This window comes from Calliphora vicina, chromosome 3 (assembly GCF_958450345.1).
Source record: "Calliphora vicina chromosome 3, idCalVici1.1, whole genome shotgun sequence".
Taxonomy (NCBI): Eukaryota; Metazoa; Arthropoda; class Insecta; order Diptera; family Calliphoridae; genus Calliphora; species Calliphora vicina.
Window position 1 is genome coordinate 83,051,804 of NC_088782.1, and position 72,089 is coordinate 83,123,892.

General features: G+C 32.5%; 1 protein-coding gene across 1 annotated transcript; it reads left to right on the forward strand.

Moving 5' to 3' along the window:
- Positions 1 to 5,710: 5,710 nt before the first annotated feature.
- SmD1 (small ribonucleoprotein particle protein SmD1) lies at positions 5,711 to 46,281 on the forward strand. The gene is made up of 2 exons (XM_065503648.1): positions 5,711 to 5,813; positions 45,834 to 46,281. Exons 1-2 carry the CDS (start codon positions 5,800 to 5,802, stop codon positions 46,192 to 46,194), a joined length of 375 nt encoding a protein of 124 aa, XP_065359720.1. The 5' UTR covers positions 5,711 to 5,799; the 3' UTR covers positions 46,195 to 46,281.
- The last annotated feature ends 25,808 nt before the right edge of the window (positions 46,282 to 72,089 follow it).

Genomic DNA, 72,089 nt, shown 5'->3' on the forward strand with positions numbered 1-72,089 from the left:
AAATGTATGCATTATTGCCATACTTTCTACTGAATGCTTTGGTTAAGTAATCAAATGATGGTGAAACGTAAATCGGTAACCGTTGGTTAAATGGTCCCCGTTAAACAAACCGACAGTTAGTTAATTTTCCGGTTAAAATGAAATAATCGTACATTGTGTAAATGGCCGTTACCAACTATAGTCAAAATTAAAGTATGTTTTAAATTGAACCGACTTTAACTGGGTGCCACCGCAAATGTAGAAAATGTTTTCATACAATATACAACAAAAAACAGACAATTGGCACCGCTGAACAGCTGACATAGAAAATTAAAACAAAAACCAAAAAAGGTAAACAATAAAAGTAACCGGGACAACTAAAGAAAAAAAGTTTTTTGTGGTGGAAAAATGGAAAAGATAAGATTAATATCATATTTAGAATATTTTGGTACTAATTTTATTGATAACTGTTCAATAATTGCAAAATCTCTGCCAAATTCTTGTAATTTAATTGTTTTTACTTTTTGCCGAATTTTTTTACATGGCAGAGAACAGCTGATGCTGTTGTTAAATGAGTTAATAACAACTTCAGCTTGTTTTATATTTACAGTCGACTTTAACGTCAAAAATATACTTTAACTTGTCTATGGTAGACCTAAAGTCAACTCTTAAGTAAAGACGACTTTATTTCTATTAAAATATAATTTATTTCTGACTATTATTTCTGCAAGGGATGGGAGAATAATTTGGCTGATCACTAAGGATATAACGCCACGCAAAAAGAAGCTTCCTCCAGGAATAACCAATCGATCTATACCTTCGTATAGGAAGCCGGCCTTACTGAACTCCACTCCTGAGTTCTATGGTCTCCACCAATATCCAATTTGAGTTTTGTTTGGTACACCACCAATAATTCCATATGAGTTTTGATTGGTACTCCACCACGACAAAATATATATTTTATATTAATTTATTGTAACCAAAATTAATGCATGTGGTCGATGCAAAAACCCCGATAAACCGTAACGCGGTACAGTTATACGACGCCTAACATTAACCAATGCGGGAGCGAGCCGCAAAACTCTCGAAGGCAGCGAAAAAGGGACGGCTTGATTACCCTTAAGCGATAATGGAAATGACGCGCGAGCTCTTTCTCCACCCAGAGCTGAATTACGACTGGTCAAAGTATATTTATACAAGTACATGCAAGTGATCAGCTGTTTATTTAATTTTCCTTTGTAAATACTTGTGAGATTGTCAAAATTTTTTACTTTGTTGTTTTTCTTTCTATGTTTGTCAATAGTTTTTGACAATTTCACCAGTTTTTGCACAAACAAAATGAAAGTTATTTTTATACCCTTCAGCTTCGTGAGAAGGGTATATATAAGTTTGTCATTCCGTTTGTAATTTCTACATTTTTCATTTCCGACCCTATAAAGTATATATATTCTGGATCCTTATAGATAGCGGAGTCGATTAAGCCATGTCCGTCTGTCTGTCTGTCTGTCTGTCTGTCCGTCTGTCTGTCTGTCTGTTGAAATCAATTTTCTGAAGGCCCCAGATATCTCTGGGATCCAAATCTTCAACAATTCTGTCAGACATACTTTCGAGAATTTTGCTATTTAAAATCAGCAAAATCCGTCAATAAATAACGGAGATATGAGCAAAAATCCGAGACAACCTCTGAAAATTTCATCAAAAAACACAATGTATTGTATGCTTTGACAAAAAAAACAACAAAACGTATGGTTGGATGTGCAATCTTTGCGTATTTTGTTTTTTTTTTGTGTTTTGTTTCTTTTGGCGTTGTTGTTGTTTTTTATACAATTAAACGTATGTTTGGATGTGTGTTGGTTTCATTGCCTTGCGTATTTTGTTTTTCTTTTGGTGTTCTGTTTCGTTTGGCGTTGTTGTTGTTTTTTGTGTTCTTTATAAATTTAGGATGGTGTACGCTTTAAAGTGGGCAATGTACATACATACCTATATACTAATTATAAAAAATAATAATGCATCCACAACAAAGGTGAAGGGTATATAAGATTCGGCATAGCCGAATATAGCACTCTTACTTGTTTATTGTTGATTTGTTGTAGACTGGTTTACCTTTTTTGTTTTTATACCCTTCACCATGAGTGGCAAGGGTATATATAAGTTTGTCATTCCGTTTGTAATTTCCACATTTTTCATTTGCGACCCCATAAAGTATATATATTCTGGATCGTTATAGATAGCGGAATCGATATAGCCATGTCCGTCTGTCCGTCTGTGTGTTGAAATCAACTTTCCGAAGCCCCCAAATAACATACATGCTTGATTCATATATCAATATCGAGAAAATCGGTCCACAAATGGCTCAGATATAAGGAAAAAACCAGGACAACCTCGATTTTTTTACCAATTTTTGACCTATATCTGGATTACTAAGTCATTATAGACAATATGGGTATCTAATGATAGATATTTCAGAGACCTTTGCATCGACGTATACAAGACCATAGTAAGTTGGACCTGGGCTGAGATATAACCAAAAAACCAAAACACAATGTAATTTGTTATCGTTTCCAATGACGTCATGCAAATATATGTATAATAACAAACCAATCTTTATTTGTATGTATGTATGTGTTTTTTTTTGTCAATCTTCAGCAATGCGAATTTATATACCAGGTGGTGTCGATTCTACAACAAGTACAACATTTACAAAAACCACTTGCAATTTGTTTTTGTTTATGTGGTTTAAGCTGTCAAAGTTTGCCTGTTGTTTTTGCTACTTTTACGTTTGTTGTAGCATTCGCCGCAACAATCACTGGATAATTGACAGCTCAAACATCCAAACATCATTAATCAGCTGTTCTATCAACACCACCTGGTATATAAATTCGCCTTGAGAGAGAGCTTTTTATAATGTGTTCTCAAAAGAACAACTCTCTCACGCGTACACAGAACCAGTGTTGCTATATATTTTTTGAAGAAAACTTTTTATTTCTAAGTACATACTAAAATTACAAAACCCAATTCGTACATATATGTAATCAAACTGATATAATTTATGTGAATTTAGCGCTGGAGACACTTTCAATATATTCAAATCAATCTCCCCATTTAGTGAATGAATTGGGGGACTATCATTTTGAAATCATCGGTTTAACTTATTGATATCAATTTTCCAAAAAAACTTTTTTTTTTTTTAAATAAAACTTTTTGCGTCTCAAAAACCTTGCTAAAAAGGGAAAACCATAAACCAAAAACCATATGTCAATGGTAACACTGCACAGAACACATATTGTACAAAAACAAAAACCACGTTGTTTGAGCACGTTGCGTTTGCGCTTATTTCATTTTTGTTGTTGTTTGTTGCTATTGTCAACAAATAATTGAGTAACGCAACCAAATGTACAAAAACAACAGGTACTTTGTTTTTGTTAAAAGATAGTCGAACTGTCAAAGTTGCCTGTTGTTGTTTTTGCTTTTGGGTTTGTTGTATTTTTCGCCACAACAATCACAAGTGAATTGACAGTTCACTTGTCTTAACAATTCGCCTTGACTCTCATATTGTTATTCTATTTTTTAGCCGTTTTTAAACATGAAAGTAAATAACAAACATTTCAGAAAAAGCTTTTTGTTCGATTGTTGTGTTTAATTCTTTTAATACCCTTCATCATAAGTGGCAAGGCTATATACATATGGATATGTAAGTTTGTCATACCGTTTGCAATTTCTATAAAATTTTATAAAATTTCAACAGATTATGTAAACGATTCTATATTGGATTTGCTGTTACGGTTTCATATGTTTTCTCCTATTTTAAGATTTTCTTTTCTTTAAATCTTATATACAGGGATGGAAAATTATATTTTTGTTCCGTATTAAAATAGTATTAAAAAATTACTTTCTTCATCACCAGAGTACTTAAAATTTTAATATTACAGTTGCTTTATGTTGCAAACAGTCGTCTGTTATCACAAAATTGTCTATAGAAAGTGCTGTTGAATACGAGATTTTCTATAGAAAATGCTGTTATAATAGAAAAGATTTTTAAAGAAAATGCTGTTTTTCATACGATTTTCTATAGAAAATACTGTTATACACAACATGTCCAAAAAATATAGTTATAGACAAGATTTTCTATAGAAAATTATTTTATTTTCTATAGAAAAATGTTACACTCAAGATTTTCAACAGAAAATATAGTTATACTTAAGATTTTCTACAGCAAATATTGTTATACACAAGATTGTTTATAGAAAATATTGTTCTACGCAAGATTTTCTATAGAAAATATTGTTCTACACATGATTTTCTATAGAAAATGTTGTTCTACACAAGATTTTCTATAGAAAATGTTGTTCTACACAAGATTTTCTATAGAAAATGTTGTTCTACACAAGATTTTCTATAGAAAATGTTGTTCTACACAAGATTTTGTATAGAAAATGTTGTTCTACACAAGATTTTCTATAGAAAATGTTGTTCTACACAAGATTTTCTATAGAAAATGTTGTTCTACACAAGATTTTCTATAGAAAATGTTGTTCTACACAAGATTTTCTATAGAAAATGTTGTTCTACACAAGATTTTCTATAGAAAATGTTGTTCTACACAAGATTTTCTATAGAAAATGTTGTTCTACACAAGATTTTCTATAGAAAATGTTGTTCTACACAAGATTTTCTATAGAAAATGTTGTTCTACACAAGATTTTGTATAGAAAATGTTGTTCTACACAAGATTTTCTATAGAAAATGTTGTTCTACACAAGATTTTCTATAGAAAATGTTGTTCTACACAAGATTTTCTATAGAAAATGTTGTTCTACACAAGATTTTCTATAGAAAATGTTGTTCTACACAAGATTTTCTATAGAAAATGTTGTTCTACACAAGATTTTCTATAGAAAATGTTGTTCTACACAAGATTTTCTATAGAAAGTGTTGTTCTACACAAGATTTTCTATAGAAAATGTTGTTCTACACAAGATTTTCTATAGAAAATGTTGTTCTACACAAGATTTTCTATAGAAAATGTTGTTCTACACAAGATTTTCTATAGAAAATGTTGTTCTACACAAGATTTTCTATAGAAAATGTTGTTCTACACAAGATTTTGACCTATATCTGTATTATGGATATCTAATGATAGATATTTCAAAGACCTTTGCAACGACGTATATAAGACCATAGTAAGTTGGACCTACAATGGGTCAAAATCGAAAAAATATTTTTTAACCCAAATTTTTTTTTTCACTAATATTAAAAAAAAATTAAAAAACAATTTGGAAAAAAAATTCCAAAAAATTGCACAAAAAAAAATTTTGAATTTGTGTTTACCTAAAAATATTTAAAATTTTTTATTTTAAAGTATAATTTGGTGAAGGGTATTTAAGATTCGGCACAGCCGAATATAGCTCTCTTACTTGTTTTAATTTTGTATGTCAGCTGTTCAGCGTTGCCACTTGTCTGTATTTTGTTGTATATTGTATGAAAACATTTTCTACATTTGCGGTGGCACCCAGTTAAAGTCAGTTCAATTTAAAACATACTTTAATTTTGACTATAGTTGCAACATAATTAAAAGCAGGTTTTTATTTTAAAGTTGTTTCTAAAAAGAACCGACTTTAGTGTTTGACTATGATTATGGGCCAATGTGTTCACATTTATATGAAAAACTACTTTTTATGCAACTCTGTTCAAAATAGACTAAAAGTTTTTGGATTGTTTTCTTTGCATGTACCAGAAATGGAAACTGAGTAACCAAATATTCAGTACTATCGCATCTTTATTATAAAATATTAAATATTAATATCTAACAACACGTTCAATATGAAGCTTGTGAGGTAAATTAAATTAATAAATTAAATCACTAAATATTTATATTAAAAGTAGTAAAATTTCATGAATTGCTGTATTTTAAGAAACAAGATGATTTCATATACATATATTTCATGATAGTATGGTATATATTTTTGTAACCGGTTTTTCTTAATTTATTGAGCATCATATGCATGTCTACGTCTAAAGACACATAATTATCTCAAACTACTTAATGAAAACAGCTAGTATTGTCATTCCTTTAAAAAAATGATTTGGATGGAACTTATTTTATTCATTAGTAGCTAAAACTAACTACTGCAAAATTTAAGTGCAATCGGATAAATATAACCTGTGCCGGAAATTGATTGAAAGTTGTAAAATTGGGTAAATAATGGTACTTTTTTCGATATCATAAAAAAATCCCTATTTAAATAAAATTTTCTAAACATTTAAAATAAATCTAATCTAGAGAAAATTTTACTTCTATCAAGGTATAAAACATAAATATAGAGTTAAAAACAACTAAGTTGTTAGCGCTTTTCCTCGTCATATATTCAACAAAAATGGCATTTTGTGTATTTAGTCATTGTTTTGCACATAAATGCAAATATATGGTCAGAGAAAACTCGAATAACTGCTATTTTGCATTCGAAATTATTGTTTTATACCTTGTTAGAAAAGCCAAGGTATAAAACAAACACAAAGTTTGAAGACTCCCACTATAATAGTACTCCACATATGCAATAATAAATTTTTAATTTGTATGGGAGGTGCCATGCCCATTGTTCCTATATAGGTCAATTGTGAATCTAAACCATCCAGGGACCCACTCAAACACACACAACAAAATTCATCGAAATCGGCCCAGACGTTAAGGAGGAGTTTAGTTACTAACACACGTACAGAAGAATTATATATATAAAGATGGGATTTTTTTTTAAGATATCGGGAAAAGTGACATTTACCTAATTTTACAACTTTCAATTGATTTCCGGCACAGGTTCTAGTTATGCGATTGCACTTTAATTTTGCAGTAGTTTTAGTTACTAATGAACAAAATAAGGCCCATCCAAAGCAAATCCATTTTTTAGGACGTGTCAAATGTATGTAGGTATATATATTACACAATTGGCGGCTTACAGTAAATTTATATCAAATCTTCGACTCATAAAGAAATCTTAATTTTCATACGCTTATGTACCAGTTTCTATATAACAAGCGAATAATTTTAGTGAACATTGTATTACAATAATATGTTATGTTTTTGCTCAAGTGGTATTTTTGGGCTTCAATCTAGTTTATCAAAGCTTGAGGCATAGAGAAATATACATAGAGACGAGACACTCCAATTTGTCAAACAAAAATACAAGAAATCATAAGTTTGATACAACAAAATACATTGACTAGCATGTATTATGTTGTTGCAAGAGTTAGGTTTTTGACAACAGACTTAAGCTTTTGACAATTACGTCTCGTCTCTATGTTACCCTATGGCTTGAGGTATAAATTCCAGAATTTTGTAAACTAGTAAAATTACATCGAATGACATAAATAGTTGAAATAAATTAACCCATAAAAATATTTTTTTAATATTGAGTTCTCTATAAATTTATAAATTACAAATTGATATGTCATAGAGAATAAAATTCTTGAGTCCGAGATGAATGCAGGAAATACAGAAATCTGTCCTCGGCGAAGGCTGTGACGGAAACACCGTAGGAGATGAAATCATTTCGTCCTACCAAAGGCCGGCTATAAAGAAAATGTACTGGGCAAAGACAGTGATGGAAATGTCATAGGGGATAAAATCCTTCCTCACGGCCTAAAGCTGGTATTGTTAGGCCACAAAGGACATCTATCTAAATCTTATTATGCTCTGAGTGATTCAATGAATTCCAAATTAATATACAGTAGCCCAAGAAAGTCTAAATACAGGACAAATTATTATGTTAATTTAATTTAAAGCAGTTTTTTTATGAGATATATAATACTAGCTGACCCGACAGATGTTTGTGTTCGATTTTTGAATTTGTGAGAAGCGATTTAAAAAGGGTAAAAATAGTTAAAAAGAAAAAAAAACGTATTGAATGATAATTTTAATTCATATAGAATAAAATATACATAGAAGCGCTACTGAGAGACAAAAAACCTAAAAACGATTTTTGGTCAGAAAAGTGAGTGATCACAGATCAAACTGCTTTTCTTGATTAAACGCTTATTGGCCAAGTTATTAGCGAATTTAGATATTTTGAGTTTTTATATAAAAAATCGATTTTTGGTCAGCAATATGAGTCATCACAGATCGAGCTCCTTTTCGGCTGGTTCCAATGAATTCAAAAATTCTGTAAGAGAATTGACGACTTGTTCTTCGTTCATTACTGTGTCAATCGATTTGTATTTTATTGTTTCGCCAGACACTTTCAATTGTATTTGGTCATCGAGCTTGTTAACATCATAATTTTTTGATTAAAAGTAGATTTCATATGGAAATTTCTTATTCATGCACCTAATATGCAATAGTAAACAAAATTGTTAATCACAGACCGAAAATCAAAAATCTGACTATACACTGTTACCCAAAAGGCTTTTCTGAAGATTCCGTAAAAATTTTATCAAAGTCGGTCCAGCCATTTTTGAGTCCATACGGAACATACACATCCATTTTTATGAAATATATGGCATTAGCGGATCAAATTTAAAAATTTGATTTTGCCACACCCCTCCGCCCACAGACCGAAAATAAAAAATCTGACTTTAGAGTGTTAACCGCTAGGCTATTCTGAAAATTTCATTAAAATCGGTACAGCCGTTTTTGAGTTCATTGGGAACATACATCCATTTTTATATACATACACATCTGCTCAAAATAATAGATACACCAAAATTTATTTTTTAAAAACGAAAAAAAATAATTTTTATTTATAGTTAAAAGGAGAGTAAAAAACAAAATATTTCATAATTAATAATAAATATTATAAAGTAAATTAAATTTCTTAAATTTCGAAAAATTTGGTGCTCATAATAATAGATACATTTTTAAAAATTCTTATTAAACAAAAGCTAATAAATTTTATCTTAAAAAAATTAGTTTATTATTAAAGTAAAGCTAGTATCCAGTATATCCACCTTTGTTTTGTAAAACTTTCTCCACTCTTCTGGGCATACTGGATATCAAGTTCTGACACTTCTTGAATGGAATCTCGTACCATATTTTTTGCGTTTTCTCCCATAAATCGTCTTTATTTTTGAAAACTTCCTTCGAAAGCCTTATCTTTAATTCACTCCACAAGTTTTCTATTGGGTTTAAATCAGGGGATTGGCTGGGCCAGCTTAAAACAGGTACGTTATTCTCCAAGAACCAGTTTTTAACTAATCTTGAACTATGTTTTGGGTCGTTGTCCTGCTGGAATGTCCATATTAATGGCATATTTTCCGATGCATATGGAAGCATTACGTTTTCCAATATGTCTCTATACCCACTAGCATTCATGGTATCTTCTATTCGGAATATCGGACCAACACCATTCCATGAAAAGCAACCCCAAACCATTATAATTCCCCCGCCATGTTTTACCGTCTTTTTTGTAAATTTAACGTGGAATTCTTTTCCTTTTGGTCGGCGTACATTTCTTTGGCAGTCGTTTCCAAACAAATTTATTTTTGTTTCGTCGCTCCATAAAATATTTCTCCATTTTTTTTCGCCTTCACACCCGGACCATTGTAAGTGCTCTTTAGCAAATTCTAATCTTGTCTTGATATTTTTTTGGCGCATTAGTGGCACTTTTCTGGCAATTCTTCCCGGCAATTTAGCTTGTAAAAGACGACGACGAACTGTTTGTGGACTGATTTCGTTACATAGCTCCGCAGAAATAGCTTTCAATGATATGAAAGGGTACCATAAGGACGATCCGCCTATCTGTTTCTGGACTGGTTTTCTTTGGTCTACCGCGAGTTTCTCTTTTTTGTTTTTTAGATAAAGCATTTTGGACAAAATGTAAAGATCTTCCTATGCTCTTTGCTATTTCCCGTAATGATTTTCCTTGATTTCTCATCGTTTGAACAATTTTTTTCTCATCTTCGGTACAATGATGATTTCGTCCCATTTTCTTCAAAAGAGTCCTATTTTTTATAAAATTGTTGCTAAAATTTAAATTATACTTACTGTTTCACGTAAATAGGAACAAAAAATTGCACAAAAAAAAATTGTATATAAACAAATTACAAATTACTGATGTGTATCTATTTTTATGAGCAAATAATTTTTTGTAATTCAAATAAATTCGTTTTTAAAAATCAACATGAAAGCAAGTAGTTGCCATATTTTTGACTGACATGACATTGCCAGATAGAAATTTTAATATGATGTATTCTTAACGCTTGCGAGGAAATTTTCAATGTTACCGCCATTTAATTTTTTTCCAATTAGGTGTATCTATTATTTTGAGCAGATGTGTACATATATAGATGAAAAATGTTTGTATGAGAAAATTCGAAAATCTTCTTTACGAAAGCACCGAATGGACCTAATGTAGTATTTTAGGTGTCTAAAACTATATTCAGAAAATTTCCTTTTCAATGATACCAGTTTGGAGCTAATCGGTTAGATGGTCTCAGAGTCTATAACGGACATAGGTAAAAACATTTTTTGTATTTTAAATATACAGTGGTGGTCAAAACATATGCAACCAGCAACAGAATTTTACAAAAGTTGTTGAAACTAGTTTAAGATGTAAACAAAAATATTCATTTGCTTATAATATTTTTTAATTAATGCTTTAAAAATAAGAATATGAAATTTAATTCAGAATTTTTTGCATTGAAAAGAAAAAAAATTAAAAAACTACGTATGGGTTGATATTTCAATGGCCAAAACATATGCAACTAATTGCTTCTAAAACATTTCTGTCTATAAAACTTAATATTTCGTGGTAAATCCTATATTTTCAATGACGGCCTTACATCGGCAAGGCAGTGAAGCTATCAAATTGGCAATAAAATTTGCAGGAATAGCGTTCCAAGCATCTACCAATCCTTGAAACATAATATCTGAATTAGTGCAATTTTCGGGGTCGCTTCTTTGATTAACGTTTTTCCAAATGTTCTCAATGGGATTCAGATCTGGTAATTGTGGTGGCCATTCCATTGCCGAAACTCTTTCCTGTGCTAACCATGATTTAACAACATGTGCAGAGTGCTTGGGGTCGTTATCGTGCTGAATAACTCATCGAAGAGGCTTATTATCCTCAGAATTTGGAAGCATTACTCTTTCCAAGATGTCTCTATAGATAGATCCATCCATTATTTCATTCATTTAGAGCGATGGGCCAACACCAGCAGCAGAAAAACTGCCCCCATACCATTACGTATTATTTTCATTTGTTAATATGTTTAGTATTGATAAACAAATACTTTCAAAGTTAACCTTTCTATAAGAGGAAACTTAAAATCAAAAAATAGTTTAAGGTAGGAAATGAAACGGACAAAACTAAAGCACCCCTTCAAGGATATACTAAAAAAAAAATTTTTAGTTAATTTTTTGTTGCAAATCCTTTGTTTTGGATGGCACAACAACATCTCTTGGCATAGAAGATAATATGTTTTTATGGCGTTTTTCGATATTCCTTCCCAGGCTATTTTAACGGCATGAAATAATTCGTGAAAATTTCCGATCCTTATTTCAAAAACTTTCACGATTTATTTTCATATTAACAATGTGCCACAAGTTCTCAATAGGATTGAGATCGGGAGATTGACCAGGCCAATGAAGAACTTGAATCTTATTGCTGTGTAGCCAAGTCTTACAAACTTTGGAGGGGTGCTTAGGATCGTTATTCTGTTGGAAGCTCCCTATAATTGGCATCTCTTCACTGGCATAAGGCAATATTACAGCTTTCAATACATCACGGTACATGAACCGATCCATAATCCCATAAATTTTATGATTTGGCCCAAATCCTTGACCAGAAAAGCAACCCCAGACCATTACATTGCCTCCTCCATGTTTAATTGTTCCTTTGCAATACATAGGATTCAGTCTTCCTCCTTTTGGTCTGCGTACACGCCTTATTCCAGCGGAACTTTTTAAGTTGTATTTGGATTCGGCAGGGAACAGTACTGTCTTTAATTTTTGGACACTCCAGTCGATGTGGGCTTTGGCAAATTTCAGGCTAGCTTTCTTGTTCTTTGCTGATAGAAATGTTTTTTTGCTGGTCGTCAGCTGAATAATCGGTCTTCTACTACTCTTCTACGGATTGTTCTTTCTCTAACGCATAATCTTAAACTTGTTCGTACTTGAATAGGTGATGCTGTAGGATCTTTTTGTATTGCTCTTTTGATCAGGGAATCATAATATCGTGTTTTTTCGCGAACGACCTCCAGAATGCACCGGAGATTTTCGACCAATATCAAAAAATTTTGAAACGAGCCTGGAAATAACTGATCTGTTAATTGAATATTTTTTACTAAATTCATGTAGTGATAAGCCCGTCTTCCAGTCTTCAATAACTTTAATTTTAAATTTACTGGAGTACTTGTTCCTTGTCATTGTTTTTTTTCACAATAAACTGTATAAAACTTAAATTTTGCACACTACTTCTTCCTATATTTTTATCTTTTGGAATTTTTAAGTCCATTCATTGTGATTCCCGATAATTCACATTGCAAATATGCAGTACCGAGTCAAATTTTTAAACATCTTATAAGAGGGTGCTTTTGTTTTGTCCGTTGCGTTTTGAGTTTTTATATGATTTATCATTTTAAATTAATTTTTAATACAATTATATTTTACTAAATGAATATTAAATGAACATTAACAACATTAGTTAATAAAATATATAAAAAATACATCCCAAAAAAGCCGTTTTTATCAAAAAAATTATGATTTGAAATAATCCATTGAGGGGGTGCTTTAGTTATGGCCAATACTGTAAGTGTTTTCGAAGCAATTAGTTGCATATGTTTTGGCCAATGAAATATCAACCCATACGTAGATTTTGAAATTTTTTTCTTTTCAATGCAAAAAATTCTGAACTAAATTTCATATTCTTATTTTTAAAGCATTAATTAAAAAATATTATAAGCAAATGAATATTTTTGTTTACATCTTAAACTAGTTTAAACAACTTTTGTAAAATTCTGTTGCTGGTTGCATATGTTTTGACCACCACTATATATATAGATAGATATATAGATATATAGATATATAGATATATAGATATATAGATATATAGATATATAGATATATAGATATATAGATATATAGATATATAGATATATAGATATATAGATATATAGATATATAGATATATAGATATATAGATATATAGATATATAGATATATAGATATATAGATATATAGATATATAGATATATAGATATATAGATATATAGATATATAGATATATAGATATATAGATATATAGATATATAGATATATAGATATATAGATATATAGATATATAGATATATAGATATATAGATATATAGATATATAGATATATAGATATATAGATATATAGATATATAGATATATAGATATATAGATATATAGATATATAGATATATAGATATATAGATATATAGATATATAGATATATAGATATATAGATATATAGATATATAGATATATAGATATATAGATATATAGATATATAGATATATAGATATATAGATATATAGATATATAGATATATAGATATATAGATATATAGATATATAGATATATAGATATATAGATATATAGATATATAGATATATAGATATATAGATATATAGATATATAGATATATAGATATATAGATATATAGATATATAGATATATAGATATATAGATATATAGATATATAGATATATAGATATATAGATATATAGATATATAGATATATAGATATATAGATATATAGATATATAGATATATAGATATATAGATATATAGATATATAGATATATAGATATATAGATATATAGATATATAGATATATAGATATATAGATATATAGATATATAGATATATAGATATATAGATATATAGATATATAGATATATAGATATATAGATATATAGATATATAGATATATAGATATATAGATATATAGATATATAGATATATAGATATATAGATATATAGATATATAGATATATAGATATATAGATATATAGATATATAGATATATAGATATATAGATATATAGATATATAGATATATAGATATATAGATATATAGATATATAGATATATAGATATATAGATATATAGATATATAGATATATAGATATATAGATATATAGATATATAGATATATAGATATATAGATATATAGATATATAGATATATAGATATATAGATATATAGATATATAGATATATAGATATATAGATATATAGATATATAGATATATAGATATATAGATATATAGATAGATAGATAGATAGATAGATAGATAGATAGATAGATAGATAGATATATAGATATATAGATAGATAGATAGATAGATAGATAGATAGATAGATAGATAGATAGATAGATAGATAGATAGATAGATAGATAGATAGATAGATAGATAGATAGATAGATAGATAGATAGATAGATAGATAGATAGATAGATAGATAGATAGATAGATAGATAGATAGATAGATAGATAGATAGATAGATAGATAGATAGATAGATAGATAGATAGATAGATAGATAGATAGATAGATAGATAGATAGATAGATAGATAGATAGATAGATAGATAGATAGATAGATAGATAGATAGATAGATAGATAGATAGATAGATAGATAGATAGATAGATAGATAGATAGATAGATAGATAGATAGATAGATAGATAGATAGATAGATAGATAGATAGATAGATAGATAGATAGATAGATAGATAGATAGATAGATAGATAGATAGATAGATAGATAGATAGATAGATAGATAGATAGATAGATAGATAGATAGATAGATAGATAGATAGATAGATAGATAGATAGATAGATAGATAGATAGATAGATAGATAGATAGATAGATAGATAGATAGATAGATAGATAGATAGATAGATAGATAGATAGATAGATAGATAGATAGATAGATAGATAGATAGATAGATAGATAGATAGATAGATAGATAGATAGATAGATAGATAGATAGATAGATAGATAGATAGATAGATAGATAGATAGATAGATAGATAGATAGATAGATAGATAGATAGATAGATAGATAGATAGATAGATAGATAGATAGATAGATAGATAGATAGATAGATAGATAGATAGATAGATAGATAGATAGATAGATAGATAGATAGATAGATAGATAGATAGATAGATAGATAGATAGATAGATAGATAGATAGATAGATAGATAGATAGATAGATAGATAGATAGATAGATAGATAGATAGATAGATAGATAGATAGATAGATAGATAGATAGATAGATAGATAGATAGATAGATAGATAGATAGATAGATAGATAGATAGATAGATAGATAGATAGATAGATAGATAGATAGATAGATAGATAGATAGATAGATAGATAGATAGATAGATAGATAGATAGATAGATAGATAGATAGATAGATAGATAGATAGATAGATAGATAGATAGATAGATAGATAGATAGATAGATAGATAGATAGATAGATAGATAGATAGATAGATAGATAGATAGATAGATAGATAGATAGATAGATAGATAGATAGATAGATAGATAGATAGATAGATAGATAGATAGATAGATAGATAGATAGATAGATAGATAGATAGATAGATAGATAGATAGATAGATAGATAGATAGATAGATAGATAGATAGATAGATAGATAGATAGATAGATAGATAGATAGATAGATAGATAGATAGATAGATAGATAGATAGATAGATAGATAGATAGATAGATAGATAGATAGATAGATAGATAGATAGATAGATAGATAGATAGATAGATAGATAGATAGATAGATAGATAGATAGATAGATAGATAGATAGATAGATAGATAGATAGATAGATAGATAGATAGATAGATAGATAGATAGATAGATAGATAGATAGATAGATAGATAGATAGATAGATAGATAGATAGATAGATAGATAGATAGATAGATAGATAGATAGATAGATAGATAGATAGATAGATAGATAGATAGATAGATAGATAGATAGATAGATAGATAGATAGATAGATAGATAGATAGATAGATAGATAGATAGATAGATAGATAGATAGATAGATAGATAGATAGATAGATAGATAGATAGATAGATAGATAGATAGATAGATAGATAGATAGATAGATAGATAGATAGATAGATAGATAGATAGATAGATAGATAGATAGATAGATAGATAGATAGATAGATAGATAGATAGATAGATAGATAGATAGATAGATAGATAGATAGATAGATAGATAGATAGATAAAAATTTTAAAAAAAATTAAACCTAAATATCTCCTGACATTGAGGATCCACCCACTGGTCTCCATTCCGAACACCTCAGCCGAGTTAATAATACAGCACAACATAGAAGTGTGGACTTAATCATACTATTTTAACAAAAAAATCTTTGTTTTAGCGTCAAAAAATAGTAAAAACGAACTTTAAGGTACAAAGTGATCTTTATCAGATATTTAGAGTACCTAGACACGTTCAGAATGTATTGATATGTTCTCAAGAGTTGTTCAACTTTACCGTAGCTACAACTTTGCTAAATATTGTTAGTGAAAAATTAGAAGACCCTGGAAGTTATTCTAAAAAAAGTAAAAAAAATAATTTTTCTTCCTATATTTTTTCAACAAAAGTGCACGAAAAAGCTATTTTTTTGAAAAAAAATTTAACAAAATTTATTTGGCGGACTTCTAGCTATATTATTGCCATATAAAGTTAAGCCGTATCACAAAGTCTGAATTAGCTGTTAACCAAAAACTGATGACACCTTTTTTAGAGGCCCCACTGATTTTCAGAAAATTTGGGGGACCATAAAAAAATCGGTCACCAAAATGGACAAACTGAGTATAGGGTTTTACTACCCTTTGGTAGTAGAGTCGAACCTATACAGTCATGATCGTGTGTTTTTTTCACTGTTGCACTGTGTTATGGACCGATCATAATAAAATTTGGCGACATGAATTCGGTATATATGTATATAACTTATTTGGAAGAATTTTTGTGTAGATACTTACATTAATTAAATATTTATGACCGATATAGTCCAATTTCGGGAGGACGTTTGTATGGGGGCTAGGTGAAATAATGGACCGATTTCATCCAGTTTCAATAGGCTTCGTCCGAAAAAATTACATTACCAAATTATATCGAAATATCTTCAATAGAACACAAGGATGATTATCAACATTTTATTTTTCGATCCTGGTTGATAGCAAAAAAAATCTTATATGTAAACTTCCGCTAAAGATTGATGCTTAATTTATTTTCCCCCGGTTTGTCAATATTTTTTTTTAATTTTTTATTGCGTTTAATTATCTTTCAATCAAAAGTTAATTAATTTTTTGAACAAAAAAGTGAGTTTTAATAAAAAAGCGATTAGACATATTTTTTTCAATTTTTCCATTTTCAGATTCGACTTAAATTTTTCAAAATAAATTTTCTTTTAATTATGTTTTGACTCAATTGTTTTTTTAACTCAATTTTGAATGAAAATTAGATAAAAGAATTCGTTTAATTATTGGTTTTTTAACATTATTTATGTACAGAGTTTTCTTAAAATGAGCACAGATATGGAAAGCTGAGAAAATTTCCTTTTAAACAAGAACTCTTCTAGTGACACAACAATTCACCAATAGCAATGACAATATATGAATATTTCCAAAAAAGTGGCATTATTTGGTGGTCATGAGCACCAAATTTTCTCGTAAAAAACCGGAAGCTCGATTTTGATTTTAGAACCATGTTTCGGGAAATGTTCTTAGAATTTTCCGTAGATTACGAATTTGCTATACGCTTTATCACTGTGTTTGGGGCCGAACAAATTGACCCACCCTAATATGTATAATTGTTTCTTTAATTCTTATAATAGTTTATATAGTTTTCTACCTTTATATAGGCTTTCATGGTCAGTGATTGTGGCCAAATTTGCCAAAAATAAAAAGTTAAAAAAAATTTGTCATAAAATTAATTTTTTTTTTATTCGAGAAATTTTTTTCATTCTCAACGTTCAAACATTTCGTTGCTTAACATCATTCTAAAAATTTTAATTCACATTTGGTGTAACATATCCAGTACATACCAAATTTCCATATCGCCGCTTTTAACATTGTACTATAAAAGTTGTTTTATATTATCAATCAATGATAAACAAAATTTCCGATTTTGTTCCTGCCGAACTTCTGCTAAATGCTAATGAATATTCAATCCGTTGTTGATAAGGTATTCACAAGTCTTACAACCAACTACAAAAATTCGGATTGGCTGTGGGAACGTGCAACCATTAACAAAGCACAAGGCCAATCGTTGACTATTGATGTCTTACATTTGGAAAATTCATGTGTTGTATGTGGTTTGCTCCCGAGTAAGTAAAAATAAAAGAAACGTTGTATATCCCCAGTCCTTAAGATGAATTCATAAATATAATATCCCATTTGCCTTAAATACATCCGTTTAATTTTTTTAAGGACATATCATGGCACTGTACTTATAGATTAGACTGACAGCCGATTTTTTTTTTAGATTTCGAAGAGTGCCGGGTGGAATATTGTGACACTATGCCTAAATGTTAAGTGCTGAAAATTTGAGCCAAATCGGGCAACGATTTCTGGACGCGCATCGAGGTCAAAGTTCAGATATATGCAAAATTTTACTATTAATATGGAATAAATAGGTGAAACTCGTTAACTTTCTGCATTGTTTTCTAGAAATATTTAGATTTATTTATATTAATGAATATTACATTAAATGCAAAATTTTTGAAATTAACCCTGTAGATCCTTTGGTTCAAAATGACCCAAAAACTGTATTATCGCCAAAATTAGAGAAAAATGCAAATTTTTCAGTTTTTGAAAAAATGTTGCTACTAAATAAATACTTTTGCAATTGAATGCAAAAGAATCGAAATATGTACGTAATTATCGTTGTAATAAGATATAAATGACAAAATTTGGTAAAAAAAATGTTAAAGTTATTACAAATTCGCGAGACCATTAACGTGTTTCAGGTCAATTGAACAAAAAAATTAGGAAAAAAATTAAGATATTTCGAGAAAAATTAAAATAAAAGCTCATTTTTACTTAAAATATGTCCATATTTACTTGTATATGAGTTTTTGTCTTCGTAGGATACCGTTAACCAATTCGCAAATATGACCAAAAAGTTCAACATTTTTTAACGGCAGTTTTAAAACTCCATTTTCAAATTTTTAAAAATGTTGTTAAACAAATTTCAGAATTTTCCGATCATCACATTGGGGTTTATTGAGATCAAAATAGGGAATAAAAATAGCAAAAAATTATGTCAATACCTCTTACAGTTTTTCCGTAAAAGCGATTTAAATTTTGCCATTTTCAAGAAAAACTAATTTTTTGTCCATATTTAGGCGAATGAGCCCAATTAAAATTTATAACAGTAAGGAAATGTTATAAATTTTAAGTAAAACCTATTCATAATATTATAGTCCTTATAATTTTAAATATGCTCTGAAAGTTTTACTATTAAAATCGGAAAACGATAACCTTTGAATTTGAAGGTCAAAGGTAAAATTTTTCAATATTTGGAATTTCTAATGAAAAGATAGCGAAATGTTATATATTTTTGGGCCGATTTTAATGAAACTTGAGGAAAATATATGTATATAGATAGATAGACACATAAGGACAAAGACATTTGGTAAAAATATTTTAGAAAATACGTAGTACCGTACCTATTGCTAATTTGGGGTCGTACCTCCGAAAATATGAACCACCGCAATTTTTTTTTTTCAAAATAACTAGATTTGTTCCGTTTTTCTAATCACGTTAAAAATTGTACCATTAATAAAATTTTTAATTGTGAGTAAAGCCTAGTATTCTTTTCATATTTGCGAAGAATTATGGTTATTGACCGGTTGATCAACTCTGCTGGTTTTAATTTCGTGCGAATGAAGTGCTGCTTGTATTATTTCGTAGTTGAATAATAAGGTTTCCAGATGTATTTCACATGTTTTCCACAATAAGAAGAGAGTGCTACTTTTGCGAAATTATTTTGCAAATATTTCATATGTAGTCATCGTCATGCTTTCAAAGCGTACGGTTCTTATTATTGATATTCTCTTTTTTTATATTTCTTAAATTTATAAAAACTTAAATTCGTATAAAAGAATCTATATAAAAAAAGGAAAAAATAAAAAGCAAGCACCATTGCTCCGGGGCCTCCGGACAAATTGTCGAACAATAGATTTTCTCTACTAGGGGACTTTATAGAAAATCCTTCTAAAAACAAAAAACCAACACCAAATAACAATAAAACAACCCAAAATACGTAATAATCTCGTCTAGTGATCCTAAAAAACAATTATCACAAATAAGCCCTTTTGCTATTAAGAAAGGCGTGGAAAACATTAGCACTGAAATTAACCCTATATCTCTACTACGAGACGGTAATCTTTTAATCTTAACACGTAATGCACGTGTTGCTGAAAAATTCTTGAAAAATAAAACACTTTCTAATATATGCTCAATCACTTGCAAACTACGTGGCACTCTTAATTCCGTTAAAGGCGTTATATATGCACCATGCTTAATTAATGTCCCAGAAGATGATAGTCCAAGAAATGAGAACTTAAGGAGTCATAGAAGTATACAAGTTTACAAAACCCAGCGATGATGGCAAAACCCGATGTCCAACCGGTAAAATGATTATAACATTCGATCTATACCGACTACCCATTTCGGTATATGTCGCTTGGTATAAATGTAAAGTTGGTATAAATGTAATCCTACTGCGCAAAACCCTGACTCAAACAAACAACCCGCAACAACAAAAAAACAACAAAACGAATTTAATTCAATAATCAAACAATCAAATATTAAAGAAATATTACAAAATTGATCAACTAAAACAACGGAAAATAACGAAACAAACTATCAAATATTAAAGAAATATTACAAAATCTATCAACTAAAACAACGGAAAATAACGAAACACCAAAAAGAATGTCAACAAACAAAAACAACACAACTGACAACAATTACTCAGCAACAAACAATAATAACATGTCACCTTTTTCTCGTATAACACAATCTCTTATCAGTAATAATGATTACTTTGTACCACCCCTCGTCGAGAAAACTCTCGAAGAGGAAACGATGGATCTCTAATCCTTTATTTTATAAAATATATTTAAAAAAAAATAATAAAATTTTTATCAATATCCTTGATACCACTCCCAAACAAGTTTTTTCACTTTCAAGAAATATGGACTTCGTTCTTTTGCAATGGAATATCAACGGCTTTATAAATAATTACCACAACCTCCAATTACTTATTAAGGATATGGATCCAAGCTTTATATCATTACAAGAAACCCACTATGCATTCAACTCCTCACCAATTCCACCAAAAAACTACAATGGTTATTTTGTGAATTCTGTTAATAATACAACATCTAAACAAGGAGCTGGAGTTCTTATTAAATCCAATATTCCATACAAATTAATTTCTGTCAACTCTGATTACCAAATTGTTGCGGTAGAAATTAACCTTAACATAAAATTCACTATTTTATCTTTTTATATTCCACCTAATCAAAATATATCAATTCGAGACATAAGTAACGTAATAAACTCTTTCAACACTCCATTACTTGTTATCGGGGACTTCAATGTCTGGAACACAATATGGGGATCTACAACCAATAACCATAGAGGGTATCTACTGGAAAACATATTACAAAGTGGTGGCCTTTGTGTTCTAAATGATGGGAGACCCACCCACTTTACCACACCATTCCCACGACAGCCGGTTCTACGCACCGGAATGACCCGAGCTCACTCGGCCAAGGGCTGTCAACCCAGCAACAACAACTTTACAATTTTTAATCACGGAGCTGCACCTTCCGGCATTGCTGCTCCGCATCCTACTGGTCCGTGCCGGAATTGAAGTAAATCCCGGACCATGGTTCTGCACGGTTTGCCAGAACCGACTGCACCACATGTCAACACAATTAAGGTGCAACTCTTGTTTGGGCTGGTGTCACCTTAGGAATTGTTCCGGACTAAATCATGAAAGGGAGTGGTCGGAGAATTACGTTGCCCCATGCTGCCAGCGACGTAGTTCATCGGCGTCTTCGGCATCATCGTCGTCATCCTACGCCACACCACCCTCCCCACCGCAATCACAACAACAGCAGCAAATACAACAACAGCAGCAGCAACAACCATCGCCGCTCACCGCAATGGCCTCCAAGGGAAAATATCTGAGATAACTAGATTTATGCGCCAACACAACATCGTGGTCGCTGCGGTCCAGGAGACAAAACTTACGAGTAATTCCAGTCTGCAAAGTTGCAACGGATACAACGTTCTCCGCACCAGAGGCAACGGTGGAGGCATCGCGTTTATTATACACAATACCGTGCAGTATAGGGCTCTTTCTCTCGATCTGAATTCTAGAGACCAATATCTTGAAGTTCAGGGTATTGCGGTCAGATCGGGAGATACGGAGTTGGAGCTCTATAATGTCTACATTCCGCCAGTAGCCAGTTGTCCAACAGGCTACCATCCCGACATTAGGACCTTACTAGATGGTGATACTCGTTTGGTCCTAGGGGATTTTAACGCTCACCATCAGCTCTGGCACTCAAGTCTTGGGGAAGACCAGAGAGGAGCGTCACTGGCGGAACAGATTGACGAATCCACCTTCTGCACACTAAATGATGATGCCCCCACACGGATTATGGGTAATTGCGCAAGTTCGCCAGACATCACCATAGCGAGTCCTGGTCTGATTAACTGCACAACCTGGCGTGCAGTTATTTCTCTAGGATCAGACCATTTACCCATAATCGTTTGTCTGGATAGACCCAACGATTTCATCGTCTCTGAATGCCGAACTTACATCAACCAAAAGAAAGCAGACTGGCACGGCTTCTGAGAATTTACCGACCGCATCTTCAATGGTCTACCGATTCCCTCCAACGTACACAAAGCAGAGAGGAAGTTTCGCGAAACCATCACAGCAGCAGCCGCTCGCTTCATTCCCGCTGGTAGAATATCCGTAGTGCGACCGCACTTCCCAGCAGAAGCAGCGGGACTCGCAGATGAGCGTGATGACATCCGAAGTACCAACCCTGACGACCCTAGGATCGCCCAGCTGAACCGCGATATCAGCAGGTTGGTAAATGAGGACAAGCGAAACAAATGGTTGGATCATTTGAAGAACTGCAACTTAAGTTCTGGAGTTGGCAAGTTGTGGTCCACAGTTCGGTCTCTCTCCAATCCGACTAAGAAGGATGATAGGGTCGCGATTAAGTTTGCAGATACCACCATATCCGACCCTAAACGGTGCGCGCGAGCTTTTTGCCGACAATTCATTGAGCACCCCGACAGAGACAAGGCGAAAAGAAGTATTGTCCGCAAACTACACGATCTTCCAGTCTCGGACACACCACAACTTTACACGCCAACTGAAGTTGCAGAAGCCATCAACACAGCTAAGCCTTCAAAGGCAATAGGACCTGATGGGATATCCATGCTGATGCTAAAACACCTAGGCGAGCGGGGAGTCGAGTACCTGACAATGGTTTTTAATCTGTCAGTGAGGAGCTTAACAATACCCGATGTCTGGAAAATGGGTCGAGTGATCCCATTGCTAAAACCTGGGAAAATCGCGAGTGAGGGACAATCGTACAGGCCGATTTCCCTCCTGTCACCTGTAGCGAAGACACTCGAAGCTCTTCTCCTCCCCCAGCTGACCCGTCAACTACCAGCTGCTCGTCACCAGCATGGATTCCGTAAAATGCACAGTACCACCACAGCATTATCCGCCATAGTCACTCAGATCTCACAGGGCTTAAACCAGCAGAGGCCTTGTGAACGAACTATCCTAGTGGCACTTGACCTGTCGAAAGCCTTCGACACTGTCAGTCACGCCACACTCTTCCAGGACATCCTGCAGTCCACAATGCCCAACAACACGAAGAGATGGATAGTGAACTATCTGAGTGGCAGGCAGTCGTTCGTGGAGTTTAGAGACAAATGCTCAAAACCCCGTAGAGTTAAACAAGGAGTCCCTCAGGGCGGGGTCCTGTCGCCGCTCCTGTTTAACTTCTACCTCTCTAAACTCCCAGTGCCCCCACTGGGCGTAGAGATAATCTCGTATGCGGACGACTGTACTATATTGGCAACAGGTCACAACGTTGATGAGCTTTGCGGTATGGTAAATGGTTATCTCAATGAAATCCACAATTTCTTCACTGCACGTAACCTGCAGTTATCACCAACGAAGTCATCAGCAACACTCTTCACCACCTGGACGAAGGAGGTAAAACTGAATTTAGGCATCATGGTCGACGGCGTACAAATTCCGACAGTGAACCACCCGAAAATCTTGGGTGTCACTTTTGATAGCCTTTTTACCTCCTCAGCACACGCCACTGTAATCACGCATAAACTGCGAAATATGAACAAGGTCCTCAAAGCACTAGCCGGCAGTACTTGGGGTATGGACAAAGAAACCTTGCTTGCTACCTACAAAACGATTGGCCGGTCAGTTCAGCCAACCCTACTTCACTCAGTCCAATGGATTTATGGACTCATCCTGTTGAAGTAGCTCAATTTCTTGGACTTGAACAACATGCAGAACCACCAGAACATCCAGATTGATTATTGTAAATTGTTCATGCTGCTACAACAACAACTTTACCACACATAACACTTTTACCAAAATTTTTACCAACATCGAACATTCTGTTCGATAAACCTACTACCATTAACATCATTACATGGCAGCGACCACTTCCCAATCAGAATAGCTGTAAAATTGACCGAATCACTATAATCAAAACAAACAAATATTTAATCCACCTGGCAGATTGGGGAAATTATTCACGCACAGCAGAAGTAGAATTTTCTAAACGCAAACTGAACTCATCCAGCAACAGGAATGCAGCCATAATATCCAAATCTATACGCACAGCAGCTAACATCCACATCCCACAAATCAGCAGTAACTTTAAATCCCAACGAAGTAATGTTCCCTGGTGGAACCAGACACTAGCGGATTTGCGGAAACAAAAAATGAAAAAATGGCAAAACTTTAAATCAAATCCAACACAGGAAAATCTGGTTTTGTTCAAAAAGTATAATGCTAAATTTCGTAAAGAAGTTAAAAGTGCCAAACGCATTAGTTTTGAAAATTTTACTAAATCAATAAATAACAAGTAAGAGTGCTATATTCGGCTATGCCGAATCTTATATACCCTTCACCAAATTATACTTCAACATTTTAAATATTTTTAGGTAAACAAAATTTAATTTCTTTCCAGTTGTTTTTTTAATTTTTTGGAAAAAAAAATTTTTCAATTGTTATTTAAATTTTTTTTTTTTAAATTTAAAATTTTTCTTTTTTTAAATTTCAAAAAAAATTTTTTTTTTTAAATTTAAAATTTTTTTTTTGTTTTTTCAATTTTTTTTTTAAAAAATTCAGGTTTAAATTTTTTTTCCCGATTTTGACCCATTGTAGGTCCAACTTACTATGGTCTTGTATACGTCGTTGCAAATGTCTTTGAAATATCTATCATTAGATATCAATACCGAAGATATCTGGGGTCTTCAGAAAACTGATTTCAACAGACAGACGGACATGGCTTAATCGACTCCGCTATCTATAAGGATCCAGAATATATATACTTTATAGGGTCGGAAATGAAAAATGTAGAAATTACAAACCGAATGACAAACTTATATATACCCTTCTCACGAAGGTGAAGGGTATAAAAATACACCAACTTCAATAATATGGAACAAAATAAATAGAATTACTCTCAAAGGACCATCCACTAACATAAGAGCAATAGACACACAAACTGAAACAATAATCGAACCACTCAAAATAGCAAACCATTTTGGCAACGTTTGGCCTGAATACGCATCTGATGCCAATTTTTCTTTACTCTTTAATTCATCCAGAAATTCACTTAATATATTACCAAATTACACAAGGGACAAATCGGCCCGTTTACTTGAAGATCCTATTACCATGATTGTACTTAACAGCTGCCTATGTAAAGTTAAAGGTACTACCCCTGGAATCGACCGCATCTCCTATCAAATGGTTAAAAATCTCTCACATGCAAGTAAAGAAAAATTGCTAGACACGTATTTTGCAGAGCGGCCATTTTCCACATTCCTGGAAACTGGCAATTATAGTTCCTATTCCTAAAGTTAAAAAATCTTCCTCAACTAGTGATTACTATCCAATCTCATTACTGCCATGTCTCTCTAAAATAATTGAACGAATAGTAGCTACCAGTTTATTTTGGTTTATGGCAATGAAAAAGCTTATTGCTAAAGAACAAGTTGCCTTTAAAGCTAATAAAGGTACCGATGACGTACTACTTCACATGGATTATTACATTACAAATGCTCTATCCACCAAAAATCATACAACAATCCTATCAATTGACTTTGAGAAGGCATTTGATAGGATTATTTCACATGTGATTTTAAATAACCTCAACCTCATAAATAACCAAATCGTTTTTAACTAATAGACGTTTCAAAGTGAGAATTAACGGTCAGCTATCAGAAACTTTTTTTCCTGAAAAATGGCATCCCACAGGGTTCGCCACTTTCAGTTATACTGTTTCAGATAGCGTTTAATGACATCAGCAAAATAATTAACAGACACTGTTATGTCGATCACTGCTTATACGCTGATGATTTATATATTCTTTGCAGAAAAAGCAACAACAGTGACACAAAAAATATTCTGGAAAATACTCTGCAAGATATCAACCAATGGACTGATTATTCTGGTGCGAAATGATCCCTCCTCAAAACAAAAAAGTTTCATATATGCAGAAAAAGGAACTGTGATTCCGAAACACATATTATACATTCCGATTATACCATGATACAAAACGTAAAGCAACTTAGAATTTTGGGTTTGATTTTTTCACATAAATATACAGTAGCCCAAGAAAGTCTACATACAGGAAAAATTATTATATTCTTTAATTTAAGTTTTTTTATGATTTTAGTTTTTTTTATGATTTTTTTTAGTGTGAATTTATTTTTTTAACAAATATATTTCACTACTTTTAACTTACAAATACAGCTTTTAACGAAAGAAATTTAATTTGAATTCCTGTATGTAGACTTTATTGAGCTACTGTAACTGGAAAGAACATTTAATTCATATTAAAAATGCATTAATGTCGAGACTTAACATTATAAGATATTTGTCAACGAAAAGCTTAGCTCACACAAACACATTAACTTATCTCACCAAAACAATTGTTTTAAGCAAAATAGATTATGGGCTATTTATATACGGCAACACCTGCAAATCAAATATTAACATCATAAAACCTGTATATCATCAATTTGCGAGAGCTTGGCCCATAATCATAGTCAAAAATAAAGTACATTTTAAGAGAATTAAACTCGACTTTACTTAAGAGTGGACTTTAGGTATATCATAGACAAGTTAAAGTATACTTCTGACGCTGAAGTCGACTCTAAATATAAAACTAGCTAAAGTTGTTTTTAACTCGTTTAACAACAGCATCAGCTGTTCTTCGCCGAGTAAAAAAGTTCGTCACAAAGTAAAAAATGTTTAAGTTACAAGATATTGGTAGAGATTTTGCAATTATTGAACAGTTATCAATAAAATTAGTACCAAAATATCGTAATTATTATATTAATCTTATCTTTTCCATTTTTCCACAACAAACAACTTTTTTTCTTTAGATGTCCCGGTTACTTTTATTGTTTACGTTTTTGTGATTTTTTTTTAATTTTGTATGTCAGCTGTTCAGCCTTGCCACTTGTCTGTTTTTTGTTGTATATTGTATGAAAACATTTTCTACATTTGCGGTGGCACCCAGTTAAAGTCGGTTCAATTTAAAACATACTTTAATTTTGACTATGGTTGCAAATTAATAAAAAGCAGGTTTTTATTTTAAAGTTGTTTTTAAAAAGAACCGACTTTAGTGTTTGACTATGATTATGGGCCCTTGTGTCTACGCATTGAGGACAACCCCTATAAACAATATACTTTGTGAAGCCAATATCAGACATCAATACCAGACAGAATATATGAATTAAACGCTAGACTTCTACCTAAACTCCTTAACAGTACAAACTCCATTATTGACAAGGATATCTCCTCATTTATCAAAGCTAAAAAAATCAAGCGCATCAGATCAGCAATAACCCAATCTTTGTCCTTATGCACTGAATTAAACATTCTGCCTTTTCTTTTTCCAAAGAATACATAAAAAATCCCCCATGGAAATTTGAAACTACCTCCCTTAATTTTTCACTAGCAAACTTCAACAAGTCCAATACTCCAAAAGACACTTACCTCGGCCATTTTTCAGAACAAAAAATCCTTTTATCACTGGTGATTATTCTGCACAGACGGCACTAAATCACAAAGTAACATACCAGCTTACTCTGTGGTAAACGAAAATGGGGATAATATCGTATTAGGATTGCTCCCGAAACAAGCATATGTTTTTACAGCGGAATCTTGTGCTATATATCAAGCAATTGCACAGTACTAGCAGACAGGAAGAAAACCATAATATTCACTGACAGCCTTTCAGTGAATATTATGAAAGGCTGTCAGTGAATATTAAAATATGTACAACAGTAGAGCTGATGGCCATAGCAGCTAGTGCTCTTTAACTATAATTTAGTCTTAGAATTAAGTTCCTTAAGAATAAATAAACGAATAAATAAATAATATTTCATATGTAGTTTGGCAGCATTTCGCACGAAATGTTAAAAAGAGTAGCTTAAAAAACAAAAACTATCGGAATTCAATGACACTTTGCAGTTTTCTTCCTCATTGGATAATTCATTAGCAACTTCCAATATGACGTAACAGTGGATTTGCTTGTGTTGAGTAGAAGTATTGTAGACTTCAAGTGTGTTGAATCTAGAATCGTGATGGTTTTTATCTCCTGAACGAACAATTGTATCTCAAATAATTAAATAGTGGGTGCTGTGGCTTAATTGGTTAGCTCGTTTGATCATTAAGCATGATATGGTATTTGTGGCCTGGGTTCGATTCCCAGCCGCTGCCAAACAACAACATTAGTTTATAATAATTATTAGTTTACTAATAACTAATATTTATCACAGCGCCCTCCTTCGGTGGTATAACACTAAAACACCACCGAAGTAAAATAATTAAATAAAGGTTGTTGGCTTGATCTCACCACCAGAGGTGCTGCAACCTGCAATAATAACAAACATAACGCGCAATTGCAGAGTTGTCAATTAAAAGCTTTCCTCCTCCTTTCACCACCTTTTCCTCTACACTCTATCCCCTTTCCAAAGATTGCCTGAGTATTACTTCTCTTTTTTTAAAAAAAAAAAATAAATAATCTCAATGCGATTTCAGACGTAATTTCTGTAGTATTTGTTTCAATGACTTTTTTCGATAAGTCCTCTGGTATTTAATCAGAGACCTGCGCCGAACGGCTGTAAGCCGGCTGAACCGAGCCGCCGATAAAATAGCCGCCGTTTCTGATAAAAGTTCCTTAGTAATTTCATAAAATTTTCAGAATTTCTCTTTTTTCAAATTTTTAATTATTTAGAATTTGAGTAGTTAAGCTACGTATACACGGTTGTCATATTCTTACAATATTGTCAGAACATGCTCATAAAATGGTTAACACAACCATGAGAACTTATGTTGAAACATATGGGTGTTAACCATTTATTGAACATTTTCTGACAATATTGTAAGAATATGACAACCGTGTATACGTAGCTTTATTCTTTAGTCGGCTGACAGCAGGCTAGCCGCCGCCGACCTTTTTTGGAGTCAGCCGCCGCACGGTGGCTCATATCTCAATTTCATCGGCCAAAAGTCCAACTTTTTGTTAACTCCGATTTCAAAAATTTTAATGCCATTCAATAGTAGACACATTGAAACTATGGTAGCCAAAAAATTAGATAAAAATATTAAGGGTCCTCATGTAAACGCTTAAAAGCCTCGCAAACTGTGCAATCTGTGCATTTTTACACTCTCGCAAATGAAATGTCAAAAAATGTATGGAAATTCGTTTGCACAACTCCGATAAGTTTGCGCGACAATTTAGACTCGCAAACTTGAATTTATTGTGCATTTGATGAATCAGCTGCTTTTGTTTACTTTTATTAATAAGAAATAAAAATCAAATAAAATATAAAAATTTTGTGCATGTGAAAATTGTGTAACTTTGGAACAGAATGATTGTATTAAATGACATTGCGTATGAAAACATTAACCAACAGCTAGAACATAAACAAAGTCCTCCAAACTATGTATACCACCGTTTGTTCCAAAGATTTAACTTTCATTCAACATTTTAAAATTAAAATTTATACAATTTGAAAAAAAATTATTAAAGCTTTTGTTGAATTTATGTATTTTTATTTGACAAATATAAATTTTCTGTATAAACTTGCACAAAATTGAAAAGGTGGGTTCATGAAACATGTGTCGCAATTTTGCCCATTTGCACAAATGGGAAACTTAAGCGTTTAAATAAGTACCCTTATTGTGAATTGTGTGCGTGGCATGCTGTTAAAGTAAAATATTTTATGTCATTTTATAAAAAATGTGATTTTTGTAAATTTGATCAGAAGTAAATTATCATTACTCGCTAACTATTATCGATAATTGGATGATTTTTTTTTTGTTATGTTCGTAGAATAATAGTCTTTAAGAACTGGTATGATTTCCCACTGTACCGTTTATACTGTGAGCGTCAAAAGAAACTGTACACCTTAATGTATTATATTTACAACATTATTTTCCTAATATATTTTATAATTTGATTAAACATTTTATATTTTTTATTTAATATATTTTATTCTTTCTCATCTATCTATATATATATAAAATACAAAAATGTTTCTAGCTATGTCCGTTATAGACTCAGACCATCTAACCGATTAGCTCCAAACTGGTATCTCTGGAAAGGAAATTTTCTGAATATGGTTTTAGAAACCTAAAATACTACATTAGGTCCATTCGGTGCTTTCGTAAAGAAGATTTTCGAATTTTCTCATACAAACATTTTTCATATACAGTACGAGACACAAATGTGTAAATAAATTTGGAAATATCTATAATTTGAATTTTTATGCTCAACATTTACCAATCTGACAATATTTTTTACACAATATGAATATCATGATTAGTGAAGTATAGCAATACAAAAAAATTAATTTCAAGTAATGGCATTTAAATACCAGGATATCAAAAAGTTAAAAACTGAATTACACAATTTTGTCGCATTTTCTTTAAAGTTAAATAAACTTATTATTATTTAGAAAAAGAACAATTTTAATCAATTTCATTAATGACAGTTAGTTAAAACATGTTACTAGTTAACAATTTACAATTCTTTAAGGAATATTGAATATGAAGAAGATTATCACCGAAGTTGCAAATTCTGTTACCGAGCAGCTGAAAAATGGTATCTCCCATCGAAAAATATCCACCAAATTCAATATTTCTTTTAATCTGTTGAGAACATAGCGAATATATGTGGTTTGGCTTTTCCAGCACCAATTTGTGGATGGAATTCAATTCTATTGTTAAAAGATGGTCTCACTGTATAACGTCTAGTTGCATCAGGAGAAGAAAATAGTCCCCGTGAGGTACAACCAAAACTATCTTCATGCTACCAAATTAAGATTTCAAAACGTGCATCTCTTAGAGAAATCAAAAGATGTGGTTTTTATGCAATAAAGATTGTTAAAAAAAACCTCGTTTAACTGAAAGACACAAGTCTCTTCGACTAACATTTGTAAATTTTTTTAAGAAATGGACCTTTGATGATTGGGAAAAAGTTATCTGTACAGATGAATCGAAAATTAACCATTTTAGAACTGATGGACCAAAATATGACTACCAAAAACGAAATGCGCCATTAAAAGACCGTGATTTTATGACGACTATGAAATATGGTGGTGGAATATTGCCAATTAGGGAGCTTCCAACAGGATAACGATCCTAAGCACCCCTACAAAGTTTGTAAGACTTGGCTACAGAGCAATAATATTCAAGTTCTTCATTGGCCTGGTCAATCTCCCGATCTCAATCCTATTGAGAACATGTGGCACATTGTTAATATGTAAATAAATCGTGAAAATTGCTGAAATAAGGATCGGAAATTTTCACGATTTATTTCATGCCGTTAAAATAGCCTGGGAAGGAATATCGAAAAACGCCTTTAAAACATAATATCTTCTATGCCAAGAGATGTTCTTGTGCCATCCAAAACAAAGGATTTGCAACAAAAAATTAATTAAATTTTTGTTTTATAGTAATGGCGAAGGCCATTCCATAAGAGGTACATACTTTGTTGACAGCAAAACAGTATTTTGTCAATTTTGAGGAGTGCTTCTGACTATTGTCCTGCTGAAACTCCCATCTGAAGTGCATCCCTTCCTCAGAAAATGGAAGCATTAAGCTTTGCAATATATTTACGTAGTCCTGGATGCATTTTTCGTTCTTTATCTAATATACTGGACCGACACCAGAAGAGGAGAAACACCCCCATATCATGATGGATCCTTGTGTGGATGGATCTATGGTGTGCTTTTTTCTTCGAAGACGTCGCGGGCCAAACGGTTACTGTGAATGGTGAGCGCTACAGAGCAATGATTGAAGTCGCGGGTTTATGTCAACAAGCCTCAGACTCTTGCAGCTCTTAAAGACAATATCCGCCATTTTCATGACATCATATTCTCGAAGAAGAATCGAAGTTTTTCATTTTTTTAATTACAGCCAAAAAACATCGGAAGTTTACTTTTGCGCCACATTGTATATATGGGGGATTTCATGTCAAGTGAACCAACTTTTGAAATCGATGTCTTCCGATCGGGATGAAATTTGCACCAAGGTTAGCTCTATTGGATAGTAACTCAGACACAATTTTTCAACAACATCGGTCGAGAACTCTCTGAGTTATAGGGGGTAAAATTTTGACAATTTGGTCAAACAGGGGTTTTTTCTTATCCATGTAACTTATTACCTATTGTTCTTAGCAAAATGTGTTCCAAATAGTATAGATAGCTATTTCTTCGATCTTTCGAAAAAAAATATTTAAAAAAAAAAATAAAAAATTTGTAATATTTTTTTTCCGAAATCAAAAACTTTTTTGACTTTTTTTTAAAATACGCTATTTTTTTTATTTTTTTTTTTTTCTTAAAATAAAGTTTAGATATTTTCCTTGAACACCTACTTGGTCGCTTAGTGGGATGCGAGTGGGATATCTATCAAAATAAATATTTTGTAACTCAAAACATAAAATTTTTGACTTTTTTTGCAAAATCAAAAACTTTGTTGACTTTTTTTTTCAAAATGGACCCTTTTTTAATCTTTTTTTTTAGGTCAAACAAAAGCTTAGATATTATCCTTGAAGACCCTTTTGGTCGCTTAGTGGGATGCGAGTGGGATATCTATCAAAATAAATATTTTTTAACTCAAGACTTACAATTTTTGACTTTTTTTTTTGCAAATACGATTTTTTTTCCAAATGGGCCCTTTTTTTAAAATTTTTTTTGTAGTCAAAAGAAAGCTTAGGTCCATTCCTTTAAGATATTTTTAGTCCCTTAGTGGGATGCGAGTAGGATATCTATCAAAATAAATATTTTGTAACGCAAGACATATCTTAAAGGAATGGACCTAAGCTTTCTTTTGACTAAAAAAAAATTTTTAAAAAAGGGCCCATTTTGAAAAAAAATTCGAATTTGCAAAAAAAAAGTCAATAATTGAATGTCTTGAGTTACAACATTTTTATTTTAATAGATATCCTACTCACATCTTCCTAAGTGACAAAATAGGTCTTAAAGGAAAAGACCTAAGCTTTCTTTTGAGCAAAAAAAATTTTTAAAAAAAAGTCCCATATTGGAAAAAAATTTCGATTTTGCAAAAAAAAATTAAAAAATTGTATGTCTTGCGTTACAAAATATTTATTTTGATAGATATCCCACTCGCATCCCACTAAGGGACTAAAAATATCTTAAAGGAATGGACCTAGGCTTTCTTTTGAGCAAAAAAAAAAAATTAAAAAAGGGCCCATATTGGAAAAAAATTTTGATTTTGCAAAAAAAAATTAAAAAATTGTATGTCTTGCGTTACAAAATATTTATTTTGATAGATATCCTACTCGCATCCCACTAAGGGACTAAAAATATCTTAAAGGAATGGACCTAAGCTTTCTTTTGACTACAAAAAAAATTTTAAAAAAAGGGCCCATTTGGAAAAAAATCGTATTTGCAAAAAAAAAAAGTCAAAAATTGTAAGTCTTGAGTTAAAAAATATTTATTTTGATAGATATCCCACTCGCATCCCACTAAGCGACCAAAAGGGTCTTCAAGGATAATATCTAAGCTTTTGTTTGACCTAAAAAAAAAGATTAAAAAAGGGTCCATTTTGAAAAAAAAAGTCAACAAAGTTTTTGATTTTGCAAAAAAAGTCAAAAATTTTATGTTTTGAGTTACAAAATATTTATTTTGATAGATATCCCACTCGCATCCCACTAAGCGACCAAGTAGGTGTTCAAGGAAAATATCTAAACTTTATTTTAAGAAAAAAAAAAAATAAAAAAAATAGCGTATTTTAAAAAAAAGTCAAAAAAGTTTTTGATTTCGGAAAAAAAATATTAAAAATTTTTTATTTTTTTTTTTAAATATTTTTTTTCGAAAGATCGAAGAAATAGCTATCTATACTATTTGGAACACATTTTGCTAAGAACAATAGGTAATAAGTTACATGGATAAGAAAAAACCCATGTTTGACCAAATTGTCAAAATTTTACCCCCTATAACTCAGAGAGTTCTCGACCGATGTTGTTGAAAAATTGTGTCTGAGTTACTATCCAATAGAGCTAACCTTGGTGCAAATTTCATCCCGATCGGAAGACATCGATTTCAAAAGTTGGTTCACTTGACATGAAATCCCCCATATATATATATATATACAGTGCTTGACAAAACAATGGAAACTTTTCCATTGTTTTGTAGCCCAAAATTTAAAATATTTTTTTAAAATAATTTTTTTTTAGTATTTTACTTGTATAGTTTCATTTATATAAATTAATTGAAAAACAAACAACATAATTAATTATATTCTGAAAAAAGGGATCAAAATTAAAAATATTCACTATTTCGCTACTGACAAAACAATGGAAACTTTTAAACTTCTCCAAGAAAGAGGTGTAAAACGAAAATAATATTTAAAAGAACGATGTAAAAAGCATCCTGTTTACAGTTATTTTATTTTTAAATTCTGGTAATTTTTCACAATTTCTTTTTTTAAGTTTTTCGCATAATTGCTTTTTTCAAAGTTTACGAAAATGGCTAAAGTTAAGATTTGTGAAGACTTAAAAAATAAAATAATTAACGATTTTAAAACAGGTTTAAAACAATAAAGTATCTGTGACAAATATTCAATAAATAAATCAGCAGTTTCAAAATTATAAAGAAATTTCGTGAGACCGGTTCTGTAAAAACTCAACATTTAGGTGGAAGACCTCGCAAGACTACTCCTAGAGAAGATAATTTAATAGCGAGAGATTTCAAGAAATTCCCAAAAATAACTCCTCGAGAGGTTGTTAATAGCATAAAATTAGAAATAAGTACCCGAACAGTTAGTCGTAGGGCAAATGAGGCTGATCTTGGTTGCTATCGTCCTGTGAAAAAACCACTCATTTCTAAAAATAACCGTTCTGCTCGTCTACAATTTGCCAGGGATCATTTAAACTGGTCGATACAGAAATGGAAACTGTCCTCTTTTCCGACGAATACAAATACAATTTAAGAGCCAGTGATGGGACATTTGTAAGACGACCAAAGGGAAAAAGATTAGCTCCAAAGTACACAAATAAGACTGTAAAGTTTGGCGGTAGCAATATTATGGTATGGGGATGTTTTTCAGGGCAAGGTATGGGCCCAATTCATATTATAAAAGATACTATGACAGGTATAGGATACAGAACCATATTAAACGATGTTATGTATCCATACGCTGAGGAAAATATGCCCCTAGTTTGGGGATTCCAACACGACAACGTCCCGAAACACACCTCTAGGGTTGTTACCGAGTGGTTACAATCCAACGAGGTACGTGTTTTGAAGTGGCCTGCCCAATCGCCAGATCTCAATCCCATAGCAAATTTATGGGAAATTGCAGATCGTAAAATAAGGACCCAAAATTACACCAGGAAGGAAGATTTATCGGAGGCGGTTATAAGGGAATGGCAAAATATTTCGAAGGATACCATTGACTCTTTAATTGGTTCAATGCATCGTCGATGTGTAGCAGTTATAAAAAATAAGGGATACCCAACAAAATATTGAGTTATTGCAAAGTTTAGACCATATTTGTTAAAATAATATCTAAGTTTCCATTGTTTTGTCAATGCCATAATAAAGAAATCTTTTAACTTTGTTTTCTCATTTTTAAAATTTAATTAATTATGTCCTTTGTTTTTTGTTAAATTAAGTTAATAAAAGTATAAAAATTTTAAAATTTTTTAAAAAAATATTTCAGATTTTCAGTCATCGACTGAAATAACAGCTTCTCATTAATATTCTGTTTTATAATATTACTTATCTATCTACCTAATTTTCTCAAAAACAAAAAAAAATAATAATCTAAAAGAAATAATTATATAAATAAGTAAAAGTGTTAAGGGAACATGTTTAGTCTCCTAGACGAAACCATAAAAAGACCAAACAAAAAAGGAAATCTAACTACAATTCTGAAAATTTTCCTACAATTGATCAACAAAATATGAGAAACGATCCTAAATATGTGGTTATAAAATCAATTATTGAAAATAAACCAATAACCTCCTTCAGTGTTTTCGCCATAGAAAAGGCAATAAATGGTATAATTCAAATATCAGTATGCTAAGAGATGGTAGCATTAGATGTTAGCAAAAACACAGAAAATAGCTGAAACATTTGTGCGCACTAGAAATTTTGGTGGTCTATGTGATGTACAAATCTCCTTACATAAATCGCTTAATATTTGTAAAGGAACTTATATGATCGCAATTTAATTCCAACAAGTGAAAAATAAATTTTAGAATACCTAAAAGATCAAGGAGTAACAGAAATTTACAAATATACAAAGGAAGAAGATGGTAAAAAAGTACACACAGGAAAAATAATGCTGTCATTTGATTTATACAAAGTCCCATCTAAACTCACTATCGCATGGTACACTGTTAATGTAAGGGAATATTTTCCAAATCCAATGAGGTGCAAAAATTGTCAACTTTTAGGACATACAAACACAACTCATCTTGTGAAAATTGCAACTTTCCTCCTCACTCACATATCTCTTGTTCTCGTATTATGTGTGCAAATTGCCTTGGTGATCATTCTTCCTCCTCCTTCACTTGCCCTAAATATATACGTACAACAAAAAGAAATTCTTAAAATTAAAACACAAAATAAATGCAGCTTAGGAGAAGCAAAAAGAATTTATAACCAACGGTACCCAAACCAACAAAAAACCACATATGCAAATATAACAAAATACAACAATAACAATAATACTCAAAACAATGAAGAAAGAACAATAAATGAATCCACAATTAACACTAAATCTTATACTACAACAACACAACAAAATAAACTCTCTCAATCCGATAAACTAATTACTTCTCAACCAACAACATCTTCTAAAATCTCACAACAAATAATCGATTTATCCGAAACAATAACCACAAACAAAACACCAATTCAAACACCCACCATAACAACTTCTCTCTCAACATTAAAAACCACTTCAATATCTCATCTAGCACTCAAAGAAAAGAGTAACTCCAACTCCGTTAAACAAACTTCTCTTAACAATACTTCATTGAGCACACCTACAAAAAGTACAAAAGATAATAGTAAAAATATAAAAAAAAAAAAATTTAATAAAAAGTAAACACAAACTCCCATATTCATGGGCAATTTTTAAGTTTGTCGGGGGTTTTTGGGATAGGTTTTGTATGCTGAATTTGTTTTCTAAGCCTTCCTTTTCGGGGTGTTTTTAAAATAAATTTTGTATGCTGGATTTTTTAAGCCCTCCTTGATGGATTTGAAAATTGTTCCTGAATATGGGAGAAGGACTGCTTGATTGAAACAATTTCCTTACTTAAATTTTAACCAATGAATTTTGTTATAATACAATGGAATATTAACGGATTTATAAACAATTATACAAATTTGGAACTTTTGATAAAAAAATACAATCCACATATCATTTGTCTTCAAGAAACACATATTAAAAGCACAGATACTCCAGCATTACCAAAACAATATACTGGATATTTTCACAATTTTTATAATTCAACACGTCAAGGCTGCGGGCTTCTTATTCATAAAAACTTTCCACACATATTTATTCCAAATTCCACTAACATTTCATCAGTAACAATTTCATTGATCGCAAAAAATAACATCAGAATATCTTCAATATATTCCACCTGAACAAAACATATCTAATGCAGACTTAGAATTATTAATTCCATCCAACGAAAATTTCATTATGGCAGGAGATTTTAGTGCATGGAACCCAATTTGGGGATCAAGCAAATATAACAATAAAGGAAAAATACTTGAAAATATGTTAACAAACAGCCACTTAGCTATACTAAATGACGGATCTCCTACTCATTTTTCGACACACCATACCTTTACTAACATTGATCTCACATTTTGCTCTACATTACTACTACCTAACCTAACTAGGGAAGTTGTAAATGACCTGCACAACAGTGATCATTTCCCAATACGAACTTGTTATTCAAGCAATGTAAGACCTGCAACACCCCAATCTATAACAAAAACGCGATTTAAATATAACCAAGCAAACTGGCAAGAATATAAAAATTGTATAAAAAAAATAAAAATAACAACCAATACCAACAAAGAAGCAGCTACAATTCAGAAGGTCATTCGTTCAGCTTGTAATATATCTATACCTCGAACATCCAAAAATCCCACACGTAAAAAATACGTCCCATGGTGGAACCAGGAACTAAATATATTACAAAAAGACAAGCAAGATGCCTGGAAACTCTTCAGAAATAGTATGACAATTCCCAATCTTATCGATTATAAAAAGAAAAATGTCAAATTCAACAAAAGAAATTATCAAAAAGACAATGCTTCGAAAACTTTACAAAAAATCTAAATCCGCAATCTTCTTTAAAAAAATATATGGACTGGAATACGCACATTAACTGGAAACTATGAATCTAAAATAATAAAAGTTATAGAATACAATAACCAAAAATTCGACGAAAGCCACCAAATAGCAACATGTTTTAGTGAATATTTGTCAAGCATATCAAAAATTGACAATTTTTCTAATGCATACAAACTACAACTCAACAAGGTATTACATTTAAATGTTAATCACGAACCAATTGGACCAGCAAAGTTTCTAGAAACACCCATTAACCTAATTGAATTTAATAGCAGCCTTAACACCACAACAGGATCTTCACCAGGATTCGATGGTATAACTTATAATTTAATTAAGAATAGCCCAATAGCACTCAAAGAGAAAATCCTGACCCTGTATAATAATATTTTTGGAACTGGTGTTATACCTCAAATATACAAAACTGCGATAATAGAGCCAATAAAGAAGCCTAATAAAAATTCTACGGATATCAGCAATTATCGCCCAATTTCTCTTTTACCATGTTTGGGAAAGCTACTTAAAAAAATTATATCAAAACGTCTTTTATGGTATCTACCAACGGCTAAGAAAATCTCTCCCAATCAAGTCGGCTTCAAACCCGGGTTTGGAACAATGGATGCGCTATTATATATAGACCATTTGATATGCAAAAACCTCTCTACAAAAAACCACCTATCAATTTTATCAGTCAATTTTGAAAAGGCCTTTGACCGACGGAATACATCTTGTTTTAAATAAACTTAATGATTGGAAAATTGGCTCCTAGACTTTTAACTATATAAAGTCATTCCTAACAAATAGAAAATTAAGAGTTAAGGTTAACAATATTATATCAAACACAAAATCTATATACAGCGGCATACCTCAAGGTTCTCCACTTTCTACGACACTATTTCTAATTGCGTTTGAAACCCTCAACGAAATCATCAACAAACAAAAGATTCAATATTGCATATATGCTGACGATCTTTACTTAATAAGTCAACAGAAATCGATTACAGACATTGAAAAAGACTTTGAAAAACCTTTGAAAGAAATTGAAACCTGGTCAAACTTGTCTGGCTCCAAAATGTCTATGGAAAAATGTCAACATATTCATATCTGCAAAAAGCATAATTGTAATGAGGCAAACATTTCAGTTCAAAATTATCGAATAAAGAATACTAACAACCTTAAGATTTTAGGACTTATTTTCGACAACAAAAACACCTTTAAAAATCACTGTGATTACTTAAAGACTAACTTTCAAAAAAGGCTAAATGTAATAAAATACCTCTCATGTCAAAAAAAGCCAGATCCAAAATAGATTACGGTTTAGCGATATATGTAAATGTGCAAGAACAAATATACAAAAAATAAAAACAATTTATAATTCAGCTATAAGAAGCAGTTTAAGAGCATTTAGGACAACGCCTATTAAAAACCTTCTTGCCGAAAGAGGAATACTGAATATTGAAGAACGAATAGAAATATTAAAATGTAACTTAATTACAAAAATTTATCAACCTAACCATTTACTAACGCAAACAGTAAACTTACTAAAAAAACGACAAACCGAATTAAAAATTAAATCAACTCTTACCTATCTATGGTATATGTGTAAATCTCTGAATTATACAAAATTAAGATCAACAAAAAAAAGTTTTCCTACATGGATGCTAAACAAAAGTATTTTCCTAGACGATCTTACCAAAAACAAAAAAGAAAACACATCTGACTTAATATATAGACAACTATACAAGGATATATCAAACCAATGGGTAATAAACGACTGGAATATAATTTATACAGATGGTTCCAAAACAGCACATGGTACTGCATTTGCAGTAGTCGAAGAAGACGGTAAACGGTATTTTAACTGAACCTGCATCTATTTTTGACGCCGAAGCTCAAGCCATATATGAATGTTTACAATTAAATAAAAGAAATGATGAAAAAATAATAATAGCTACAGATTGTCAAAGTGTTTTCCAATCCCTTCAAAATACAAAAGCAACAAATGAAGTAATAAAAAGTATACAACAAAATATACTTGAATTTGCTGACAAAATCAAAATTTGATGGATACCAGGGCATGTTGGAATTTAGGGGAATGAGCACGCTGATCGTGCCGCAAAAAACGCTTTATTATCTCCACTACTATTTATGGTGCCACAATCTACAAAAACACTAATAAAAAAATTAAAAACAGAAATTATTTTGAAAAGCAAAAGGCAATGGGTGGAATACACACATCCTTATAAAGAAATTAACCCTACCCGTAACCCAGCGATTCTTCCAACCAATACCAACGCACAAATGAACAGATTGTACACCAGATTACGACTAGGCCATACCCATCTTACCCACAGCTACTTAATTGAGAAATCTCCTCAACCGATTTGCAACTCTTGTCTATTACCACTAACTACAAAACATATCCTAAATGATTGCAACACATCAAGAAATATACGGATACAAGTATTCGGAGATTTGAACTCTACAGATATTTTAAAATTTCCAACAAAAAACAACATAGAATTAATAACGAAATTCCTGGAACTAACACACCTAAAAAATAAAATATAAATTGTATATTACATAGTATTATTAACTATAATATATTTATATAAACAAATGAAGACGAAAGCCTTAGCTACTAGAGCTTTTTTTTAATTATAATTTTAATTGTAATTAAAATTGATAAATAAATAAATAAAATATTTCAGATTTTAGGCCACTAATGAAATATTTGGAAAAGTTTCCATTGTTTTGTCAACCACTGTATATATATATAAATGGATGTATGTTCCGAATGAACTCAAAAACGGCTGGACCGATTTTAATAAAATTTTCAGGGAATTTTCAAAATAGCCTAGCGGGTAACACTCTAAAGTCAAATTTTTGATTTTCGGTGTGTGAGCGGAGGGGTGTGCAAAATCAAATTTTTACATTATACCGCTAATGCCATCTATATATGGGGCATTTCATGTCAAGTGAACTAACTTTTGAAATCGATGTCTTCCGATCGGGATGAAAGGTTAGTTCTATTGGATAGTAACTCAGACACAATTTTTCAACAAGATCGGTCGAGAACTCTCCGAGTTAGAGGTCAAAGTTTGACATTTTGGTCAAGCAGGTGTTTTTTCTTATCCATGTAACTTATTACCTATTGTTCTTAGCAAAATGTGTTCTAAATAGTTTAGATAGCTCTTTCTTCAATCTTTGGAAAAAAAAATTTAAAAACTAAATATTTAATATTTAAAAAAAAAATTTAAAAAAAGGGTTCATATTGGAAAAAAATCGATTTTGCAAAAAAAAATTAAAAACTGTAAGTCTTGAGTTAAAAAATATTTATTTTGATAGATATCCCACTCGCATCCTACTAAGCGACCAAAAGGGTCTTCAAGGAAAATATCTAAGCTTTTGTTTGAGCTAAAAAAAAAATAAAAAAAAGGTTTCATCCCGATCGGAAGACATCGATTTTAAAAGTTGGTTCACTTGACATGAAATACCCCATATATAAAAAACCGCTGGACCGATTTTGATGAAATTTTCAGGGAATCTTCAGAATAGCCCAGCGGGTAATACTGTATAGTCAGATTTTTAATTATCGGTCTGTGGGCTAAAAAGTAGGAAAATTAACCAAATATATTCTGAAACAAAGTGATATTTAGCGACGAGAGAAAATTTTAAATTTTTGGTAAAAACAAACGGTTAAAATTTGGAGAAAAATAAACTCTGAATTTGCAATGCAAAATGTAATGTCCACAGTAAAGCATGGTGGTGGTTAGCTTGTGGTGTGGGGTTGTATGGCATCCAATGGTGAATGAAATTTGGTCTTCATAAAATACTCTATCAAAAAAAAAAACAGTTTACCTCAACATTTTAAAAGATAACTTGGCACAGAGCGTCGAAAAATTGGGCTTGGATAGAACTCGGGTCTGTCAGCAAGACAACAATCCCAAGTACTACAATGCCAAAATAGTAAAAGAATGACTGCTTTACCATACTCCCAAACAGTTGGATCATCTTCCCCTGTCACCTCATCGAACATTTATGAGAGCATCTGGACCGGCAAATAAGAAAAAGGGAAATTACAAGCAAGAATTCTATCAAATCGGTAATAATGGAGCAATGGCAAAAAATTTCCCCCAAGTAACTATAAATCTTGTGGAATCGATGCCCAGAAGACTGCAATCTGTTATAAAATCAAATGGCAAACAAACAAAATCTTAATTCTTTTTTAAATAACATTGTTATTTTAAAGCAGAGGTAATGTACAATTACTTTTGACGCTATAAATATGAAGATTTTTTTGTTTTTGTTGTTTATTTTTTGTTGTTAGAATTTCGTTATTCTTTTATAATAAAATGAGAAAGAATAAAATATATTAAATAAAAAATATATAATTAATCAAATTAGAAAACATATTAGGAAAATAAAGTTGTAAATATAATACTTTAAGGTGTACAGTTTCTTTTGACGCTCACAGTATCTGATGTGTTATTAATTTTTTTCTCAGGTACTATATTTTAGTCAAATTTGAATTTCAGTGGAATAAAAGTGCTTAGGGTTAAACAAATTTTACTACCAGGAGAAAGGCCAAATATATACTTGTTGACCTGTTTGTTGAACACTTTTTTCATTTGAATGAAATTACTTCCAAATTTTTTTCTATTTTTATTTTAACTGTTCAAATAAAATGTACTGTACTGGCGCAAAGTACAAGTCGCAATTTTGAAGATATTGCGATAAAATTTGGTACATAAATTTTTTTCGGCCCGAGGACGAAGCCTATTGAAAATGACTGAAATCGGTCCATTATTTCACCTAGCACCCATACAAATGTTCTCCCGAAATTATACTTTATCGGTCGTAAATGATTTATATATTATATTTATATATGTATCTACACAAATTTTGGTCCAAATAAGTTTTATATAAACTGAATTAATGCCACCTAATTTTATGATGATCGGTCCATAATTAGTCATAGCTCCCATATAAGGCCCGCTTCCCAAAAACAATTTAAAGAGCATAAATCTCTTAAAAATTTAGGTATAAATACAAAATTCAACAGAAACATCACACATATAGGCATAAATCACACTATCTAATTTCATGGCGATCGGTCCATAATTAGTCATAGCTCCCTTATAAGACCCGTTTCCGAAAATCACTTTAACGAGCATAAATCTCTTAAAAATGTTGGTATAAACACAAAATTCAACAAAAACAACACTCGTATAGACATAAATCACACGACCTAATTTCATGGCGATCGGTCCATAATTAGTCATAGCTCCAATATAATGCCCTCTTCCGAAAATCTCTTTAACGATCATAAATTTCTTAAAAATGTTGGTATAAACACAAAATTCAACAGAAATAACTTCCATATAGACATAAATCACAAGACCTAATTTCATGGCGATAGGTCCATAATTAGTCATAGCTCCCATATAATGCCCTCTTCCAAAAATCATTCACGAAAATAAATTATAGTGTAGGGTATTATATTGTCGAGCTTGGCCGAACATACTTCCTTAATTGTTTTTATCTGCTGATAACTTTTTTAATAAGTATAGCTGATTCAAAAAAATTGCATTTTCATACTAAATGCTATACAAAAATTAAAAGTTCAACTTTAACCACACAACTTTTGTCACACATCTGTGACATAGTCACAGATGTGGTGTAAATTTTACACCTTATAATTTTTGCAAAAAATTTCACTTTAAAAAATATTTTTTCGTTAATATTTGCTTTTTAACAATAAGATACAACAATTTTAATTTAAAAAAATTTAAAAAAGAAAGCAAAATGTTATTTGAAACAAAAATGCAGGCACTTTATTTCGCAAGCCTTTTTGATAAAACTTTAAAAAAATGAAGAGAGGGTGTAAAATTTACCACCACCTCATAAGTTAAAGGTTAAATTGCTCAACAACTGCTGAACCGATTTTAATAAAATTAAAACTGGCGAAAAATTCATGAAGTTATCTGTACATAAAAAATTTCTTTTTGCCAATGTTTGCTTGCAGGTATAATGCTCAAACATATTTTTATCTTTAGCCTAATTTATCATTCTATCGCATTTTTTCTGCATTAAGCTAGGTACTCTGTTCAAAATTTCGTGCGAAATGCTGTCAAACTACATATAAAATATTTGGAATGAAATATATGCGAAATAATTTCGCAAAAGTTGTACTCTGTTTTTATTGTGGAAAACATGTGAAATACATCTGGCAACCTTATTTTTCCACACGAAATAACATACGCAGCACTTCTTTCGCACGAAATTAAAAGCAACAGCTAGCTGTCAAACAGCATATAAAATTATTCGCATGAAAAACCATGATTTTTCGCAAATATGAACAGAGTACTAGGCTTTAAACAATATTTTCCATTTTTTATTTTAACAGCTTACTTCTTGTTTTTGGCAATTTCATTGAATTACTTTTGTAATTTATTGGATCTCTTATAATTTTTCCCTAGTACCGCATTATTGCCTTCCTCCTTCTGGCATACATTTTTTTCTAATGATAACAAATCGAGAATAACTGAAAGTCCATTATAAAAATGTTGCATTTTTTTCAATATAATGTTAGAAAAAATCCTCTATGAAAATTTTTATTTTCGGTTTTTATTTAATATTTCAAAAATATTATTTTTTTTTCAGATTTTTAATGAAATTAAGCCATGAGACGGTTACTATCGAATTAAAAAATGGTACACAAGTGCATGGTACAATTACAGGTGTTGATGTCGCTATGAATACTCACTTGAAATCAGTCAAAATGACTATAAAAAATAGAGATCCTGTTCAACTTGAAACACTTAGCATAAGAGGAAATAACATAAGATATTTTATTTTGCCTGATAGTCTTCCTCTTGAAACCTTACTTATTGACGACACACCAAAATCCAAATCTAAGAAGAAGGAAAATAATCGAGCTGGCAATAGAGGACGAGGTAGAGGATCTCGTGGAAGAGGAGGTACACGAGGGAGAGGCAGAGGTAGAGCTACCAACAGACGTTAATTTAATTCAACATTACTTTGAAATGGTTTTTATTTAATGTATTTGAAAACACTGATCAAAATATATCAAAGCATTTACATTTTGGAAGATATTTTATTTTTTTTATAATAATTTGTGTTTCGGCGTATATCCGTTTCAAATCAATAAAACCAAAAACACAAGGATTATTAAATGGTTAAATTCAAAGTAAAAGAGCAGAATCTCTTTCCTTTATTAAAAAATCAAATTTTACCTTTTTTCTATGTATTAAGCACGAAGTGCAATAAAGGGCTTCCAAAAGACGATTGAAGCATAAACTTATTTCTAAGTGTTTGGTGACAAACAAAGTTTAAATACCGTTAACGGTTTAATCGTTGAAAATAGTTTTCCAACACTTAGCAAAAAAATACCGAAAATAATATATTTGTACATAAACATTGCCGGCCACCTTGCAACACATAAGAGTGTTGTAATTAAATAATAACTAATTTGAGCCATTAAGGACTCCTATTGAAATAAATTCGACGATTGAGCCATTAAGGACTCCTGAGGACTGTAATAAAATATATATATTATTTTTCAAATAAATGTGAGTCATTAAGGATTATGGGGCACGGCTTCAGCTTCTAATATTGAAAAAATTCAATGATTCCAAAATAAAATATTAAGTATGATAACAGCAGCGCCTTGGTATGTGAGAAATATTAACATTCATAAGGACCCAGGTGTCTTCCTGGTGAAAAATTAAATAAAAAAACAAGCGTAGTCATATTTGAAAAAGTTAGAATTCACCCTAACCCACTTGCACGAACATTAATGAGAAGTAATGGCTACATCCGACTAAGAAGAAGGAATCCAACAGACCTGCGCTGATGATAGGATCTATAAATTAAACATAATTTTTCGTCCAACTGTGGTGGGTCGTAAATAAAAATGAATATTTAGATTTAAGATTTGAACAAATTATTGATAGTTAACATTATTTTGTGAAGATACAATAAATAAAATATGAAAAAAAAATTAAGGACTCCTTTATTAAAATTTGAGGCATTATGGACTCCTGTTGCGATAAAAGCGATCGTTACATAAATTAATCAATCCAAAAATGGTGTATTGAGCAAGTGGAAGCCCAGGACTCGCATGTATTTTCCTTTTTCAAATAAGCGGAGCAACTTCAGGTCCCAAAACCAACTCTACATTAGCCGAGTGATTAAAAGTTGTATCCGCTAACTGAAACCCTAGGAACGGTTCCAATATCGTATCCGGCACTGATACAGGGGGAGTCTTAATACGGTTCATTTTTTCAACTTTAGCCATTATAACGACGCGTTGAGAAGAGTCATGAAGTGACTCGATTTTTACCCTACAATATTCGTCGCTGTCTATTTTGATCACAGGTAAGTGCAGTTTGGATGTCAATTCGGCACATATGTAGCTGTGTTGACAACATAAGTCTAAAGCGGATCGTATCAAAATTTTAGACCTTGGCAAACTCAGATTGACTTGTAAAGTCGGCGAAAAAGAAACTGCCTGACATTTTACGTGATTATGATTGGAAATCATGGAATGGAGTAAGGAATTATGGTTATTTTTACAATATTTGCATTGTATGTATATTTGGCTTGTATGTCCGCTTGACAAACAGCGGGAGCAAATTCTATGCAACGCTACAGTTCGTAGCTTGCGTTCCATACTCATGTCCCTGAATTTGTAGCAAAATCGAAGAGGATGGTTCTTATTGCAAATGGGACATTTGCGATTTATTCGATTGTTCAAAGAAGCTCGAAGCTCAACCTGTTCAACAGCGGGATGGTTTGGAGGTGGAACTATGGATGGTTCCACTTGTGACGACGTATTCTTACTCTTAGCCGGGGTATGCTCAATCGAGTCCAGGATCGTCACAAAATTTATTTAATAAAAAAAGGACAATTACTATTTTCTTCAACGTTATAAATATTTTTTTTATTCCATTTTTAACCGCAAATACAATTTTATCGATACAAAACACTTATTAACATTTAATTATTTAGATTAGAGTTTTTACACAAGCAAATATATGTAATTTATAATATGCCTTCGCATATTAATTAATTTGTTTACTGGAACCCATTCGGTTCTTACCTCTAATCTTGCCACCGCAACACTGAACTTGGATTTAAATTCTGTTCGCCTTTTATACCTTTTCAAGATCAATTGTATACACTAGGGTGGCCCTTAATAAACGGAAGTTGGATTTTGGCCATTCTCACCCTCTAGTTTGGTGAACATTAGTAAAAAAAATCATCCTGAAAAAATTTTAAGTTAATCAGTTGGGGATAAGACGTGCCTCAAGCCCTCTGAAGTTTTGAGATGCATTTACAAGGGGAAAAAATTCATTTTTTTCAGTTTTTGTAAAAATTTTGCCATTAAAAAATTACTTTTGTAATTTAATTTAAAAGAATCGAAATGTGTACGTAATTGTCATTCTAATGAGACACAAAAAACAGAAATTGGTCAAAAATGTTAAAGTTATTAAAAATTCGCCAGGCCATTAACGTGTCTCAGGCCACTAGAACAAGAAATGTAGGAACAAAATTAACATATTTTGAGAAATATTAAAATAAAAGCTCATTTTTACTTAAAATATGTCCATATTGTCTTCGAACAAAAAAAATAAAATTTTTTTAACGGCAGTTTCAAAACTCCATTTTCAAATTTTTAAAAATTTTGTTAAACAAATTTCAGAATTTTTTGATCATCTCATTGGGATTTATTAGGAAGATAATAAGGAATAAAAATGTGAAAAAATTATGAAAATGTCTCTTATAGTTTTTCCGTACCTGCGATTTAAATTTTGAAATTTTCGAGAAAAACCAATTATTTGGCAATTTTTTGGCGAATGAGCTCTATATCCTTAAGCAAAACTTATTCAGAATATTATCTATATGGGGCATTTCACGTCAAGTGAACCAACTTTTGAAATCGATGTCTTCCGATCGCGATGAAATTTGCACCAATGTTAGTTCTATTGGATAGTAATTCGGACACCATTTTGGCCAAACAGGTGTTTTTTTTTATCCATATAACTTATTACCTATTGTTCTTAGCAAAATGTGTCCCAAATAGTTTAGATAGCTATTTATGCAATCTTTCGAAAAAAAAATTTAATAAAATATTTTTAATTTTTTTTTTTAAATCAAAAATATTTTTGACTTTTCAAAATGGGCCCTTTTTATTTTTTTTTATACCCTTCAGCTTCGTGAGAAGGGTATATATAAGTTTGTCATTCCGTTTGTAATTTCTACATTTTTCATTTCCGACCCTATAAAGTATATATATTCTGGATCCTTATAGATAGCGGAGTCGATTAAGCCATGTCCGTCTGTCTGTCTGTCTGTCTGTCTGTCTGTCTGTCTGTCTGTCTGTCTGTCTGTCTGTCTGTCTGTCTGTCTGTCTGTCCGTCCGTCTGTCTGTCTGTTGAAATCAATTTTCTGAAGGCCCCAGATATCTCCGGGATCCAAATCTTCAACAATTCTGTCAGACATACTTTCGAGAATTTTGCTATTTAAAATCAGCAAAATCCGTCCATAAATAACGGAGATATGAGCAAAAATCCGAGACAACCTCTGAAAATTTCATCAAAAAACACAATGTATTGCATGCTTTGACAAAAAAACAACAAAACGTATGCTTGGATGTGCAAGCTTTGTGTATTTTGTTTTTTTTTGTGTTTTGTTTCTTTTGGCGTTGTTGTTGTTTTTTATACAACTAAAGTTTAGTTTGGTTGTGTGTTGGTTTTTTTGACAAAAAAACAACAAATCGTATGTTTGAATGTGCATGCTTTGCGTATTTTGTTTCTTTTGGCGTTGTTGTTGTTTTTTATACAATTAAACGTATGTTTGGATGTGTGTGGTTTCATTGCCTTGCGTATTTTGTTTTTGTTTTTTCTTTTGGTGTTTTGTTTCGTTTGGCGTTGTTGTTGTTTTTTGTGTTCTTGATAAATTTAGGATGCTGTACGCTGAAAGTGGGCAATGTACATACATATATACTAAGTATAAAAAATAATAATGCATCCACAACAAAGGTGAAGGGTATATAAGATTCGGCATAGCCGAATATAGCACTCTTACTTGTTTTTATTTTTTTAAGAAAGCTTAGGTCTTTTCCTAAGCGACCTATATGGTCGCTTAGTGGGATGCGAGTGGGATATCTATCAAAAAAAATATTTTGTAACTCAAGATTTAAAATTTTTGAATTTTTTTGCAAAATCAAAAACTTTGTTGACTTTTTTTAAAAAAATGGACTAATTTTTTAATTTTTTTTTGCTCAGAAGAAAGCTTATGTGTTTTCCTTTAACACCCTTTTTGTCGCTTAGTGGGATGCGAGTGGGATATCTATAAAAAAAATGTTTTGCAACTCAAGACATACAATTTTTTACTTTTTTTTGAAAAATCAAAAACCTTTTTGACTTTTTTTTTCCAAAATGGACTCTTTTTTTATTAATTTTTTTTTCTCAAAAGAAAGCTTAGGTCTTTTCCTTTAAAACATTTTTGGTCGCCTAGTGGGATGCGAGTGGGATATCTATCAAAATAAATGTTTTGTAACTCAAGACAAATGTTTTTAAATTGATTTTTTTCATATTTGTGTGTAAGTGTTTCTAAAACCTTAAAAATAAAAACCACAACAACTGACCGATAATAGCCACTGGAGGGGTGCAATATGAGGCCGACCGCTATTAATTTTCCACCCCCAAAATTTGTCTGAGTTTTGTATCTTGCGGCTTTTTTAGTCAATCCTAGAGGTAGTTTTCAGCGCACGTGATTTTCATTGTTTAAATATCAGGTGCCCCAGAAACAAATTTTTGGAATCAAGTGGAAATATTTTATGGCCCTTCTCCGAAGTACCAGTTTATTTATTATTTTATGACATTTGACTTTAAGAAGTGGGTGGAGAGGTAGAAGTTGACAGGTAGGTTATTTATATGGTGGTTTATTTTTATTATTATTTGTAACATTTGGTTAAACTAGGTACTTTAGTATGTAAGCCCTTCTTGACCCTAATAAAAGATTTTAGACTCATTCATTAAAACGTACTACCTATATGATCTTAAAAAACTATTTATTGTCATTCTGAAGACATACGGAAATCAGTTTTTTAGAAACAGCGTTAAAGTTAAGACGTGTGTTATTTACATAAATACTTACAAAATTCAAAATGTCTACGACTTCTAAAAAGGCTAAGGTTGAAAATGAAATTTATTCGTCTTTTTGTTTTAATCCCTTTAACAAAATGAAGCACAGATCATCAGATATGCGAAATATTTCCGACGGCTTATTAAAAAAATTCCCTACGCTGTCAAAACGATTGAAAATTTGTGGATCATGCAGGAAAGAGCTCGGAAAGTTGAACGAATTACCGAATTTGAATAGTAATGAGCCTTGCGTTGAAGTTATTCCAGATGAAGACAAAAGTAATTCCGAGAATGAAGACAGAACTGTTGATGATGATGGTTATTCTAACTTTTCAAATTCAACGAATGAGTGTCGAAACCAATACCATAAGGATGCAGTAGAAGTTCTTGAACAAATAAAAGAGAAATACAAAACGTCACAGAGTGAAGCTGAAAGAATTCAACTTCTCACGCTTGCTCCAAGAACATGGAGTTCTGCAAAAACAATGACTTTGGAACGTCTCAACGAAAAGCAAGAATTGCTAAACAATTGGTTGCTGAGCATGGGATTCTCACACTCCCAAACAAAAAGAAGGGAAAAACTTTGGAGTGCGATACTAAATCTCTAATAACTCAGTTTTATCAGCGAGATGATATGAGTCGCCTGATGCCAGGGATGAAAGACTGGATGTCTGTACGAATCGATGGCAAGAAAGTTCAAATGCAGAACAGAATGGTTCTCTGTAACCTGAATGAATTATTCGCAACATTTCAATCTGAATACGAGGATGTCAAAATTGGATTCAGAAAATTTACACAACTGAGGCCAAAACATTACGTTTTGGCAGGAAGCAGCGGAACTCACACAGTATGTGTTTGTATTTACCATGAAAATGTTAAATTGATGTTGAAGGAAATCAACTTAAATTACTTAAAAGAAGATGCATCATAAGAAGATTTACACCATTACCGCGATTGCCTTGGTTGGTTGGTTGGTTTACGTGGTAGTTCACTACGTGCGAACAATCAAGTAGAGTCGAAGGGACCCCGTTTTGATGAGACCACACCACTCGTCAGATGTATTGTCGTTTACATCGCAATGTAACTAAAAAGTGCTAGCTAGACCCAACCTGTAGCTGTCAGATATCTTAGTATGTCATTGAGTTTAGACCCGGCTATCTCACCAAGGTTGGTCAATGTATAGTTGCCCATGAATTTATGTCTCTTGACACTCAGAGCTGGGCATTCGCAGAGAAGGTGGAAAGTCGTTTCCTCCTTTTCCCTATCCTTACAACTGCGGCAATGGTCGTTAAAGGGGAGTCCCAGACGATTTGCGTGCTTGCCTAACGCCCAGTGTCCCGTTAATACTGCCATCAACCTAGATATATCCCTTCTATTCCGGGTTATCAGTTGCATAGTGCGTTTTTCGTTAAAAGATGGCCACATCAACTTGCTACCCTACATGTGTCTAAATTACGCCATCTATTCTCAGCCTTTGTAAGAAAATGTCTGAAGATGATACCTTTTATAGTCCCCAGTGGAATTGCTACTGAGACCGCATTGGAGATATCTAAGGCAGATCCCATTCTGGCTAGTTCGTCTGCCTGTTCATTACCGTAGTGGTCCCTGTGCGCAGGTACCCAAACCAAAGTAATATCAGATAGACGACCTAGCCTTGACAGAGAGTTCTTACATTGCCTAACTAGTGAAGATGAATTTGTGTAGGCATTCAGCGAGAGAAGTGCCGCCTGACTGTCGACAAAAATACCTATATTGCCGCGGGTGTTATGATCAAGTAGTATATTGCAAGCTGCCATGATTGCAAAAATTTCCGCCTGGAAAACACTATACACATTCGGAAGACGATACGAAATACCTATCTCGGGTTCGTCACAGAAGACGCCAGAACCAACACCACAGCTCATTTTCGAACCGTCTGTATATATCCTAGTGTCATATTTGTACACGAGATTACCCATACCCCACTCACTCCTGGAGGGGATTAAGACCTTGAATACCCTATTAAAATCTGTAGATGGAGTAATATAGTCAGATGGTTGGAGAACGATCGAAGGCAACTGGCTCAAAATCCCCGCGTGCCCATATATTCTCGATCTCCAACAGCCAGATGCTCGAAGCCTCACTGCGCTACATGCAGAGGTGGCCATTATGTGAAGGTCTATTGGCACAAGGTGCAATATAGTGTTCAGTGCCTCTGAAGGACTAGTTCTTAGTGTGCCGGTTATACCAATGCATGCTGATCTCTGGACTTTGTATAGTTGGTCTACGACATACTTCCTTTTAGTTGCAGTCCACCATACAAGAGATCCGTAAGTAAGAATTGGACGTACTATAGCCGTATACATCCATTTAACTATGCTGGGACTAAGTCCCCATTTTCTACCAAACATCTTACGACAGGTATAATAGGCCACCGTAGCCTTTTTTACCCTATGTTGAGTATTTAGCTTCCATGACAATTTAGAGTCCAGTATAATACCTAGATATTTTGCATTATTTGAAAGGGGGATTTCGCAGTTTTTCAACCGTGGAAGTTTGAAGCTTGGAATCTTGGTCTTTGTCGTGAAAAGTACGAGTTCCGTTTTGCTTGGATTCACCCCAAGACCACTTACCGTGGCCCAGTTATCGAGCAACCCTAAAGCAGTGGACATAATATCACTGATCACGTCCGGAAACAGACCTGATACGAGTATCACCACATCGTCCGCATAAGCGACAACTTTTATCCCTTTTCTGTCTAGATCAATGAGAATCGAGTTAATAACGATAAGCCACAGTAGTGGAGAGATCACCCCACCCTGTGGTGTGCCTCTGCCAACTTGCTTAGACTTGACGCTATTACCAAGATTTGCTGTAACTATTCTTGATTTCAGCATGTTTACTAACCAGTTATTGATATATTCTTCAACGTCTAGGTCAGTAAGAGCTTGCTGAATTGCAAGAGTGGTAACATTATTGAAAGCACCCTCTATATCCAGAAAGGCTGCCATTGTATATTGTTTAAATTCGAGAGATCTCTCTACAACTCTTACGACCTCGTGCAGAGCTGTCTCTGTAGAGCGGCCCTTAAGGTAGGTATGCTGACTATTAGAGAGCCGTGTCGTACCCTCTAGGCGATGCCTAATGTGAGCGTCAATGAGTCTTTCCAACGTTTTAAGCTGGAAAGATGAAAGACTAATTGGACGAAAGTCCTTCGCCTTCTCATGACTTCTTTTTCCAATTTTGGGAATAAAAACGACCTTAACTCTCCTCCAGTTAACCGGAACGTGATTGAGGGAGAGACAGAGCGTAAAAATTCTATGAAGCCAGTGAATGATATGCCTTTTTGCACTTTGTAGCATCTTTGGCAATATACCATCCGGCCCGGGTGACTTGAAAGGTGCGAAACTGTCAATCGCCCATGATATCCTGTCATAGGAGACGATATAACTATCGATATTGAATAGAGTCCTACCTTCCCTCTCAAAATCCGTAGCAACATCCTTACAGCCTGGGAAATGAGTATTCAGTAGGATGTCAAGTGACTCTGCTGAGGATTCAGACCAGGAGTCATCCTTCCTTTTGATATAAGTAGGATTGGATTGCCCCTTGGCTAGAATTCTACTAAGTCTTGCAGAGTCTTTTGTATTATCTATAGATTCACAGAAGCTTCTCCATGAGTTTCTTTTTGCGACTACTATAGCTTTCTTGTAGGCTTTCAATTGATCACGATATGGTTGCCATGATTTACTATTGTAGCTAATGTTAATTCCACCATGGAGGGAAGCTTTTCTTAGCCTTAGTGATTGGACAGGAAACTTCGAAAGCCTTGACTAAAGTTTTACTAAAGTTTTCCTCTATTTTCTCAAGACCAGTTATCGAATCTTCTACAACTGGCATATTCTTAAGTTTGTGTTTAAGGATCCCATTAAATTTGAACCAATCTGTCCTTCTTGGGTTCCTAAATTGTATTTTCTCTGTCGAGTTCTGAAGTCTAATATTGAAGAGAATCCAGTTATGGTCAGAGAACGACCTTTTTTTGGATACCCTCCACCTATCTACTGATACCTTAGACCTATCATTTATGAGTGTAATATCTAATACTTCCTCCCATCCATTATAGTTGTCCGAACTTGGAAACATGAATGTTGGCGTATTACCAGAATTACATATACTTAGTTTATTGGAATTAATGAAATTAAGTAAAGACTCACCCCTTTCATTTATTTCGCTGCTACCCCAGATTGAATGCCTGGCGTTGGCATCACAGCCCAGGATGATGTCGTCAGATGCCCCAACAGAGGACAGTAGAGCACTCACTTCAACTGGAGGAGCTGTCTTCTCATGTGCCATGTAGCTTGAGGCAATCATGAAGCTTCTGTTGCACGGTAGCTCGACCTTAGCTACTGTAAGGTCTTCTGAACTAAGCTGCGTACAAAGAAAAATGTTAATAGATTTTTTGGCAATAATACATGATCTTGGTCTACCATTGTTTTTTGCATAGAGGATATTATATGCTGAGGCCGGGAACCCCTTCACGTCCAAGTCAGAAGCCCAGGGTTCTTGCACCAGCCCAATGTCCAGGTCCTCTTCGGCTAAGAGTACCCGAAGGTTATCTGTAGCACATTTCGAGTGCTGCAGATTTATCTGCACTATTTTAAGCGCCATTGTTGGTTTTTTGGGGGGGTTTGGAGAGCTTCATTTCTGTGAGCAGAGAGTTTGCAGCTTCAATCTCATCCGCTTCACCGCTACCCGTACCTGTAGTCCCTCACTCCGAAGAACAGCTTAAAGCCCGCCTTCTCAAGCTCGACAGAGCCCGATTCGGCGATGGCGAGGATTAGGCATGTGTGGCCATCGCCTTGCTCGGTGCGGATGATGGACCAGTCATCCATGTGGATGTCGGGGTTCTGTAGCTTCAGACACTCCACCAACTTATGCGCATCGGTTGCCATCTTCGGTAACCAAATACGTGCACGCGGTCTCATTGGAATCTCTTGAGCAGGGATCAGTTTAAGGCTTAAACCTTCCCATGCACCACTAATCTTTGCGATGCACTTGCTAAGAAAGTCCTTTGAGAACTCGTCCATGCATTTGATCACCCTGTAGCCCCGGTGAATCTCACCAGAGTCAAAACGAGGTGCTGTACCAGTCCTATTAGCGAACACGTGTTCCATCACGAGTTCAGTTAATTTGGACTCGATAGCACCCCATTCTGTTACAACAGGATTGATGGTGCCGTCTTTCTCGGTCGCCAGAGCCATTAGAAGATGGTCCTTAACCACCTCGTTGAAGGGCCGTCTGGCGGATGTAGTCGTGGTTGATGTGGGTCCCGGAGTGGATTTTTTCTCGACAACCTTTCTCCGTTTAGGCGACTTCTCACCCTCTGTCTGAGAGCGATTGCGCTTGGACCTCTCTGTTTCTTCGGCTGCTGCCTTTGATGTACTGGGTACGGAATCCAAAAACTTTTGGTACTCATCTACCACAGCCTGGTATTTAGCGCGATCTTCTTCATCACGCTCATGGGGGGCACCGCTGGCAGCATTCTTGTCAATCTTGTCAAGAATGAATATCGCCTTGGCGTAACGGGATTTAAGGATGTCTTTCTGACTCTTCCTCTTTTTTCTTTTCTTCTTCAATTGGTCGCCAGTCTTGGCATCCGATTGAAGAGGTGCATTCGTCAAGTTTTTGGAGGGCAGTAGAGTGCTGTGACGGTCACCCAAGCTGCCTGACATTGCGACCAGAGTCTCTTGACTAGAGGCTAGTAGGTCGTCTTCTGAAGAAGATCCGAGATCAACGGTTTTCTTCAGGGCGTTGTTGTTGTTGTTGTTTGTGTTGTTGTTGTTGTTATTTGTGTTCATTTTTGGTCCCACGAGTAGGCACGTAAGGGGATGGACCATCCATGCAGTGACGGCGTACATAGACTAGACAGAGATTACAACCGGCCCGTGTCATAAGCACCGGAGGGGAGCTGTTATCGACTAATCTTCTTTAACCACTAATTAGCCATTCAGGTTCTCGGCACTGCTACCAACCACGTTAACCTTACAAGTGGGGGAAAAGAAAGAGAGAGAGAAAAGACAGAGGGAAAGAACAGAGAGAGGAAAGAACAGAACAGTTTTGGTCCGCGGGTAGTAAAACAAGAAAGATAAAAAGAGCACTATCGCTAGGCGACCATTTGTTCTAAAATGTATCGCCAGTTATAGCATTACCCTAGCACCAATTATATCCTACTGTGACCATTTGTTAAAAAAAATATAGTTGGCTATCACAACCCGTTTTACGAAACCTAGCCATATCAATAAGTTTAGACCATTTGTTAGAAAAAGTGTCTCAAGATATTGACATTGCTCGAGCATTTGTCAGGGCTAATGACATGTTTTAGGAAACAGTATCACTAGACTAGGCAATTGCTCCCCCTATCCGCCACCTGGGACGCGTCCGATGGGAGACTGATAACTCCACACGGACGCGATTGCCTTAAATTGACTATGTACCCTAATGCTACAACTTCTTGCCACTTAGGTGAATGTTCGAATTGCCCGGAAACCACATCCATCAAAGAAAATTTAATCAACTTTTTTGATCGAGAATGTATTGAGGAGTTAAAATTTGAATCTTGGCTTCAGACTGAAAGATGCACACTGAAAACCATAATTTTAAATGTGGATGATTTTGTGGAAGAACTGTGTAGAGGATTGCTAAATTTGAGAACCCATGACTTTTTAGTCAAAGAGCAGTGGTCATTCTTCAAGGACTTGAAAACACATTTGAAGTCTGGTGAATTCATTATTTCATTTGATTTCGCAGAGAACTATAAATATGTTCTTCAGGATTCCATACAAGCATTCCACTTCAATAACGACCAAGCAACTATATTCACAGTAGTTATTTACTACATGAAAGAAGAAAACCTGGAACACAAAAGTATGGCAATCATATCCGACAATTTAAAACATGACACCGTTGCAGTTTATGAGTACCAGAAGATAATACTAAATTATCTAAAATCAAAATTTACAGTAGAAAAGGTATACTACGTTTCGGACGGAGCTCGTCAACATTTTAAAAACAAAAGTAGCTTCGCAAATCTTACAGCTCATGAAAAAGATTTTGGAATGCCAGCTGAGTGGCATTTTCATCCTACTGCTCATGGTAAAGGAGCATGTGATGGTATTGGAGCAAACCTCAAAAGAAATGCAGCGAAGTATAGCCTCCAGTGCTCTCATCAAGATCGCATCTTAGATGCGACTGCTTTATTCCATTGGGCAAAGAATTATTGTAAAGAAACTAAAATAGTTTTTAGTAGCAAAGAGGATCATGAGGAAACATTGAAAACACTAAAGAGCAGATTCGATGCTGCGGTAACAATCGATGGCACTGCTCAATACCATGCTTTCATACCGCTTGTCGATGGAAGAGTCAAATTAAAAAAGTTTTCTGCATCTACTCAATGCGATTTCTTTCCAAAGCCAAAAAAGAAGCCAGCAGCGAAATCAGTAGCTGAATCTAATAACGCCAAGAAAGGATTGACAAAAAAAAAGCAGCTAATAAAGGTGACAAATAAGGAGGATAAAAGTATGGGTATTTGAAAATTTAAAAACTTCATAAATTAAGTGTAAAAATAGTTATTATATAAATTGATCTATTGCGATTAAGATTAAATTTTACTAAATTATTCATCTTTTTATTATTATTATTATTATATATTAAATTAATTATTATTACAAATAAATAACAAAATTAAATTATTCAACATTTCCATAGAAAAAAAGTGATTTTTATTCCTGAGGTTAATATATTATGGGTATTACAGTATCGAGGCTATGAAATTTTAGTTGGGTATGTTACATACCGTCGGAAAGGCTAATGTGTCTAGTTTCTCTGCGCAAGTTTAATTTTTAAGGTTTACACACAAATATGAAAAAAATTAAAATAGTGCAAATTTAAAAACCTTTGTCTTGAGTTACAAAACATTTATTTTGATAGATATCCCACTCGCATCCCACTAAGCGACCAAAAAGGTTTTAAAGGAAAAGACCTAAGCTTTCTTTTGAGAAAAAAAATTAATAAAAAAAGAGTCCATTTTGGAAAAAAAAAGTCAAAAAGGTTTTTGATTTTTAAAAAAAAAGTAAAAAATTTGATGTCTTTAGTTACAAAACATTTTTTTTATAGATATCCCACTCGCATCCCACTAAGCGACAAAAAGGGTGTTAAAGGAAAACACATAAGCTTTCTTCTGAGCAAAAAATTAAAAAATGGGTCCATTTTTTTAAAAAAAGTCAACAAAGTTTTTGATTTTGCAAAAAAATTCAAAAATTTTAAATCTTGAGTTACAAAATATTTTTTTTGATAGATATCCCACTCGCATCCCACTAAGCGACCATATAGGACCCTTAGGAAAAGACCTAAGCTTTCTTAAAAAAAATAAAAAGGGCCCATTTTGAAAAAAAAGTCAAAAATATTTTTGATTTAAAAAAAAAAATCAAAAATATTTTATTAAATTTTTTTAATTTTTTTTTTCGAAAGATTGCATAAATAGCTATCTAAACTATTTGGGACACATTTTGCTAAGAACAATAGGTAATAAGTTATATGGATAAAAAAACACCTGTTTGGCCAAAATGTCAAATTTTGACCTCCTATAACTCAGAGAGTTCTTGACCGATCTTGTTGAAAAATGGTGTCCGAATTACTATCCAATAGAACTAACATTGGTGCAAATTTCATCGCGATCCACTGTGGGAGAAATCAACAATTTAGTGGAGCAAAATAAAAAAAAAAAAAACTTTCGCATATTTGATTTATTGTTATGTAGTTTCAATCTATAGTTGTTGCTGTACTTAAAAATATTTAACATTTATTAATAACTTCAGTGGTTCGGTATTGACAACTATTTAAATGTAAAAAATATTTCAGACATTTTTTTTATGAAGAATTGGTTTCAAAGTTGTTATTAAGCTGGATAGTACAAGGTTTTCTTTAAGTTGTATTTTTACTTTTTTTTATGTAGATGGAATATGAGGCTTGGTAAATCAGAAAAATAAAAATATATTTTCCGCTATTTGTGATAACCAATGGCCATATTCTTATAGAATTTTATTTTTTTTACTTTTTGAATTTTCGGAAGGTTGCCAGTTACTAATGCTGTGAGATGCAGTCCTAATTTTTTTACCAATATCAAGGCCATATTACAGACTACATATGGTAAAAAATTTAGCTGCGAAAAAGTGCGAGGTGAATTTATATAATTTATTTAAGAAATTATTTTCGTTGGGACGATGTAAAATCTCGTACTAAATTTGTTCCTTATTTTTTTAAGATTGTATATAAGAAGTGTTATTGGTAATTACATTATATAAAAATGACATTTATGTAATTCTAACTACTTACAAGTTGCTAAAAACAAATGCCCATATACCAAATTTGCCTTAAAATTATGAGTCCTTTTAAATATGGTAGTGCTTTATTTAGATTAAAAATATAACATTTGCGTATTTCGCCTTTTATCCAATAAAAAAATACTGAAATATCATTGGATAAAAGACGAAATGCGCAAAATAGGATTTGATTTTAGACCTATCGTTATTGTTATTTGAAAATCATTAAATAAATAAACATATGGAATGGAATATAATGTACTCATGCAAGTATTTTAAGCTTTTTGGTGTCTAATAAAAATTAATTGCTAAATACAAAATTTTCTTTCAATTGTAAAGACATAATTATGTACGTTTCTTTCTTATAATTTTCGGGATTTTAGATTTCCCGAAAATCCCGAACCCCGGGATTTTCAAAAATCAGTCCCGATTAGCATCTCTAGTTTCATCTGCAAGCTATAAAAAAGTGGAACCGTTATCGAAAGATGTTAGGCAACTTTTGTTGGATCCATTACTTCCTAGTGATTGATCAGACTCTGAAGTCGACTAATTTAAATAAATTTTAAAAATCTCATAATAAAAATTCACAAAATTCTAACAAGTGTTAGTTAGCTTAATTACTCTTTATTTCATTGTTTAATTATAACTAAATTATTTATAATAATGAAATAAAATCATTTCATAACTAATAATTGTTATTCGTTTTTAAAAATAAACTTATTAATAAAACTAAAAAAGTTTAATTTTATATGAATATTTCGACCTATGCCGGCAATAGGGTAAATGTCCAAAATCTATAGATTTAAATAGTTACTTGCTATATATAAAATTACTTATATAATTTAAATTTTTTGAAAGATATATAAAAATAATTTCTTACATTTGAAAATAGTATAGAATTTCTTCCGAGGTAGTGTAGTTTAGCAGCCTCTGCCGATCATTCTACTGAAGTAGCAGTACCCATTTTGCATTACTTTATTAGCTTACCTCCTTGCCTGTAATATTTCCATACAAATGAAATTAATTTGGCCAAGCGTTTAGAAGATACGAATTTAGTTCCACTAAATTAGGGTTTTCTCCCACTGTGCGATCGGAAGACATCGATTTCAAAGTTGGTTCACTTGACGTGAAATGCCCCATATATAGATTTATTTATTTATTTCAATTCGCCACTGCTGTCACCTTGTTAAATACGCCTTGACTATGATCTTCATTTTGGCGTCTTTGTTGTTCATCTCTGTTTTACAAAACAGCTGTTGTGTAAGCAGAGTTGAGCACCGTTGGTATGCTGTATTTTATAAGTTAAATTTACTAATTGTCAACAGATGGCGTTATTAATAATTTTAAATTAACGGACATAAAACAAAGAAAAGTTAAATACAAAATTAAATCTATATATATAAAAGAGTAACGTTACTGACTGACTGAATGACTGACTGATTCATCATCGCACAGCCCAAGCCCAAAAAACGTAAAATAGCATGTTACTACATTTAAAAAATAAACTGACAGGTGTTTCGTACTTTTTGGAAATTCGAAACTTTTAGGGGAGAAAATGGGTAGAAACTGTATTTTGGTACTTTTTTGCACCCTATGTATCTTTTAAACCAATAAACATAGAAACAAATTTTAAATTGTTTTCTTTAATTAACAAAAAATAAAAAAATATAATATAATATAAGTTTGGTACAAATTTTATCCCTTAAGGCATAAAAATTGTGTTTATTTTTGGTACTTTTTCATAAAATATGTTTTTCTATAATTTGACATAGACATACGAATATTTTATTATGAGCTCCCACCACGATACAGACATTTATTTGAATTAAATTTTACCAAAGCAATGGGGATAAAAAAGGTACCAAAAAGGGGATAAAATCGGGAAAATACATTTTATTGAAATTATTAAGCCAATTTTGATAATTTTTTAACATTGGTTCCTGGATTCGTACAAAAATTAACTAACAGGGTGTTATTTGGAACTCGAGTGCCAAGGTGTATATTGGGCCAAATTCGGGTAAACAGTTTGGTACATTTTTTTAAAACATATTTTTTCTTGGGCACATTAACACAGATTTTAATATTTTGAGACATGTCTGTAGCATAAAAAAGTTTGGAAAAATGCAATATTTTTAAAGTTCGAACTTGATTGTTTCAAGGAAGAAAAGGGAAATTGGTACTTTTCTCCTAATGGTACTTTTTTTAATATTTTAAATTATTTCACTTATCGACATTAAAGTTAGCTGATATGAAATTAAGCATATATGGTCCTAAGTGATTGTGAATTTTAGGGGTAGACTTTTTGGTACTTTTTCTTTATTCTAATGGTTCTTTTTTGAATTTTCTATAATAATGAACTTAGAAACATGATATTTAGCATATATGGTCCTAACTGAGTGAGAATTCTAGAGACAGACTTTTTGGTACTTTTTCTTTGTTCTCATAGGTACTTTTTTGAATTTCGGTTTTGTTATAATTTTTAAATATTAATTGTTATAGAAACAAAATTAGTTGATAATATAGGAAAGGCTACACAAATTTAAAATTCAAACTTGACGGGTTATGGTTTAGTGAGTGCGTATTCAAAAGTGATAATCAATTTGTTTATTGCAATGGTACTTTTTGAATATTTTATAATAATAAACCTAAAAATTTAAAATTAGGCACACATGATTCTGAATGAATTTGAATTCACAAAAGGTGACTTTAGTGGTAACTTTCTTTTGCATTTTTTATAATAATGGACCCAGAAATATGAAATTAGACATTTACAATCAGATTCACAAAGGGAGACTAAATAGTACTATTTCACTCTTCTAATTGGGGTGGCGAAGCGCACCGGGTCAGCTAGTAGTCCTGATATTTCTAAATATACTAGGGTATTCAATCGATTAACCGTTAATCGGTAAACCGATTAATTTTTGTCGGTTAACTGTTCGAATAATTTAAAATTGACGATTTTCAAATAACGAATAAACCGATTAATTTGTGTCGATTAACCGATTAACCGAAATGTCTTTTTTTTTGCACTTTATACAAAATTATTTTTTAAAATTTAATTTCTCAACTCGTGAACATTCCCTTCTAGCAATAGTTTTTTGAAATATAGTACGAAAACTGAAACTAAGGAATTTGGAAATTTCATTTTTTCTAGAATATTCTATGATGAATTTTGTGATAATGAGTTGAAGGACGACATGGTAATAGACGAAACTAAATACATTACTGAAACGAGTCTTTAATCAGAACTTAACAAAACTATTAAAGTATTAGAAATCTAAAAAAATATGCTTAGAAAAAACTAAAAAAGTACTAAGAAATTAGATACTTTTTATCATGCCTTACAACATCTACAATCAGTTTTTTCAAGTCAAGTTTAATTAAAACTAAAAAAAAATCGTTTTAAATTTAAATTACATTCCTTTTTTAAAGGATTATTTCAGAAGATCTCCCTGAAATCGATATTTTTATTTATTGTTTTATTGAATTATTATGTTTTGTTTGTTTTTTATGGTTTTGTTCTTTTTATTAACAAAATGCTAATATAAGTATACAAAATTCGTGTTTTTCTTTTCAATTTAAAATTAAAATAGAAATTATTCGGTTAATCGAATAATTTAATATTAACCGATTATTAACCGATTAAATCTAAACCCCGATTAATTATTTGCTCGATTAACCGATTAATCCAGAAACCCGATTAATTGAATACCCTAAAATATACTCTGAAACTTTTAATAAAATCGGAAAATGTTAGCCCTTAAATCGTGAAGGTCAAAGGTCAAATTTTTCAATATTTAGAATTTCTCTTGGAAAAATTTAGAAATGTTCGAAATGTTGTATATTTTTGGGCCGATTTTTATGAAATTTAACAAAAATATAACACAAAGCCTAGTCTTTACAAAAACAGCAGAAAAATTTAAATTAACCTTAGCACTTTTGGTTAAAATGACCCCAAACTTCTAAAACCATAAAAAAATTATGGTTTTAAAAGTTTGGGGTCTTTTAATCCCAAGTGTCATTAAGCGCTAATTTCCATTCTTGTGCTGTTATTATAAACCCTAGAGTTTATGTTATATTTTTCATAAGTTTCATCAAAATCGGCTCAAAAGTATATTTCTATCTCTCCATGAAAAATTCCAAATATTGAAAAATTTGACCTTTGACCCTCACGATTTAAGGGTTAACGTTTTCCGATTTTAGTAAAAGTTTCAGAGTATATTTAGAACTATCAGGACTATAATATTCTGAATAAGTTTTGCTTAAAATTCATAAGAGTAAGGAAATAGAGCTCATTCGCCTAAAAATTTCCAAATAATTGGTTTTTCTCGAAAATTTCAAAATTTAGGTACGGAAAAACTATAAGAGATATTTTCATAATTTTTTCACATTTTTATTCCTTATTATCTTCCTAATAAATCCCAATGAGATGATCAAAAAATTCTGAAATTTGTTAAACAAAATTTTTAAAAATTTGAAAATGGAGTTTTGAAACTGCCGTCAAAACAATTTAATTTTTTTGTTCATACCTAAGAGTTAACGGTATCCTACGAAGACAAAAACTCATATACAAGTAAATATGGACATATTTTAAGTAAAAATTAGCTTTTATTTTAATATTTATCAAAATATGTTAATTTTGTTCCTACCTTTCATGTTCTAGTTGCCTGAGACACGTTAATGGCCTGGCGAATTTTTAATAACTTTAACATTTTTTGACCAATTTCTGTTTTTTATGTCTCATTAGAACGACAATTGCGTACACATTTCTATTATTTTAAATTAAATTGGAAAAGTAATCTTTTAATGGCAAAATTTTTACAAAAACTGAAAAAATTGCATTTTTTTCCCCTTGTAAATGCATCTCAAAACTTCAGAGGGCTTGCGGCACGTCTTAACCCCAACCGATTTACCTAAAATTTTTTCAGGATGATTTTTTTTACTAATGTTCACCAAACTGGAGGTGAGAATGGCCAAAATCCAACTTTCGTTTATTAAGGGCCACCCTAGTATACACACATACTACTATGATCTTCATTTTGGCGTCTTTGTTGTTCATCTCTGTTTTACAAAACAGCTGTTGTGTAAGCAGTAAGTTGTACCAACAGTGCACGGTGGTAAATTCCGGCCAAAAATGTTTTTTTGTTTTTTTAATTTTTATAAAATTTTGATGGTAAATTTTTCTTAATATACAGAATCATAATTATTTTGGCTATAAAGTAACTATATGGTTATTTATAGAGCTGTAAAGTCAAAGGTTTTTTCTTGTCATTTTAATATTAGAAAAATGTGATTTTTTTACTTTTGAATTGAAGTAGCCTGTGCTTTTTTCTTTAAAGTTTTTTTTTGCAAATTAGCACATGCTTTTATAAAACAGTTAGCAGTTAACCATTCTACGTAGTTATTAAGGAGTTTTTGCGTGTTATTTTTGTATAAAAGTGAAATGATTTGGAAGTAGTTTAAAATTTATAGAAACTAAATTAAAAAAAATGTTTGAAAGGCTAGAGCTAATTAAAAGGGGCTATTAGAGGTTAAGTGTAAATTACATCTAATACAGGCAAATCCCGGTATAACGAATCTCACTTTAACGAAAATCCGATTTAACGCACGGTCGAATTCGTAACATTGACCACCTTATATAACGAACGTTTCAAAAATTGTATGCTCGATATAACGAAAGATGAAAAAAAACAAACAAAATCAAACAAACGACCAAATTTTTAGCATTGACAACCTTATATAGCGAATATTTCCAAAATTCGCTTAGAATGCGAACGAAATCTTTCATTCGATATTGTGAATCTGTCATGTCTCCCCTGAACGGGTTAAGGTTGCATTCTAATGTAATAAGAGGATGAATGAATGCAACCGACTATTACATTAGAATGCAACCTTGTAAACTGCTAGAATGTTTACACAAAAAAAAGAAAAAAGATGGCAGAAAAAGGCGGGAAAGGAGTGGAGAGTTGTGGAGGAGGAAGAAGAGGAACTGAGTTTTTTGTTTTTTTTTTGGGAGTTTTTTTTGGAAAAATCTAAGTCGAACGGAGGAGACGTGTTTTTTTTGATATTGAGTGATATTCTTTGAATTATTACAAATAAATGATAATAAAAAATGAACTTAAGCCTAATTAAAAAATTTACTTTCAAATTATATATATAAAAATTCAAATAATTACCAAAAATCTATAAACAAAACAAATTAAAATATAACTGAAACAAAGATATAAAAAAAAAAACATCATTTAACACACATTTGCACAAATATACACATACATATTACTTCACATTAAACAAAACCCTTAAATAAACAAAGATAATACACTACAAACCTTTAATTCACTTAGCCCAACCTAGACTACTAAGACTAGAGGACAAATTAGATGAAGGTGAGTTTTGGACAGTTTCGTACAGAGCATACAGACCCTAGGACATGAACGGACGACAAACTCTCCCGGAGTCAACATTTATACTCTGTCAGTGGTAAAAGTGGAAATGGAGTAGCGGTATTAAGAGGTAAGTGAGTTAATTTTCAGAAAGTAGGGGTTGTGTTAGGGGCAAACCTAAATAAAATGGGCCATAGTTTTGCCAAGGAAGAGGGTGGGCAGGCCAAGCAGCATAAGAACAGCTGCAGCCAGGGAAGTAGAAGGTCGCGATGACTTTAAATTTACAAAAATTAAGACCAACATAAGAGTGAAATTACTATCATTTGTTTTGTTTTTTTTCTTTTTCATTTTTTTTTTTGATCACCGACTTGGGATGGCTAGATGGTGAACTTTACGCCCGTCTACCGGCTCAGCCAGGCATTGCCATCATAAATACGCGTTGCCATCTGGTCATCCCCGCTAAAGTCCTTGACAAAAATGGCGCCCAACAATGGGGGCCCGAAATTCGGGTTTCCTTTACAGTTTAGTTTACTTTCAGTTTTTCATCGGACATAGGTAATCTTTTCCAACGTAAGTCATACCAATAAATATCATTTAAGGTCAATTTGTATTTGCGACGTTGGAAGGGTTTATCCTGTTAGATGAAAAACCGGAAGGCTTGCTATTAGTCTTTTCTCAAGGGCATTGGTAAGACACATTACTATTGAATTAATATTCTAGTAATGTTAGCTACAATGTCCTAGAGAAAAGAGTAACACGCAAGGAACACATTCCATTAAATGTTAGTTACAATAGACTAAAGTTTAGTTCGTACATGACCAAATTTGTCTATGTATAAGTCTAATAAATATTTCTTTTATAGCTTTTTATTTAGTCTATGCATGGATAAGTTCGGAAATGTACGCAATTAACTACCAGCACCGTCAGATCATTTCTCTCTTTATGTTTGGCCAAGAATATGTAGAAATAAAGAATTTAATTAGAAGAAGTAATTTTAAGATGTCGTCGATATTCTATTTTTTCTGGTTCAAACTACCCCTATAGTTTGAAAATTTTTATACTCACTGCCAATTAAATTTATATAGGTAATAAAATTTGTTTGAAACATTCGAATTTTTTGCATTATATATTTTTCTGCTAGATACAAAAATTGTATTTGTATACTTATATGAATTTGCATTTTGTTTTATTTTCTTAATATATGGTGTTTGTTTATGCAAATATATGAATACATATATGCAAACGGATATTGGTTTTCTTTTTTTATTCAGCACTAAAAGTGTTTGCTACTATTTTACAATTATTATGTTTAAGTATTAGATTATAGAAAATATTTTTTACAGTTAAATAAGTCTTGTGGTTTGAATTGTATATAATCCAAAATTGGACTCATTTAAAACTTGGATTCCTTAAATAGTTTTTGGTATACATTTTATTCCATTTTCAATACATATATATTATTTTTTTTGCATATATGACACTAAGCTTTTTCGGATTGGGTATATTTCAAATCTCCTAGTTGTGAATTATTTTAGTTTTTTCTTTCGGCCAACACTTAATAACTCGAATTTTTAGTTTTACTTAGTATGGTACAAACTAGGGCTAGCAAGATGCACGGCGAATCCGCTTCTTCTTCTTCAACTAGGCCTATCCTCGGTGGATCAATAGCAACCACAACAGCAACAACGGCGACAACAACTACAACAGTGGCATTCACTCCAATAAGTGCCAATTCAGCACAAATTAATCCACAGTATGGAATGGGAAATTTACCGAATGTAGGTGAAGCAAGCAGTATTACTTCACCAGACTACAGCAGCATAACGGCTCAAAACATCCGGCAAGAACTACGTGCCAATTGGGCAGCAAATACAGTCACCGCTCCGCCCCCAATAATAAACCCTGCAGCTGACATTCAAAATATGGTAGAATCCACAATCGGTCTAAGGCAAGTGGAAATGATGCGGTCAATGGAGGAACGGCTCCGAGAAATTGTACCCCAAATCGTAGCCGAAAGCATACGCTCTTTGTCAGGGGCATCAGGTACACAAATGCCAGTCATTCCACCACCACAAGCCGATTTTAGCAGACAACAACCTCAACACTATTTACCAGCGAGATCTCAGGTACAGCCAATACCACAAAACTATTCAAACCAGCATTTTCGCTCCCAGGGCAGCCATAACAATTCAAATACCCCAGGGCTTGGTAACAATAGCACTTTTGATCACACTGGCATGCGTCCTCAATTTTACCCACAAATCAATAATCCTGAATCACATAGGAAACCAGGGCTAGATAAATGGGGAGTTAACTTCGATGGCTCTGCGAAAACCATGGGAGCCCAAGAATTCGTATTTCGTGTTGAGGAAATGCGGAAAGATTACGGTAACAGCTGGTCCGAGGTTTTGAGGCATTTTCATCAGCTGTTATCAGGTGACGCGCTCGAGTGGTATTGGATGCAAAGGCGTCTCCAACCAATATATTCCTGGGATGAACTCAAGGAAGCGGTAATAAGTCGCTTCCGACGTTTTAGCAGTGATATGGAAATTCACCGCCAGATAATGGACCGCCGACAGATGCCACCAGAGTCATTCGAAGATTTTTATAACGCGGTACTAAAACTAAGAAGCCAACAGACGAAGCCGATTAGCGAAATGGAGTTGATAGACATTATGAAGTCTAATTTACGAACCTCGATGGCGCAGTTGGTCTTCCCCATCCGTATGTTTGGCCTTAGTCATTTTAGAAACGAATGTAAGAAGGCAGAATCGCTGTTACATAACCAGCGGCAAAACTATGGCCATCGTCAATATGCTCCGCGGATAAATGAGTTAGAATACGTGGAAGAAGTTGCCCCGGAGGTAGATATAGACGCCATTCACAATGCCACCAAATATATATGCTGGAATTGCCGTCAGCCTGGTCATGGGTACATGGATTGTCCTGCAGCAACTAGGCGTTTATTTTGTTTTAAATGCGGCATGGACAATACCGTCACACCAAAGTGTCCAAGGTGCACGGGAAACCGGAGGTCGGACCCGTTAACTGGGGAGCAGCGTCCGGACCCCACCTCCCAGTAATTCAACTAGAGGATTTTAATGGCCTCGGGGAAAAGGAGAATAAACGGGTCGTTAAAATCTTAGCTAATAACAAAGATAGGATAAGTGAAAAGGCAGGAGAGTATAAGGTTAGAGAAATTAAACCTCTACATTTAAGGGTTAAAGAGTATAGGGAGGCTAGAAGTAGAATTTTTGGGAAAACGCGGATAGAAAAGGCTAGGGAAAGATATAGTAAAAGAAAAGCACTTAGGCGTGAGATCGCGAACGTATGCTTATACGAAGGCGAAGATACCCGATTATATACCCGTATCTCTATCAATGGGGTAGAGATTGAGGGTCTTCTTGATAGTGGCGCAACGGTAACGGTTCTCGGCGAAGGGTGTTTCGAGGTCGCAAGAAAAGCGGGTGTCGAAATACGCAAGTTTATGTCTACGGTGAGAACGGCAGACGGTAGATCCCATACCATTCAAGGTCGGTTTATAGCTAAGGTAAAATTTAATAGAATAGAAAGAGATATCTACTTCTATCTTGTACCGACCTTGAAAAGGGCGTTGTTTCTGGGCGTCGATTTTATGAAGAAATTTAAGCTTATTGTTAATTTAGATAGCTTGACCACAAATGATATGCTTTGGAGTGAGGAGTCGGGCGAAAATCCGGAAAATCCTTCCATGCATACCCTTTGTGATCAGGACAGGAAAGTATTAGAGGTAACTATCGCCAAGTTTCCATCATTCGTGGAAAAAGGGCTTGGGAAAACGGATTTAGAGAGGCACATAATCGATACACAAGACGCTGTGCCTGTAAAGCAGAGACATTACCCAGTTTCTCCGGCTGTGCAAAAACTTATGTATGCGGAATTAGATAGGATGCTTGATATGGGAGTAATTGAGACGAGTCAAAGCCCCTGGAACAATCCAGTGACGTTAGTGCGCAAAGGTACGAAAAACAGGCTTTGTTTGGACGCACGAAAGCTCAATTCTCTCACAATTAAGGATGCCTATCCACTTCCGCATATAGAAGGATTACTCAGCAGGCTGGGTGACACGCACTATATATCTAGTGTGGATTTGAAGGATGCGTTCTGGCAAATCCCACTTGATATACAGAGCCGAGAGAAAACTGCCTTTACAGTGCCGGGGAGGCCACTTTACCATTTTACTGTCATGCCCTTTGGTCTGTGTAATGCAGCCCAAAGGCTATGTCGTTTAATGGATAAAGTGATTCCTGCCGACTTGCGAGATCGAGTATTTGTCTATCTAGACGATTTACTCATAGTTACTCCTGATTACCACACCCACGTAACTATACTTTTTTTTTTTTTTTTTTTTTTTTTCATCATTTATTTATTGTATCTTCATTATTTAATGAACTAACAATAAGTTGTTCAAATCTTATATCTAATATTATTATTTAATTAGTCCAGCCAGTGCCGGACGAAAAAATTTTGTGTTCATGGTTGTTTTGGTTAAATTGGCATTCTTCCTTCTAGATTAGGTCTGCTGTGTCCCTCCTTCTTAATCGAGTGTGGCCACGGTTATCTAATATGTTGCGGGCCAGCGGGTTTGGGTGAACTTCAAGTTTTTTTAAATATTTTTGTACGTTTTTCGAGATTTCAGTTTTTACAATGGGCACGTTTAGATCTTTGTGTATATTCGCGTTTTTGATATACCAGGGGGCAACTGTGATCATTCTTAGAAACTTGTTTTGGCGTCTTTGGATCTTTTCTACATTTGACGCTGAGGCCGTGCCCCATAACTGTATGCCATAACACCATATCGGTTTTATGATCATGTTATAAAGTAGAAGTTTACAATCTAAACTAAGCGTGGAGTTTCTGCCAATAAGCCAATTAATTTGAATTGATTTCAATTTCATTTGAGTCAACTTTGCATCTATATGACTTTTCCATGTAAGGCGACGATCGAGATGTATTCCGAGGTATTTC